General features: G+C 33.6%; 3 protein-coding genes and 2 long non-coding RNA genes across 5 annotated transcripts in view; 1 reads left to right on the forward strand and 4 right to left on the reverse strand.

Moving 5' to 3' along the window:
• Positions 1 to 3562: 3562 nt before the first annotated feature.
• Positions 3563 to 21558, reverse strand: LOC133178961 (ankyrin repeat and IBR domain-containing protein 1-like). The gene is made up of 24 exons (XM_061313620.1): positions 21513 to 21558; positions 19872 to 20142; positions 18916 to 19129; positions 18563 to 18619; positions 18321 to 18446; positions 18160 to 18213; positions 17522 to 17639; positions 17015 to 17181; positions 16718 to 16806; positions 16196 to 16340; positions 15963 to 16114; positions 14986 to 15074; positions 14560 to 14690; positions 14230 to 14364; positions 13987 to 14073; positions 13242 to 13311; positions 12839 to 12981; positions 12471 to 12683; positions 12063 to 12222; positions 11745 to 11867; positions 11287 to 11410; positions 9428 to 9645; positions 8488 to 8646; positions 3563 to 8017 (listed from the first exon to the last, which is right to left on the reverse strand). The coding sequence occupies exons 2-24, from the start codon at positions 20057 to 20059 to the stop codon at positions 7005 to 7007; spliced, it is 3975 nt and encodes a 1324-aa protein (XP_061169604.1). The 5' UTR covers positions 20060 to 20142; positions 21513 to 21558; the 3' UTR covers positions 3563 to 7004.
• Positions 21559 to 24110: 2552 nt separating this feature from the next.
• Positions 24111 to 44524, forward strand: LOC133178956 (uncharacterized). The gene is made up of 7 exons (XM_061313614.1): positions 24111 to 24187; positions 36743 to 36823; positions 37132 to 37885; positions 38111 to 40240; positions 40516 to 40559; positions 40764 to 40932; positions 41879 to 44524. Exons 3-7 carry the CDS (start codon positions 37159 to 37161, stop codon positions 42196 to 42198), a joined length of 3390 nt encoding a protein of 1129 aa, XP_061169598.1. The 5' UTR covers positions 24111 to 24187; positions 36743 to 36823; positions 37132 to 37158; the 3' UTR covers positions 42199 to 44524.
• LOC133179363 (uncharacterized) lies at positions 28881 to 33013 on the reverse strand. The gene is made up of 4 exons (XR_009720102.1): positions 32863 to 33013; positions 31853 to 31946; positions 30397 to 30526; positions 28881 to 29216 (listed from the first exon to the last, which is right to left on the reverse strand). It is a non-coding gene; the product is annotated as an uncharacterized LOC133179363 (long non-coding RNA).
• A 5368-nt stretch (positions 44525 to 49892) lies between the features above and the next one.
• Positions 49893 to 52735, reverse strand: LOC133179364 (uncharacterized). Its single transcript, XR_009720103.1, has 2 exons — positions 52581 to 52735; positions 49893 to 52058 (listed from the first exon to the last, which is right to left on the reverse strand). It is a non-coding gene; the product is annotated as an uncharacterized LOC133179364 (long non-coding RNA).
• An 18988-nt stretch (positions 52736 to 71723) lies between these two features.
• Positions 71724 to 72089, reverse strand: part of LOC133179227 (uncharacterized) — a 1879-nt gene continuing 1513 nt past the window's right edge. Inside the window, exon 3 of the mRNA XM_061314018.1 lies at positions 71724 to 71902. Coding sequence (XP_061170002.1) covers positions 71724 to 71902 — 179 coding nt within the window. The remainder of the gene's footprint in view (positions 71903 to 72089) is intronic.

Genomic DNA, 72089 nt, shown 5'->3' on the forward strand with positions numbered 1-72089 from the left:
CAGAGCAAACACGGATCAGGTGCCATGGAGGAGTGAGCATCCTCTGCCGATCGGTCACGACAATGCCACGTGCTCTTTGTCACGATCGGGTAATAGTGGAAAATTCCGCATTGTGTAAGTAATGGCCGACCAAAAAGTACGAAAAAAGTCCATCAGCTTTTTGACTAAATGATAGATTGTATTTGCTGACAAGGACATTGTATTGACCATAGAATTTGCGAAATGATGACTTTAAACGAGAATGTTGGTATATTTTTGTTTCATCAACTTGTCAATAACTAACCTCGTTTTAGTAATTGCTCGGAAGTAGAGCATGCTCTTGCGTATCGAATCAACTGTCCTATATACATGTGATAATGGTACATTACTTATTAAGTAAGGGAAGTTTGAAAAGTTGAAGTCATCCCGTTTATCACAAAGCTTTGTTGTTAGGTTACCATTAACGACCAATTCCAGTAAAATATTCAAATATGAAACATGCAGATTTGTCAGACTCTGTGGTATCTTTTATTTCAAGCTCACTGGGAAATGGTGTCAATCAGTATGCAAAATAAAATAGAAATATTTTACTCAATAGAATGGCAATAACAATTCAACAAAATGCGCATGCGTCTGCATATATGATAATGCGTAGGTCATCCCAAACGCAAATATTCATTTAACACTGGCGTTTACTATTACGCAGAACAAAATGCAATATGTTGTTTAATACAATGGTGAATAGCCAAACATGTTTTAAGTGCAATTAACATTCTTGTGCACAAGTTCGCTCGCTGGCGCAAGGTGCTTCAAAAAGTGTACTTCATTACAAAACATAGCCTTCACGCCAGAGGAGAGGATGGCGCTGCGGCCATTTCCCATTTCATCTTGAGTATGATTTATGCTTTCATTTTCATGGTATTCTTCTTTTGTATCAAGCACCTTCCCTTGGTCGTGATCGCTGTGAACTTTCACTTCCTTATAGTTGAAGGCCACAGCAAATGTTTTCTTCTTTTCACATATAAGATTTTGAATAAATTCTGCTTCAAATGAATACAAAAATAGGTCTGCTAATAACGGGGCGAAATTGGTACCTTGGGAATTCCAACAGATTGTTGGAAGACCTGGTCTCCAAAAACCACATAGATATTGTCAATCTAAAACTCAAGCATCTTTTTAATATCAACTTCTGAGTACTTGTGTGTAAAATCGGAATGTTTTAACAACATGTTTTTGCAAATGACCAATGACAAGATAAGTAAATTTACGAGTTCCATTTTTATTGAAAAAGCAGCTGTTCATGTCAAAAAGGCTGGACTTTAATTTGTCGTGTGGAATGGTTGTATATAGAGTTGAAAAGTCCTAAATTTATGATTTCAAATTTTCCAAAACTTCCTTGGAATTTTTAAATATCCACCTCTGATTTACACCACGTCTCGAAATTATTGAGATGCATAGTACTCCTGAAGTTTCCCATTCACTGCTGTTAATATTTTAGTGAGGAGTAAAGAAAGGGGCTTGGTACATGTAGAACATTTAAATATTTTTGATACAAGCGACTTCCGAACTTCTATTCAGTTCTTCGAGATTGAACAGTGCCATACTTATTTTGATTCAAATAAATGGTGGCTATTGGGTTGAAGTTCGTATACTTAAGAATAATTCCTATCTCTCTGATTGGCTGCGATCCGGAATGTAGAAAAAATACTACGTTATACTCACCTGCACGTGTGAACTTAAGGATTTATTTTCTCTACATTGGTCTAAAAATAGATCGGGAAATTCCAAATTGATACAAATAGTTTTGGAAAGCTACAATGTATTTCACTTGCTACTGACTGCCATCAAGCGCGGATCCAGGAATTGAAGTTAGAGGGGGCGCCAAAAGTAGGCAGGGGGTCTGAGGGCCGCCTTGAGGCCCCCAGTGCAACAGTGGGTCCAGGGCGAAGCCCTGGTGGGGGCCCAGGGGGCGAAGCCCACGGAAGCTCCTGGATTCTAGAGATTTTGTAGGGTAAAAATGAGGTCTACCGATTGGACATTTTTACATTTTCTCGACGGAAGTATGATTTATGCTAACTTTGACAATTTTAGGGGGGGGGGCGCCGGGTGCGCCCCCCCCCTTAAATCCGCCACTGGCCATTCAGGTGAACATAACATTAGGGAATATATAATTTGGGTTGCAGGGGACCCTCCCCCAAAACTTTTTTTCTGAATATATATTTTTACTTTTAATTTACACTTAAAACATTCAGTGAAAGGCTGGTCCACTACTTATGAACCTTAATCCCCAACCCCTTACCTCACCCAACTCCAAAATAAAATTTGAAGTCAAAAGAATTCTCTTTTCGTGGGGGCTAATCAAAGATTTTTCAGCTTTCATTTTCCCCAGATAATTCTCCCCTTCAAAATCTATCCTATAAAAGAACTTATCATTATTTTTTTTTCATAGCAACTAATTAAAAGTAGATTTGAAAAATTCCAAATAAATACGACTGGTTATGTTTATAAAGCCCTGCTTCTTTCATTGCATTTGGCTAGGGCTTACCAAATGTAAACAAGTAAGATGGCATGAAATGCTTAACAAGGTTGTAACATTTCATCATTGAATCACAAAAAAGGTAGCGACTGTTCCTTTGCCGGGCGCTCGGCACTTTGAACTTAAAGTTGCGGGTTATTTGGATGAGACCCTAAAAACCGAGGCCCCAAGTCAGGGCAGGCGTTGCCTGTCGCACGATAAAGGTCCCTCACTGTCAATGGCACCGAGTGCCGAGTAAAGCATACTTAACATCCAATACCTGAAGTAAGTATGTATGAAAATGCAGCATTTGAAATCTAGACTGTTACAGCGAAACATACCAAAACCATCCTCCTTACATCTATGATCAAAAAGAGTGTAGAGGTCCTTGAAAAGAAATCTGCTCCAAAACTTTAACCTTGGATGACCATGCTGAGGGTCTTACAAAAGCTCCAACTTCAGTGAGGTGAGCTAAAAATAAAATAGTTACCATCTTCGAAGGTTATAAAATGCCCTGCACTTGCAATCCAGTTGCCCTCTGAATAATCTCAATCTTAAACCTTGACATTTGTCTAATGACCACCCTTTCAATAAAACCCAAACATCTTCTATCTATACATTTGATGTCTGTAGGTTAGAATATCCAGTTATTTGAGTTTGACCTTCATCCTTGAGAAAGTGACTCTAGGAACAGAAGGCATCTTCTTCTATCAATCATCATTTATGTAATTAAGTTTGAATATGTAGGCTACAAAATAAAGTTATCCATTTTATAAAGGTCAATTATGGTGATGGTGACTATCTTGACCTTTGACCTTGACCTGTGACTTTAAAACTCAATCCTCATATTAATAAGTATGAAGTCAGTAGTTTAAAAGGCACTCTCGTTATTGTGCAAACTGTAGGAACAGGTGGAAAGACACTTTGTTGGTGAAGTATGAGCCAGATTGGGCCAAGGAGAGAGAAGATATGCTCTGGACAAGACATCTTGGACAGACAGACGGACGGACAGACTGATCACTATAGGGCACCCGCAGAGCGGGGCCCTAATAATTAAAACAGCAAGGAGACACCTTCAAAATTTAATGTAGTCATAGATGTTAAGTTACACATGAATCACAAGCCAAATTCTGATAAGCATGGTTATACATAGATCAAAATTATACCAGTCAGAGGAAAAATTTCATTTCGAAAACAGATTAACACACTAAGAAGGTCATGAGAGCAACAACACTGTACTACAACAAAATTCAACTCTGTTGCTATCATAATAAAAATATATTTATCTGATATGATATACTTGGCACTGACTGAACACACTTAAAGAGAGAGAAGAAGGACCCTGAATCTTTTATATTCACTGCATAAAACTATATCATTTTTTCGCACTAAGTTTTTCTTGACAATTTACACTATATCATATATTCTTTATAAGGTGATAGCAATACATACATGTATTAAGCAAAGCATGCATACAACTTTATTATACTCTATTTAAACTAGCATATGAAATGTGTTCTCTTCTGAGATCAGAATATAGTATTCTATTCCAGCCTCTTTTTGTCATCATTTGTTGTGATTATTAGAACCAGATTGCTACACACAAGTTAAGACCAAAAATGCATTAGCAGAATAGTATTTTTTACCACTTTTTGGGTGATATATTTACAAGTAAATATTATTCCTTTCAGCAGCATTAAGGTATTCAATGTATAATAAAGGGATTTTGAACAATTTTGAATCATTTTAAGTTAGTTAAAAATACATTCTTAGATAACGATTAAAGTGAAATGAACCAAATTCACATGACTGATAACATATAAAAGGCTGGTCATTTTGCACGTTAAAAGTTTTTGAAGAGTTATCTCCCCTTGATGCAAAGAAGAAAATTTTAATTTCGTCAAAATATCTGTGGTAAATGATTAATTTTATTTCATATTTTAATAAAGAGAGAGTCTATGCATATTTTCACCAAGAGCTTTTTATGAAATTCAAATTACTTTTTACAATATCTTAATAAAACATGCACTTCCCATAGACTTCAATGTAAAATTCAAGGTGTAATTAATTTGACAATAATCAAAATTATGTAAATTTCTTTGGTTGAGAATTTTTATTTCATAATACCTTCAAAATGATACCTTAATTACAAATATAGGACCGTTCATTTATTATATACAAAATATGGTCGTTATACATTGAATACCTAATTCTTTTTTATTTTCCAAGTAAAAAAGACAGATGTATGTAAGAATTAAGCTGACAATATATTTTTTTGGTTGAAATAACTATCCTTCACTTGCCTTAAATGTACCATATTTAGTAATGTATACATATTTATTTTTACACAACAATTTTTAAGAAACCAAATTAGCTGTCTTATTTTCTTTGTAATTATTCAAATTATGCAAGTGATTGTGAAACAGTATCCATTTCTGCAGATAATATTAAAGTAAGGAATAAATATCCATGTATTTATTTGATTGAACAACAGATAGATGGCAAAAGAAATATCTATACTTAAAAGTTAAGCCCTACTGATGGCAATGATAATGAATTTGATCACTTCATATCTTACTAATTGATGATAAACATGCATATAGTTTTATTTTATAATAAATCTACAATTTTCCACTTACTCTTGAAGAATTTTCTACACTTTGTTAAAACTTTTGAAGCTCTTCAAAAATCTGAACTGTTTTGGTTTTGAAATTTGTATATAAATATACATAGAATTTTATATTCAAACATACAAATCATATATATATATATACAAAGTCTGTGGCACTGTTTCAATACAATTATTTTCTTAAGTAATTTCTGTGAACCAAAACAGAAATTTATGTGCATATGTATAATTGTAACTGGGTTTTATATATAAAAAATCAAAAATCACAACAAAACACATAAAATTTGCAAAAAATAGTCATAGGGTTATGTCAGAATTTTTTCCTAATAATCACCAAGACAACCTAATTTTCACTTCTTTCTACAATTAAACAGCCTGACCTTGAAAAGGATATCACAAAGCATTCACAGTACAGAAAATTACCTTAATTTGATTAGTAATTTACTTACCACATACCAGACTAATCTGAGTGTGTGTGTGTCTGTATGTGACATCTGCACAATGCCTATACAGTGTAGTATTCTTTTCACAGTATCAAAATTCATAGGTAAAATAAGTCTCTCATTTCTCATTTTTTAAAAAAAAGTCAATCCCTAGCATTAATTTCAAATGATAAAAAGGAATTCATATCTGTAAATTCAACTGTAGCTTTAAAATCCATGACTGTGGGATAAATCATTTCAAATAATTGATTTTTACACCATGTTATTAAATACATGACCTAATGTATAACCTTGCAGGTGAAACCCCAAGGTTACGTTTGCAATAGCACTAAAAACCTAGAAAAATAGAAAAAAAGAACCTGATAAGTTACTTAAGTGAATGTCAAAAACGACAGCAGTCTTTCTTTTGAACACAACAACTGAGTCTTCAACCATCAACCTTAGTCTACTAAACAACCTACCACACTTACCATCAACTACAGCTTAGTCAACATACCTACTTAACTCAACATCAACAACAGCCTACAAAATATCAACCATCAACAACAGTCTACTAAATACTTACAACATTTACCACCTTTGTCACCAGAAATGGCTGTACAAAGTGCTATTATAAAGAGACAACTTTTAAAAAGTAAAGGGAATTTTCCAATACAGTAAAATTGTTCAGTATGAAAACAGAGATTGGGAATTAACAGATATAGCCAAGTTTTTATTATCCCTGGCAAAATTTTTAGCAAAACCTTGTAATTTTTTTGGTTATAAGAAGTCCTATAAAGTCAATAAATTTACTGATGCAGCAAATTTATTCTGTGTCCCATACAAGTTTAAAATAATGAAATTCAAATCCTTTAAAGCAAATCTTTCAAGATGTCAAAATTTAAAATACAGACCTGATATTTTTGGCTTTTATGTTTGAAATTATTCATCAGAAAACTTTAGTACTCTAATGTTAGTTTTGTATTCAATACTTCCCTGAACCAATTTGCTTTCATACTTGAAAGAAACATGCATATAGCAAATTTGCTTAAGACATGTTTACATGTAATTTAGTGAAAACATCTATATAGATTGTAATGAATTGCTGATATAGCAAAGTAAATTGACAGGTCCATGGGACCTAAAAGTATAAATCTATAACAATTCATTTTGGGTTAAACTTAACCTTTTGAATATTAAAAAGTAATATGATAGTGCATTGCTGTTCACATCTTCAGTTACAAGTAAACTTATTTTTATGAATAACCTTTCTTTGTGCATACATAAAAATCTATTCCATAAATATACACACAAATTTATGTACCTGTACATGATTAAGCTACTTTGTTACTTAATAAATAACTATAAATAAAATCTTAATATATTAATTAAAAAGGGCACACTATAAAAAAAATATCAAGGTTCGACAAATATCACATGCATTGAAAGAATCTCCATCTTAAACATATACTGAGTCATCTCCATCTTCAGCTTCTACAATGTCACCACTAGGTGGAGCTAATTCCTCTACTTCCTGTTCATCTTCTACATCCAGTAGTTGTAAGCCATCCTTATTTTCTGGGAGCACTGACTGGTCTACTCTTGTAGGCAACACAGTCTCTGGTGGAAGCATGAGTTCTTCACTATGAAAAGGGGCTGTTATGTCCTCTTTCTGAGCACTATGATTCCCAGCCTCACTTTGAATCTGACTCTCACTCTTTGTGGCCCAGGTATCCATGAATGACTCTAGTGGTGCATTGACTTTTTCAGCCCGTGGAGTGTCAAAATCCTTCCGCTCAGCAGGTAAAGACAGATCTTGGGGTGGATTTACCTTGAATGGTTTTGTATCATTGACACAAACATTCAGAGAATCCAGAAAGCCGTCATCGGGTTTTAATGTAGATAAAAATTTGTGACAAGCATCATGTTCAGAATCACTTTCTGGAGAATTCTCTGTATGAACATCTACATCTGTATACTCTAACGAAACGGCACCCCTATTACACGATTGTCCTGGATAACCCAAAGTTATATGCTCTGGGGTCTCTGGGCTCTGTAACAGAAGAATATGTTCATCACCTGGTGTGTTGGCTGCCAACAGTCCCAGGCTGTTTTTGAAGCCATAAGCTTGGTCCCTGATTGATTGGTGTAATCTGCTACTGTACCCTGTTGGTCCTGGAAGAGAAGGGAGGAGATCTGTATCCTCCTCAGGCACTTTAGTGCTGGCCAGGAGAGCCAAGTTTTTCTCCTCCATATCTTTGATTTTGTCAGACTCCCCTGTGTGAAGATTAGAGACACTGATGTCTTTGATGATCCCAAAGCATGAGTTTGAGCTGGTTCTTCTGGGTGATGTGGGTTTTGCTTGACTGTTTAACGGTAAGTGGTCCCCTGTTGCATCAGGAAGGGGCCAGAGAGATGATCTGGGGGTAGTTGGGGTTTGGTCCTCATTTGAACTCCTCCTTTCAGGATCAACTGCACAAAATGGAAAGTCATTAACTAACTTTATCTGTTTCATCAAATATATGGTAATTATAGTATCTTTCATACACAATTTTCAGAAAAGCTAATGTTGTATTTTTAATTCAAACACTTGTAATTAAACTGTATTTATAAAATATAAAAGTAAAATGTAATTAAGTCTTTTATTGGCTGAAGCTACATCTTTCTCGTATTGTGCTTTGTTCTAACAGTTAATAAGCAAGAAATCTTTTAATACAAGAAAAGGAAAAACATGCACTTATACAAAAGCTTAATGTAAACAATGTTTACTTATTTATCAGAAATAATTGATTACCCTGAAATTTTTCCCTCTCTAAATGCTTTAAAGACATAATAGAAAATAGATACATGTATCTGTAAAACTTCAAAAATTTCAGAACCATTTTTACATGATATAAAAGATATTCTGAATATGCACATACTGCATTTCTCAAAGAACATACCAAAATTGCAATTGATACAGTCATCATGATCTAAATCCTCGACACTTCGGTTAGGAACACTTTGAACACAGAGTGCCCCTGTGTTGTCAAATCGACTACGCGGTTTTACTGCACCCCTGTCATGTGACCTCTGATCACTTCTCATTGTCTCCTGCAATTCTGGAATATGGCATAAAATTCACATCAGGCATAAGGTAAAGACAGTTCTTAATGGCTAACAGTCAGAGGAATTGCATTTTGAAAAAAAATTGTTTTATTTTTAGTACATGTGTGCAAGTAATTGCGACTACCAAACCCAGTTTGACAAAAATCAAAGTTTGTTAATACATGTACATGTACAGTAAAACTTGTCTAATCTGGACACCACTGGTTCTTTAGAAATTGGCTGAATTAGACAACTTTCTGTATTAGGCAACACTTTTAACAATAGAGCTTATGGAAAAGGAATAAACGATACATGTATCTCCATCATAACAGGCAAGATTTCAAAATAAACATCCAGATTAGACAAGTTTTACAATATTTTTATATGTATCTTTAGCTTTTCTCTGTTTGAACGTGAACTGAAATCAGACATAAACTGTCAAAGTAATATATATTTGTCATCAACAGCATCACCATATGAAATGAAAATTTGATACTCTGATACTCAAGATTATATGTCATTATGGTGTCTGCATTATTCTAAGTTTTAACTGAATTTGGAAAAGAAATGAAGGAAGACAAGCATTTTAAAAAGTTATTTACAGGTAGACAAACACACTGACAGTCAGACTGACTTTACAAATGCAGCTCTTCTAGTCCTACCAATCAGTAGATCTTAATTCATAATAATCCTTGTTACAATTACTGAAGTTATACTTAAGTACTGCAGTAAAATTACATAGCAATAGAGGGTATATTTGGTGTATGATTCACAGTGTGCTTTTGACCTGCTAACCTGTGGGACTGATGGATGAGATTTCCAACACCCTCTGAAGTTCTACATCTAACTCCTCCAAAGCAGCTTGAATTGTTTTCTTTCCTTTTCCTTTACCCTTTGCTTTGGACCCTGGGGATTTCTGTTTGGGGGACTTTTTCTGTAACCTTGGTGACCTTTGTCTCACAGTTTCTTCTGCTCCTAGTGAAGGGGAGGCCACAGCATCTTCAGGGGGCATGCTGCAAAATTAAAAAAAATGAATTTTCAGGGAAAATATACTACAGGTTATAGGTTGTACGATGAAAAAAAAAAAAGACTTAATCTTTCAAATCAATACAAAAAGGCATGATATATTTCATTGTTTCAACTCACTAAAAACTTTTCCTTAATTTGTATTGATGTATTTATTCAACACAAAAGTAAATATTTGTGGGTTAACCAGTTATAAAATAATGTCCAAGTATCATTCTATGACTTGCCATCAGTTAGAAAGTGACAAGTTTCCACCATCTACATAACCTTCATCAATAAAACATAGGTAATCAAAGATTATGAAGCTCACCTCGACGAATGTTATCTTTAAGTAAGGCAAATTTCACATCATATTCTTTTTTCAGTTAGTGTACATCCCAAGATCAATATCCATGCAAGTTTGGTTTAAGTACGACTTACAGTTACTTGGAAATAGACCTGTTCAAAAAATGTTTATCCTGTTTACTAATCAAGAAAATTTTGGTCAGTTCCAACATCCAAAGCAAGTCTGGAAGTTTTCATCCTTAGATGCACCATCTATGCAAGTTTAATCATAACAGGCCATAATGTTATGTAGCTACTCCAAAAAAATTATCCTGGTCGCTCATCTGGAATATGTAGGTCAGATTCGGAATCCAAAGCAAGTCTGGAAGTGACCATCCCTAGCTACATCATCCATCCTTATTTGGTTAAAATATGGCTAAAATTCACTCATGTGGAAATCTAGGTTGAACCCAGCATCCAAAGCAGGTTGGTCAGTGTACATCCCTAGATGCATCATCCATGCAAGTTTGGTCAAGGTAGGGCTTATAGTTACTTGGAAATGGACCTGCTCCAAAAACTTTAACCTGGTCACTCATCTGGAATATCTAGGTCAGATCCAGCATCTGAAGCAAGTGTGGTAGTGTCCATCCCTAGATGCATCATCCATGCAAGTTTGTTCAAGGTAGAGCTAATAGTTACTTGGGAATGGACCTGCTCCAAAAACTTTAACCTGGTCGCTCATCTAGAAAATGTACGTCAGATCCAGCATCCGAAACAAATGTGGTAGTGTCCATTCCTAGATGCATCATCCATGCAAGTTTGGTCAAGGTAGGGCTAATATTTACTTGGGAATGGATCTGCTCCAAAAACTTTAATGTGGTCACTCATCTGGAATATCTAGGTCAGATCCAGCATCTGAAGCAAGTGTGGTAGTGTCCATCCCTAGATGCATCATCCATGCAAGTTTGGTCAAGGTAGGACTTATAGTTACTTGGGAATGGACCTGCTCCAAAAACTTTAACCTGGTCACTCATCTGGAAAATCTAGGTCAGATCCAGCATCTGAAGCAAGTGTGGTAGTGTCCATCCCTAGATGCATCATCCATGCAAGTTTGGTCCAGGTAGGGCTTATAGTTATTTGGGAATGGAGTTGCTCCTAAAACTTTAACCTGGACGCCGACGCTAACGCCGACGCCAGGGGTATAGCATAAGCTCATCTCGACTTCGTCGAGGTGAGCTAAAAAAAATCCACGCAAGATGTTGCTACTTTTTGTATCAATTTGCACGCATAATGAGTCTGTTTGGATTTATTTGCACTCTTCTCCTTTCAGACTGTATACATGTATGATTTCTATGGCTACTTACTGTAATGATATAGAACTTCTATCTGCTGTAATGATACCCTGATCATGCAGAAACTGTAGCCTGGACATCTCCAGGGCTCGTAATAAATCCATCTGCTCGTCCATAATTACCTCCTGGACGGGCTCTGAGAAAAAAAACAAAAATTAGCCCATTGCACTAAATGACAACATGGATACACTGCATGAAGAGTCGGGCTAAAAAGGGGTCAGAAATTCCTATCTCTGTGTATGTACCATGATTACACTATATAAAACTAAATTTTACTGTGAAGATTCTCAAGCTTAGTGGAAACATGGTCTCTCTTGTGACAAGGTAAAGTAAAGTGGAAAAGCCTAACTTCAGAGTGAAGCAATAAAGCCGTGAGAACAAGCTTTCACCTCTATGCAATCAAAGTGTCACACAATTACAACTTGAAAATTTGAGGTTAACACTGTTGTCCACCTTTAAATATCACTGACCTGGTTGCTCAGGGTTTTCTATTTTGTCCTCGTACATGCACTGCCGACTACAGTAGCCGTGAATCTCTCCAGTGCGAGGGTTCCTAGCTCGTGGATTATCACAAGACATCTTCTGACACTTCCCTTAAAACAAAACATAAATTTCTTCTAAATGAATGAGAGACACAAATATGATCAAAATGCCTCTTTCTTTACACAGGTAGTATTACAAAGAACTTGTTTACTGGAAAAAGCCAATTAAATAATCAATGCATTCTATTCCTAATTTTTGTAACCTGTTTTTTTTTTTTTTTTAATAAAGAATGGCATTAGATTTACCCTCTTCAACTGTATAGAGGTCATCTGTGTCTGAGTCATCACTATTTGGCCAGTCTAAGACGGCCATTACATTGGTATGGCGACCAGATGCATCCTTGATCCAAGGTTTAGCTGGGTCAACCTCTTGTATAGAAGCCAGAATAGCTTTTCGTAACTGTTCCTAAAAACACCAAGAGAAAGGCAGATGAGATATCTAAGTACAAAAAATGCTATTTAATATAATTAATAAAGCACTTCAAGCTGATTCAAACAGTGCTACACTAATCATCTTTAAATAATTCATAAGAATAAATTTCAACCTATTTCAAAGTACATGTACCCATATGCATGTATTAAGAAGAGAAAATAGGTATTTTTAAAATTTTAATCTGAGCAACTTTTCCTTTAAACTTTAATCTATCAACTCACATCCTCCGTTTCCATGCTGTATTTTCGCTTGCGATGTTTACGAAGCCCTGGTGGGGTTTCAGGGGGTACCAGCCCTTTAGATATTGCAAGGATAAATTCATGCCTTTTCCTTTGTACCAATTGAGCCTGCTCAATGATGCGTTTCTTGGGAGTTCGTAAATATAGGCGATTAACCATCTGAGACAGGATTTCTGTTGTCTCTTCAAGTTCGGTCTATAATAGGGGAGGTAATCAGAATTGACTTCCAACAAGAACTAATAATTAATTTTAGTATTTTTTAAATAAAAATATGGAATAAATTGTCTTTCATCAATTATTCTCCACTTCAAGTTGACATAAGTTGGAAAAATAAAACATTTTTCAAGTACCTGCATAAACTCAAACACAATTTTCATATAGCCTGGTCCATCCAGATAATATCCATACACGTATGAACACTTGAGAACTCGGCGAGCCTTAAGCAGCTGTTGGACAGCATGCTCAACAAACTGAGTCTCTGAGTTGGCTGATGCTGTCAAGAAAACATCACACCAATGAGTTCATTGTAAGATAATAACAAGTAGAAAATGTACACTGCTCTTTGACAGGTCAACATGTGGAGCCACTTCAGCATTTTGGAGTTAAAGACATGATTAAGTCACAATGGCGTCAAGTACAAGTCTTGGCTGAACAATTCTGGACACAGTGGAATCCGATAATTTCAATAGATTAAATAACAGTACTCAAATTGTCTTCATTTTAAAGGAGAAAACGGAAGTGGTCAACTCTTACCTAGGTCAGTAACAGCCTCAGCTAGTTTCATCATTTTGTTCTTTGTGGTGTTTAATAAAGGTTCCTCCAACTGAAAAAAAACCCCAAGAAGTATGGAAATTAATATTAAATAAACTTTTTTCTACATTGGAAAAAGTTGTGTACAGTGTAAGCATGTTAGACATACTGTAAACATACATTTTCCATGGGATAAAATTTCAGCAGAATCACAATTACACAGATTTCTTAGAATCCCAATATAAGCCTTAAATGTACTTTGAGAATCCTGGGACAAATTTCTGTGGAAAGTTTGACCACATACATAGTGTAAATTAATACCATACAGAAGAAAGTACTTCTACAGTATGGTGAGAAGTAGACAGAAACTGATAATATAATATACATGTATGTTATTGATAATATGAGGGATTATAGAACATACATGTACATACATGAATGTGGTCCTCATTCGTTTTTTTTTTTGAATGTCAATGTCAAAAGGTGTCTTTTGACAATAAATAAATTTAAATAAGCTAAATAACTTTTCAATAAAAATATTATTAATATGAGCCTAACATTTACTATAAAATACAGTGGAAACTATCTTAATACATGTACAATTCAAACTTGAGGAAATTTTAGAGAGACTCTTTTTTTCCAATCCAGTAAAGGCCTAATACATACTATATATTTAAACTAAATATATATGTACATGTATGTATTTTAACCAAGCAATGTACAGACATATTAAATCAGAACAACATACCTTATAGCTGTTTTCATGGTTTTTGAAGCGAGTATAGAAATGAACAAACTTGTTTAATTCCTGCATCTTCTGATTTTGTTCTTCTGCCTACAAAACATAAATTTTCATTACTTCTCAGGCATTATTGTTTTTTAAGTGAAATTTGTGGTTGCTGTTCATTTTGATGCGAGTAAATTGAGTTTTCGAATACATGTAGCCATTAAAGGTCAAAAGCCATGACTATATAGACAGAGATTTACTGACCTCACTTTGTGCTTTTTGAGTAGCTTCCTGAACCACCTTCACCGCCTCATATCGGTTACACTTAAAGTAACCCCCAGTACTAGTGTTATGTCTCTTCCACTGGTCCAGACACACCCAACAAAAGTCATGTTTACACTAAAATACGATTAAAAATAATAAGATAGAATTACCAAAAAATTGTCTGCATCATAGTAGAAAAACACTAAAGACACACTTATTCAACACTCTGTTGCTTAGGTCTTATTTACATAACCAACATTTCTGATATACATAACTTGACGTTTGCACAAGATACTGTCATACATGTACCAGTTTACAAAACATGGCTACCTTTGAGCATTTCATATGATTGCATCCCTCATTTTTTTGGATGGGAGATTTACAGTTAGGACAGGGTTTAGAGTTGGTTACCAGCCACAAGCAGTTAGCAGCCGCATCGGTCTCCTCCTCGGTTCCACTCACTAGTGTGTAATAGACATTGTTGTAGATCAGTCACACCATGTTATACGCTACACATGTATGTGTAAGAAAAACGTGTCTATGAATATGTATCATAAATTAGTCTGCTATATTATCATTTCATGATTCAAAAGTTAGCAACAACCAAAAATACTTTCATTGTAAAAAAATACATACATATCTACACACATATATGCATACACACAAATACATGTATAAACAATTGGACTCATTTGTATAAACAATTGGACTCATTTTAAGAAACAAAGAAATTTATAAATATAAATGAACTCTTACTTTCTTCTGGTCTAATTTCGCCGATCTTCTGAAACCATTTTGTCCAATTATCACAACTGCTTGGTTCATGAGCTTCTCCCAGACAATCCCTGACAATATAAAAGAATGCTAACCACATACAAAAGAAGACAAAGACTTAGCATGTCCTATGACCTTGGTCAATCTTGCTTTTCCTGTAAACAACCCAAATGCTTTAGCCAATCATGAGGCATTTTTCTTGTGACTGGGGAGAAAGTTTTTACTTTAAGGATTATTTTCCATAATAATATTGGGGGAAAACATGCAAAAACGAATGAGGCTAGAAATAATAAAATGCACTGCTATTTTCCCAATTGGAAAAAATTCATATTACATTTTAAAAAGAATTTACATAAGAAGTACACGTGCTTGATAATACATTTAAAAGTTATCGACTGAATATCAGGGATGTATGTCCACCCTTGGTCTTTGTGTGGTAAAGCAGACCAAACTTGCGAGTTTCACATGTGCACAAAGAACAACTGAAGGCATATATTCTGATGTTCAGTCAATAACATTTTTTATTACATATTTTAATGCCAATACATTTTTTTTTTAAATTAAATTTATATGATTGGAATCTCTTTGAATTTCTGGTCATAAACCTCCATACAACATTAGTATAACTGCCAGTTCAGTGGATATTTGTGATGTCAAATATACAGGTATATGAAGTCATTAAAAATGGAGAGACAGGTAGGAGAATGCATTGTGACATCACAAACACAAAACTAGTCCCTGGGAATTTAAAGTACAGGCTGATATGGCTCTGTAAATGCTCGGGTAGTCTCTATAAATTCTATTGAGAAATATATTAAAATGTGTAATAAGTTAATTTCATTTTTGCTCAAAGTGTTCTAGCTGTAAAAGCAAGCTTAGCAGTTTCATGTCGTAATTATTCTGGTAAATACTGTAATAAACAGTATCTTCTTTTTATGATTACAGACAAGTAAAAGTACCAGCAATAATAGTGTCCATTTCCACAATCCACAGCGCGAGAAGTGTCCACAGGGATTTTCTTGTTCCGCTCCTCCTGGTCAGGTAGTTTTACAGCCCGACCACACCCAGGAAATGGACACCACTTTATGCTAGGGTTGCTGTCCACGAAAGCCTAGAATAAATCAATCTCTAGTCTCATTCTTAAGAGTCAGAAAAACACATACAGCATGAAATGAGAATAGACACTGCATACCTTGATGTCAAACTGTAGATATCTTCTGGCCATGTCTCGTGAGACGATGCCCTCTATCAGTTCGACAGGAGCCAGTTTATCACACTGATAGGCCGGACATGTTATATTGTGAGCATCTCCCTCCTGTATCTTGAGATTCAAGTACCTGATTAAAAGAAAAATATGATTCAATATTAATATATGAGGAAGACATATGATTTTCTATGTACAATGATTTACTGAATCAATTCTTATAATCTGCATACTCATTTATACCAGGTTATCAATTTCTATCCGACATGCTTCTTTCAACAGATTTACAATGCAATGTTATAATATCTATAAAGAGTATCTGTTTTGAGGAATATCAAAATAACTGGTTAGGAACACTGCTGGTAACTGAATATTTCCTTCAAGTGCAAGATTATACATGTACTTTTACAGATGCTGCAAACATTGTGAGTTTATATCATTTCTGTCAAAACTGAAACTCAATTTTTGTTGCTGTTGATCTCTAAAAATAACTAACTGAAAAAGACTCACTCTCTCCAACAATCTCTGCAGAACATGTGATCACAGGTCATGCTCACATGATCTTCTGAAATCACGAAGGACTCCATGCAGATATCACACTGTAGAAACAAAATACAAAACATGCCCCTAATAAAGTTTAGAAGACTGGAATCATATATAAACTGTCAGAATGATGTCAACATTAAATTCTTACCTATAATGCTCAAATGCAAAGAAACTGTTAATTTTAATTTTACTCAAACTCTAGAAAATAAAACCGTAGTCAGAGTGAAGAGACTTTACACAAATCTTATAATTTAAACTTACAATTCCTGTGGAGTTTTGAGTGTCTGGACGATGTTGATCTGTGTCCAGGGAATGCTGTACCACTGGTTTATCACAGAAAACACTAGCTGGAGGATGGACGCCAGACTTCTCACAACACTGTAAGGGATCGGACATCCAGGCTTCCAATAACATCTCACGAGACCACTCTACAAAGTACAAAATCCATCAGACATAAAATCTATGTGGCACATTACTGCGGGTATTTATTCCTTTCTTTAAGTCATTACAATGTATCAAATAAATCTTCCATAAATGTGTACAAGCAATTATGACACAAGATTGAAATTCTGAAATAAAACTTTAATTTTCATATCTAGTAGAACTCAAATTTTTGATCAGGTATTGATGCAACTGATTACATCAAAAATACAAAAAAAATCTCCCAATCTGTTAGCCTCAAGTCACAATACGGCATTGATCATTGTTTAAATCTGCACTTAAGCAATCAATGATAAATTTACAATAACAAAAATTTTGATAACTTGCCATGATTTCGGAGCAGTGCTTCTGCTGTAAACAGTGGCACACTCAGCATGTCTGCTGTTTCCACAAGTAGCTGATCTTTAGCTTCCTGTAAATCCTGGGCCCGTAATCCACTGTACTCCTGTAATGTCCATTCAAAATAGGAAATTCTAAGATCTGATTACAACATCAAACACAGAATTATAATATGATACAAGAAGAGATGTTTGTGAAACACTTATGCTCCCCCCCCCCAAATAATTGGAATTTTTCTAAGTCCAGGGGACATAACTCTGTCAAAGATAGTTCGATCGTACCCAAAACAGAACTTGACCTAGATATTTTTATGACAAATCTGTATATCAAATTTCATTTCAGTATGTGCAACCTCTGCAAAGAAAATGAACAGAAACTGCAAATAATTGGAATTTTCCTAAGTCCAAGGGGCATAACTCTGTCAAAAATTGCTCGATTGATCTATATATTCTTATGATAAATCTGTATACCAAATTTCATTTCAGTATGTGCAACCTCTGCAAAGAAAATGAATGGAAACTGTTGGTGGACCGGCAGACAGACAGACCAACAGCAGCAAAGCAATATGCCCTCCCTTCTTCGAAGGGGGGCATTAATATGTCCAAAAAACAAAAAACAAAACATACCTCTGGTTCCAAAATGGAGGCCACATCATCAGTTTCATCTTCATTCCCAACACTCTGTAAAACAAACATTTTGAAATATATGTATATAATTCATTAACCTCAGTTTTCACAATATTTTTCACCCATCAATGATATAATTTTACTTATTATATCTGACTTACAGAAAAAACCATTTTGGACTCTAGATAAAGAGCGATTTCTGGATGTGATCCTGCCTCTGCACAATCGCAGGGGGTCTGTCTGTCCTTGTTCTCGATAAACAGGGGGGCACCAGATTGGACCAATTTCTACAAGATAAAATAAAGAAAATGTATAATAGGTAGAATATTTGTAAAGGTTACTCTTATATCAAATGAATGTTTCAACAAACATCATATAGATTCTTTTTTCCTTCAATACCTACTTCTACACAGTATTTCAGTCCTGACAGAGCAGCATAATGAAGTGCAGTGTTGTCATTCTGAAAGGTATACAAGCACATATCAAATCTACCAAATGCTTTACTTTGGAATTCCATACATAATATGGGGCTTTCAAAAGATTTGAAACAGGTGGTACTTTTACAAAAAATAGGAAGGACCTGGCAGAAGTGATTTAACTGAATATTTTGAAATGTTATCGATTTTTTCTTCCCTGAATATTTTTTGGCCACTACAAGTCTGATTTCAGCCAGGTAAAAGTTCCAGGTACCAGCAGATTTTGAAAGCCCAGATAATATCTTAAAGCATATACTTAGATGGTTGATGAAAGACAAACCTCATCCTGTGAGCCTAGATTTACCCTCTCCCTCTCTCCATCTTCAGTTTCTGGTCCCCTCCACTTCAGCAGAATCAGAAGGCAGTCTAACCTCTTCCTCTGCACGGGGTAAAACTGGGCATGTTCTGGCTTCTCCATGCAAACACATATCAAACTGGTTTCTTTCTTTCCATTTGTCTTGTTTGGATTACCACTATGGTCATGTAGGAAAATTCTAATGAAGATAATTTTAAAAATAACCGGTTTTAGTGCTCATTAACTTATATATCTTCATTTTTTGTACATAAAAGTGTCTTTAATATATATATATATTTTTCTTGCACAGTATAGTATTGACTTCTGAGTTCTATCTAATTCTAGTTTGAACAGTAGTAACTAAATTAAGTAAATGCTAAATTTTATCCTGCAACCATTGCTTGCATTGACCAAATAAAGGTAACCTAACAAACCAAAGCTATTTCGGTCAATGCCGGAATATACCTTGTGCATTCCGATGTTTTTAAAGCATTGTGACATCATATATATATTGAATTTTTTTTGCCATAGTGTTATAGCTTCAACTGCAGAAATGTGCCTTAATTTGTTGAAAATAACTCATTTTGGAGGTTAAATGTAAAATGATTTTACAGGATAAACAAATTACATGGTTATTGTTTTGAAAAAGAAAGTAATTTTTGTGCTAGGGCCGAAAACATGTTAGAGCGCTCAGCAATCCCTGCCCTCTATTATGTTTTCTTACCGTCATCAAATATTGTCTATTTTTCAAGACAGTAACCACTATTTTAAAAATGATGATTAAATGAATTAATTAATCTTCCAAAGAAGAAAACATAACAGTTATTCTTACTGTATCGAAATCTAGCAGTTTTAATTTTCTCTTAAGATTCATGTACTTTATACTTGTTTGCATCAGTAAAGATTGAATACCCTTGTTTGCATCAGTAAAGATTGAATACCTTAATAAACTTTTCATAGCATGTTTTGCTGCATAATGCAGAGGAGTTTCATGGTTATGATGGTCACCATAGGAAGAGTTTGGGTCAAGTCCCTTCCTGAGATCACTGTTGCTGTTATATAAGTGAAGTGCTGCCACTTCATCTCCATTGCTCAGGTGTTTGCGGAATTTGGAGGAAGAACTCCCCATCCTTAGGACTATTTTCCCCTAGTTTACCCATCCATGACAATTCTTGGTCTATTCATCTCACATTCTGGATAGGTATTTACATCCTAAAAATTAATTGTTAACGTAAATGTACATTGTATGACATTTTGAAAAAGATGTGGATGCAGAAAAGCTGCAAAATATCAAGGCCTTAACATCTCGTCAGACTTGAAGTGGACTCAACATATAAATAACATTGCCGCTAAATCAAACAGCACCATCAGCTTTCTCAAAAGAAACATCAACATAAGTAATAAACATCAAGGAAAAAGCATATAAATCATTAGTACGACCAACTGTAGAGCATTCCAGTGCAGCCAGAAATCCTTACCAAAAGTCAGATATTAATCAAATTAAAATGAATCAGCACAGAGCAGCCGAGTATGTCCACAATAGATATCTCAACACCTCATCTGAGACCGAGATACTCAATCAGCTGGAATGGCCATCACTAGAAGAACGGCAAAGGAGAGCCAGCCACAGTGTCATGTATAAGCTGGTTTACAACAAAGTTCAGATTGAGACTAGCCAGAAACTTAAAATCCAAGACAGAACATCAAAGAACAACAATATACTGGCATTTCAAATACCTTCATGCCAAACTTCACTGAGGAAGGAATCATTCTACCCACGTACCATCAGGGAGTGGAATGCACTACTCTCCTCTACTGTGATTACTCTGAGCCTTGACTGCTTCAAGGCTCAATCATCTCCATCAATAGGTCTCCAGCTTAAGTGTTTTTTTAACTCACCTGTAAATAGACTATCACAATCTTTTTTTAACATATGTGCACACCTTGTGGCATAATAGTCAGCATTTTGCTGTGGCTGCTTACCAACAGAAGTAGAAGAAGAAGCCAGTAATTCATTTATGAGTTGTTAAAATGTGGATTTACGAAACACCCAATTTAAAAAATTGTCAAATGCTGAACATTTGAACAAGCAATTCGATCTATGCAAAAAGTTTACATGTACCTGGTACACATTAGACCTTAAAAGTGAGGCCTGTACCCTTTGATTCAACTTTGGCTTAATGCAATTATAACAAATGCCATATGAATACAAGAAATGCCCAGAATAATAAAGTACACCACCAAACCACAGCCATCACACGGGCGCACACAACACAGAAAGATGACAAATGAAAACAGTTTAACAGCTAAGTTAAACCTACGTGAGAGTTTGATTCCCTTAAAAGTCGCCATATTTTCCATGTCTGGCACACCGAATCAATAATTTACTTTGATAACCATTTCCCGGCTCAACAGCTGAGTGAAAGACAAAGAAAATAAAATCCAATGTCCATTAACAAAGTTAAATTGAAAGCAAAGCGAAATTTAACGACATTCGTCTACATTATCTACAGAAAATAACATTTCCTACAATTTACCCAGATATCATCAACTGTTATCTAAGCCATAAAAACAAATATTACATCAAAATTTATGTTTTTCTCTCATTTTGGTGTTCATTTCCGGTGCTTTGAAAAAAAATAACATAGAAGTTACGGATAAAAACGGAGCACAACAGTTGTACATAAAAAAAAATCTAAATTTAAAAAAACCAATAAAGTAATTTAAACAAAGAAAAAATACTATCAAATAACAAAGGTTAACTATTAGAAAATTAATTTTTTCAATTGTTTTCTTAAATTTTGTAACTTTGAATCGTGAAAAATTTTAATTAAGCCCATGCAGCTCAGGACAACTTTAAAATAATGTTTGTTTGCCGTCCCCCGACTCAGGATGAAAAAGTTGGGTGGGGGAAAATTTTTTTTCCAAGAAAATTTCAATATCAATGCTGAATTTTTAAAATCTATTATTCTGAATGCATAAAAAAATAATTGCTTCATGGAGTTTCATAAAAAAAATTTTGAGTCGGGCAATTTTTAGCCAGTCGGTAGGGAGAGGACAATCAAACAATTTTTTTTAAAAGATGGCCTGGTATCTTTTTTTTCTAGACTTGCTCGTGATTACAAAATAAGACCCTAGAATAGAATTGTATATCTCATATATATAATTATACTAGTATCCAGTAGGAAAATTAAATGCGAAGTAAGTTTTTCAGTAGAACTCGTGTCCAAGTTCGTTGTGAGTATATATATTCAGATTCCTTAGCGCATGCACAGCGTAAACACGCGTTTACGATAGAAAGAACGGTCAAATGCTACAGCTGTTTAGGAACAACTCAGAAAATATGATGATCATATACAATTGCAAAGGTGTCTGACACAGAATTGATTGCAAATTGTAGATAAAAACTAAAACGAATTGCAACAATGGGTATAAAGTAAAAAAAAAAAAATGACTTATGTAGAAATTAAAAGACTGCACATTCTTTCTACTCCTGATAATAAAACAAGATAAATAATTTCGATCAGTTAGTAATAAACATTTTTAAATCAAATTCTTCTAGACATATATTTTAAGCCCTTCTCGATTCTGGTTCCTTTTTCTACCAAATTCATGCAAACCAAAACATGATTTAGACAGGACGACACACCAAATTATCTTTACTATTTATAATGTGATAAACAGGTATCCCAATTTGAATTTATACTATCAAGCCCGTAGGAAGCAATTTTATTGGGGGGGGGGGGTACATAACTAACAGATATTCTTTACAAGCAAAAAACAAACAAACAAACAAACAAACAATCAAGCAAACAAACAAAAGTGCCATCAGACGTTCCTGATAGGGGCAGACACTTAAATAATGTTGAAATTAGGGGTGAGGGGGGACTGTAAGTTAACTTCAGCTTCAAGTTGTTCTCTATACGTGGGGGTACCATCCGCCCCCTGGTTCCTATACAGGCCTCCATCATATTAAGCTATTGCACGGATCTACAGTGTATAACATCAGATCTATATTTCGTATACATGTTGACAGAATGGGCGAGCCTTCCTTATACTAGTACAGGAACGCTGGAAATAGCCTTACATAGGAATATCTGTTAAAAAAAAAATCCTGAGTATTTTTCCCTATCAAAGCCTCGGCTTAAAAAATATTATGCGCGATGAATAAAGTTTCCTTCCCTAAAAGAAGAAAGGATTGGAAGAATACATAAGAAAAATCAGAATATAATTATACACCCAATTTTATATGATTACATGTTCACTTGCATGTAGATCTGCAGGTTAATTGAGTCTTATTTGAAAGTGGCCAATTAAAGATGTCATTTCCTCTTCACAATATTAATTTAATTTGGGAAAATGTAAAAATATATCTGAAATGTTTACTTCAAGTTGTCACAGTACTTGAGTAAAAAGTGGTGTTTTCCGGATTCGTCTGTTTGATAATAGCGATTCTCGTCTCTGGCTCCACGACCCAATGGAAATCTGATAATTCATACGTTCAGACGTTTATAATGAAGATACCTTTTCTCCGATGCTAAATAATTACACATGTAAAAGGTAAATCTCTCTTTGGTTCCTTCTCTGTCGGAGTCTCTCTCTCTCTCTCTCTGGTAACATTTTAAACCTCTAACGTTGGTACATCTACTAGAAGCTGTCTAGATAAAAAAAAGTTGAACATGATAACTATAGTTATGACTTTCGTATTTCCAGCTATTATGCTAATATAAGAGCTGGTTATTAAAAAAATCGTCTTATTACTTGCATATAATTGCGTACACTTAATTTTATTTGTCTATTGTAATGAACAAATACGATTTTCAGTTCAATTAGCCTAGTTGCTGCATGCTAAAAAAAAATGAATAGCTACAGGAATATTTTACCTATGTACAGAAAATTGTTTTCAAAAGACAAACTTTCATAAAAAGTAAAATAATAATAAATAAATACCATTCTCCACAATAAGAATTAATAATCTTAATTTATTGGTGCTGTTTCTTATCCTCCCTTAAGAAAAATTCATGATCAAAGACGTTGATTATATGGAAAAGTATAGTATAATACATGAAAAACAAATTCATCGTTTAGAGGTAAAAACTCAGATGTTCGTTTTTATCCGATTTAAAAAGATTACTAATTCGGATCCGCATTAAATCACGATTTGATGTACAAACTTCCTGTTGCTGTGATGGAGCTTCTCACATAACATTATGATGCTGAATATCAACTGTTGATGTCCTTTGGACGAATAAGTATGGTTAGTATTGTCCATGTCGTTAATTAAATTTCAATGCGGAATAACGACAGGATACCAGGAAGTTGCAGGTATAACTTGGTCGTGGAAATTCCATCGGAGACTGAAGTTAATAATTATTGATCTTCAAGGAGGTTTTGTAGCCCAACACTTCATTAATATAAGACCTTTGGTTGGATGAAGTACAGATTATTGTTGATTTTGTTTAAAGGATTTTCAGTGTGTAAGGTTAGTTATTGTATTTATTGTATGTTTAAAGAGACGTCTTAAAATTTAAATTGAGAAAAGGGAAAGCAAGATTTTGTTTAACTTAAGTTCATTATTGTAGCCCAACAATTTAAGCAAAGATAGGGATTATATTCTTTCTTTATAGGAAAGATATCTGCTTTTTGTTAAAATTTCCGTGCTTTCAGATTAGGGGTGCACCGATACATCAACCTCACGATACATATCACGGTATTCAATAAACGATACGATACATATCACGATACATGACAATGTTAAGAAGTCTTCATATTTTTTTTAAACTTGACATGGTTATACCAAATTTTCATGTTTTTTGATAATACTTAAAATATCAATTTGTTAACTTGAATTGGATTGATAGGATCTTTGAGTTGTGACAATATTCTAAACCAATGACAAACATTTGCAGGGAACTGCGGGGACCTTTTCTCATAATCTTCCTTTTAAATTGGAATGAAAAAGGAAGATATTTATTCTTTTATTCCTTTTATTCATGTAGAAAACCATTTGTCATATTTCTCGTGTTAACACGTTTTAGTCAACAAGACAGCAAATTTTCATCGAAATACAAGCGTGATGAGATATCGTGTATTACTAAAGAATACGTTAAGATCTAAAGAATTTGTCACTTGTCTTAACATGTATAACTTTTAATCACATTAGGAATGAGATTAAGTCCTTCACCGTGTTAAATCTGAGGTCTTCAAGATGCTGGAGATGAGTTTAACTGCCGTTAAGGCATTATCGCTGACCTCATGTTTTGCGCGGAAGCCATTTTGAAATTGTAAACAAGAAAACAAAACAAACGGTCGAATAATTCTGGACCGATTGAACCGATCCGCGATATCAGTTAAGCGTACCGTGAATTGAACCGTTGAAAAATATACTGCGATATACCGTCAAACGGTTTATCGTTGCACTCTTATTTCAGATGGTGAGAAATAGACAGCTGATAGATAATAACGTACTACTGGTACTACTGTGTAGCATGCATGAAAAGTTTGTGAAAATAGAATGGACATGAAACTTGTGGCTTGCGACGATGGCACGAAAAGCTGCCTTTAGGGAATTTGGTTTATTTTTAAAAAGTCACCTGCCATTTCAAATGTAATCTTAATTAAATTTTTTTTTTAAAATATCAAGAAGTTGTAAGCATAACCATGATAACATTTCCAACTATTACATGTATAAAGAAATGAAAATTATTTTCTATTTCTATTTTTCCTGCAAAATCCCTTTGTTTATAGCAAAATTCATACATACGAGCCTCATAGAATGTATATTTGAAATCTATTGTTAATACATGTAATATAAAGCATATGAATCATAGAAATAATTTTCAATGGAGAATGTCAAAACTCAAATAGGCTCTCATATTTTAAACAATTTTCTACATAGGTTTTAAGATACTTCTTTAACAATTATCTGATTATTATATTATATTTCATTAGCACATGTCCATTATTTAGGAAAAATTTTCTTCTTTAATAACAAATCAGGATCAGAATTTAAAAGAAAAACAATATGTTTTTGTGTCGGTATAGTATATGTAACTAATATAAGATATATATGCATTGTAAAGCTTATTCCATCATGCAGCAACTAAAGTTTTTAGCTCCCATGGCCTTATAATTGAAACTGAGCATCATATTTGTAAATTAGTACTATTAAAAAGTATTAACTACTTAAGGTTTCACTTTAATTTTCATGAACATTAAAACTTCCTAAATATGATTATAAAGAATCTTAATAAAAAGAAACTAAATCCTTGAAAAGAAAGTAGCAAAACTTGTTTAAAATTGTTTGGTCTTGAGGACCTCTCGCACAAAAACTACAAAAAACAATCTATTCTAACCATTGTGCAAGATTGTGATGAGTTGCACTTATATTTGGGAGGTTTCACAGTAGGTAGCATCCCCAAGCAATATTAGATGATAAACTAATCTTAAGATAAGTGATACAAGTACATGTAGCTGTACAACCCATTGTGCTTCTGCATTTATAACCATGATCCATAATGTGTAACTTTGAGGGAGTGGTGTTACATGTACATACATAGTGATGAAGTAATGAAACTTATTAATGAAACTTATAGATTTCAGTTGGTTGCAACTTGTATGTCATTCTGCAATATAAACTAATTGTTGCAACTGGAAACTTTATAGGCATTAAAAAATGATTTTCTTTTGGAAGCAGAAGCTAGAGTCTTTATTATAATAATTGAGAAAATCAAAAGGATTTAAAAGTGTTAATATATATACATATATCTATACTTATAAATTAATAAATTTTGCAAATAAACTTCGAAACGGGTGCACCAGAGTTCTTACTTACTCCTCTAACAATACACTAGATAAAAGCTGATGTCCGTAAACTATATTTAGATTTCAATCGCATAGTAAGTATCGTACATTAAATTAAAAGTCTACTTTCATTTTCTATAAACAGCCATGAAATAGCTAAAACGTGAGTACGGTGGCGTTTCCGGTTGGCGGATCTAAGTTACTGGCAATTTTTAATGAAACTGACAACAAACAATCGTTTATTTATTGCATAAAACGTCATCACTGAATTATTCAATCAAAACTCGATTTAAATGATATAAAAGAAATAAGTTGTGATAACCGATTAAAAAGGGAAATGTGCAAAATATTTTCGTCATTCACCGATCTTTATATTGACGGAAGCTTCTAGATCATCATATAGCATCGAACCCGATATTAAGGATATGTGAACCTGAAATAAAAGTAATTGGAAAGTTAAAAAATAGGCACCGTTGCATAGAGGACAAGTCCCTTGTTCAAATAACAACAACTCTGATATATGTACATGAGTTGGTTTCCATGGCAACAGCCTCTGAACTTGCCCTTGTTTAAAAAGATTAAAGCTCTGAAGAAAAATCTACTGTAATTAATTAAAGATAAAAAAATCTCATAAATTATGATTAGAATTTAATTTTTTGCAGTTATCTTAAAGATTTATGAATGAGCATAATGTAGTAAAGCTTTTTTTATAGGTGTCATATTCAGAAAGCAGACAATCACAGTCTGAATTTCCTCTGTCCTCTTAAAAATTGACTATTTTTCCTTGACCTTGACTTCAAAAAAGGATATAAAATCACATTGGCTATAATTAAAAACTTAATTTCTAAATTCCTTTTTAAAGTAGTGTTATAGAGCTATGTAACAGAGGAAAAAAATTGGTATGTACATGAGTCAGAAAAAAAGATATGGTAATCTGAATTTTCTCTGACCTCTTTTAAAAAATTACTTCTGATGCATGATTATCTGTAATAAAGGCAATAAAAGGGAAACAAAATATAAGAAGAAATAGTTATTTGCAAATATATAAAAGGTCTGTGGACACCTTTTATTGATCTAAGCTTTTTTTCATAGCTATCATATTTAAATAGCTCACAATCACAGTCTGAATTTCCTCTGCACTCTTAAAATTTGACTATTTTTCCTTTACCTTGACTATAAAAAAGGATATAAAATCACATTGGCTATAATTAAAAACTTAATTTCTAAATTCCATTTTAAAGTAGTGTTATAGAGCTATGTAACAGAGGAAAAAAATTGGTATGTACATGAGTCAGAAAAAAAGATATGGTAATCCAAATTTTCTCTGATCACTTTTAAAAAATTACTTCTTATACATGATTATCTGTAATAAAGGCTATATAATGGAAACAAAATATAAGCAGAAGTAGATTTTTGCAAATATTTAAAACTTCTGTGGACAACTTTAGTGATCTAAGCTTTTTTTTCATAGCTATCATATATATATAGCTCACTATCACAGTCTGAATTTCCTCTGCCCTCTTTAAATTTGACTATATTTCCTTGCCCTTGACTACAAAAAAGGTTATAAAATCACACTGGGTATAATTGAATATTTTATTTTTCAACTTCATTTTAAAGAAGTGATATATAGCTATGTAACACAGGAAAAAAATTGGTATGTACATGAATTGGAAAAAAAGATATGGTAATCTGAATTTTCTCTAACTTTTTTTAAAAACTGAACAGATTCCTAAAGCACATTTATCTGTGTTGATGTATAAAAAATCAAACAAAAAATTTATTTTATTTGATTTTAAATATATTACTATCTTGAAATAAAACTAAAAATCATGCATATAAAGAAAATTATGAATCGGTCTTTAATAATTAAGATAATTATCACCCCGATTTCCTATTTTCCTTTAAACATTACTTTTTAATTCTGAATGAAGGCAGAAAAAATGAACAATAAATTCCCATTAAATATCTATACAAGGAACTTTTAACCATTGAATGTACAATGTATTAGAATATGGGACAAAAGGATCTAAATCCTATATAAAAGTAGTGTATTTTCATAATCTAATTCCCCAAAAATTGCAGTCCGAATTTCCTCTGTTTAAACTCACATTAAAACTTATAAGCATTATCTGATACAAATGACATATTTTTGCATAATCTAATTGGAAATAGTATCAAAATGTACAACATATAAAGATAACAATCACCAGTTTAAAATATCCCTGTTAAAAAGTTCGAGCAATAACTGTTAGTTCTGTTTATACAAAATGATTTCTTTAACCTTGACAAAAGTTTCTACACAGTTCTAGTAAAACTAGCTTCTATGACATAGTGAATCTTTTTTATCTTTCCTTTCCTTTTCAACTGCAAGCTTTTTTGGGCCACGAACTTTGTTGAAATATTAATAACTGCAGGTGAAGGTCTTTTGAAGTAAACATTTCAGTCTTTGGTGACAGAGGCAAAACAGTGTGATTCTTAGCCTGGAAAATAAAATCCATTTTAGTGTTAACCTTCAAATGATAAGTGGACATGGATATATAGAGGATATCTATATTGTGTGATTTGATATTTGCTTTATCCAATGAGTTGAATGGTGTATATTCGCGAGGCTTGCCAATATATTCCAACTACAACTTAACTGCTAGATCTATCATTTCCTATGATAGCAATTGTGTGGGTGGGTGTGTGTGTGTGTGTGTGTGTGGGGGGGGGGGGTAACATCCTTTATTGCTGTAGCCAGTACATTGATAAATTTTGACATTTCATTGAAGTGTAATTAGTTTTTTTCTCATTTTTAATGAACATTTTTGCTCATTAGCATTCATTTGATAACACAGAACTTTCACAATTAGAAGTTTCGATAAGTTTACATCTTGAAGTGAGGCCTAGGGATTGTGTCAAAACCGGAAGACGTGCTCTTGATAAAGCACATACCCGTGGATACAGCATAGGTTTATATTATGGGTATATATATATATATATATATATATATATATAGTATACAAGTAAAATTGTAAATACAGTCAAACCTCATTATCTCGAACTAGATGGGACTGAGAAAAAACTTTGAGATATCCGAGCATTCAAGATATAAGGGGTAAAAAAATTTAAGGATAAGTAGTTGGGACTTTCAAATCACTTCGACATATCCATGGTACTCGAGATATCAGTGTTCGAGATATCAAAGTTCAACTGTATATAATACCTATTTAAAATTTACTACATTACTATATAACATTTTAATAATTTGACACCTTTCAAGTTATTTATGAAATATGACTACTAGTCTAATGAGGCTTCAAAAAGTTATATTTTTAAAAATTCTATTATCATGCTAGCAAGTTAAACGAGGAACTTTTGATTTTGAGGGCAGATTTTGGAAATAATCTGACCTAGAAGATGTTAATAAAATAAAAAAATTCTTCTCCACTGGGAATATTTTTTTTCTTTTGTCTAATTTATTCCAGTGAAAATAAAATAATAATCTTGCTGTCATAATTTGTCTTTGGTGAGCTGGGAAATAAATATTTTGTCCTTTTTGAAGGCCAGAAAATATATTAACCCCCCCCCCCCCCCCCCCCCCCCACCACCACCACCATCAGAATTGAATGCATAGTGAACCCATTTTTTTTTATTTTAATAAAATTAATTTATTCCTACCTATTCCATTGGTTGCAACACAATAGAAATCTTTTAATGCATCTGGATCCATAGGAACATGCTGCTAAGAGTTGAATAAGGTGACAGATTTTGACTGCTGACCTACATTGTTCATATTCCTCCTTGATACCTGTACAAATAACAAATCAGTCACAAATATATTCAATTTACAAGTAAATTTTATAGATATTCTTTGAATATGTACAATCAATGTCAATTAGTTATTACCGGTAGTAAGTAAAAAACTTTAGCATAACAATGAAAAGTAAGTGCCAAGTTCCAAAGCAACTCATGTTACATGTACAGCTTTTATGATTTCAATCAATGTTAGCAAAACAAATTTGGTTGTTATTACTTCCCTTACAAAATTGAGGTCAATTTGTATGTTGAGTACAGACTTGTCGAAATTTTGAAATCACTGTCAGACATTTGGTCTGACAAAGTCAAATGTTCTGCTGGACCGGACGAAGTTTTGTCAGACCAGATATACGTACTTTATTTTGACGCTGAGAAAGTAAAATAAAAACTGCACTAAAATGCCGTTTATTATTTTCAACAGCCTTCAATCTCACAAGTTTCTTTTCTTAGAATAGAGAATCTTTAATCAGAGACATAAATTGCACGTTTTATGTCTTTGCTGTAACAAATTTAATCGACCATCATCACCACACGGCCATTTCTGCTGTTTCTGTGACTTTCACCTGCGCACCACAAACCCGATCTTTTTAAAATTTGCTTCACTCGAGATTTTTTTCAAACAGTCATTTGGACCGACATTTTCTTGAGAGTTATCGGTCCAGACAAATTTTTATCGGCCTTGCCAACAGGACCGACGAATTTCGACAAGTCTGTGAGTAATATGAGGTAACATAAGATATGCTCTATTACTATTTATTCAGTGCCAATATGGGCATAACTCATCAGAAAATAATGTAAATATAAGAAATGATTTTAATTTTTGAAAATTCATGAGGTACATGAACTACAACGCTTCACGCTGGCATATTTATCATGAAGCGCTAACGCGCTTCATGAAATATGCTGGCGTGAAGCGTCGTAGTTCATGTTCTCATGAATCTTCAAAAATTAAATTCATTTCTTAAATAAACAAGTACAAAAAGACATATGACACTTGTATATGTACATTGTATATATATATATATATATATATATATATATATATATATATATATTGTGGTAGGTGTATCAACATTATTATGACAATATATGCATCTTTAAAGCTTAATGCTTAAGAAGAGTATAAAAAAAAAAACTCGCTAGTTTTAACTTTAATATCTGCTTTTATAATTTCATAGAACAGTTACATCATTTAAAGCAGTATAATTATTTATTTGCTAAAATTTATTTTAGTAGAGATCCAAAGCCATATAGGTCTTGAAGTTAAATTGTTTGCAAATGATTGAATGGCAAAAGGATATTTAATGTTTAATCAGACCTTTGTTTGTCATAATGCCCAGCAATCTTCCATAATCTGTAATCTCACATTGTTTTGGGAATTATCTCTCTCTAAAACACCTTCCTTCCTTTATCTGAAATTGATATAATAATAAAAAGTGCTAATTATTATTTATTAAAATTTTCATACAATTCCAAAATTCTAAAAGAATTATGCAGCATATAAGCATCCATAACCAACAACAAAGACTAATGAATGAATGTGTAAAGTCACCACAGTGTTCAAGCTCACTCAAGAAAAGGAGTCCTGTTCTTTTGAAATAAGAATAAAATTGGTCAATTTGTTGTCTTAAAAAAATGTATGAACACTTTTTGATCAAGTCTTTTTTCCCCACATTACTTCATTTCTTAGGCTAAGTACATAACTCATCATTTTTTAATAAGTCATATCTTGTATTGCACAGACATACATCATACTGAATTGTTTTTCATCAAGTTTGTCACTTGGCTAGTGAAGTGTAATTTGATAGTTTGACTCTAGTAAACAAAAATTACAATGTTTATCTTAGAAATGTCACTTCAGACTATATTATAATTCCATATTCATAAATGAAGGAACATTTTGACCCCACTAAGAATTAAAAGACTTTAAAGCAACCCGAGAGGTAAATATTTTATGCAACTGTATATTTTCAAGTCTGAAAAACACAGGTACAAAATATTTGGCACCAAATACTATACTCAGAGGTCACTGATGTCATGCTAGATGTTTATTTTTCCCATCTTTTTGAATTTATGAGCGAGATATCTATATATATGTAACTGTATAGGAAAATTTGGCAGATTTCTGCAATTTTAAATTATAGCTTAAATTAAAAAGTTTAAACTGACGTGAATGATGTAAATCCCGGTTAGTAAGAAAATGAATGTCGATGGTGCTATAATGATATTAATTACAACGAAAGAATAAGTATATAAGGTGTGAAGTTAGGCCTATCATTCTGTTTCAGTGTTTGGTGCATGTTTATTCTGCTGTTTATTTTTACTAACCTGAAACTGAAAGCATGTAGTGCATCGTGATACTGTATTCAGAGGTGACATCGCTTGGGAAATTGTTGCACGAAACCTAACATCATCAATCTCTATATTTCTTGCCCAACTATAACCCTTTACTGGAATATATACTGTGTTTTCCGTGCAAATGTATCGTTGCGTCCCTCTCTACCGACATGGTGGCGCAAAACGGCAAGGGTATGTCGTAAATGCTCCGAGGTCGGAAGAACAAGCAAAAAGCAAAAATTTATGAAAAACATGCAATATTAATTTAATTTGACTTTATTTCACAAGGAATTCGGTGTTTACGATCCTTTAGAATAGTTTATTAGCAAAACCAAACGCTCTACGTATGATCACGACATTGACCTGATCTTCAGCAGTTCGAGTTGCGCGGTAGGTTCAAAATCGTCAGGTTCACATATCCTTAAGAAAAAAACGAGGCGATTATAGCTACATGACCATAAAAAAGCTTTTGTGTAAATGGTCATAATTGAAATAATGGTAAATCACTGATAACACCATAAGTTGTGAATATAATTATATATTGAAAGACTATTACATATACATGTATGTAGTAGGTTTTCCTAATAAATTTATCGGTAAAATTTGTATATATTCCCATCGTCGGTAACTCACGGGTGATTCACATCGACTCTCTCTATCATCACCCGTGTTTGAGGTAGCTTGTGGACTCAAAACCGTGGTTTGCGACGATGATATATTCCTTACTGAGAGCATCGTGGCAACGAACCCGAAGTACAATTTGTATTTCGTAATAAACTTGCTTACATGAAAAGAGAAAATTAATGAATAAGGTATTGTTCAAATACAATTAAAGATGTAAAATTTTGCGCTTTAATCAATGCACAGTTAATTTCTGAATACAATCTTTTATAGCTGCAATAATGTAGCCCTCTCCTTTTTTGAGAGGGGGGGGGGGGGCAGAGAGAGAAAGGCCAGAAAATATCAGATCAAATAAAAATCCGAGAGGACTACATTATTGCAGCTTAGTCTTTTGTATCAAATACTCAGCCTATTCATAGGGCGTTAAAAGCTAATTTTTACACAGGTACTTGGTTCTTGGTTTATAAATATGTATGTACCTTATTGATAGGTAAAAAGGTAAAGTACATTTTTACATATCAATAAGGTACAAACATATTTTTAAACCAAGACCCAAGTATCTGTGAATTTTTAACCCCCCCCCCCCCCCCAATCAATTTATTAGTAAAATGTGCATATTCGTTGCTTTTATCCTTGACGGAAATGAAATAAGAGCATCTGAAGTACAATATCCATAACATAGTATAACAGGTTTCACAATAAACGTCAATTAATGAAATTGCTATTTTTCAAGTTTAAAAAAAAAAAAATAATAAAACAAACACAAAAAACGGGGGGGGGGTAGGTAAATCTACTTCATGCGGGATTTTCAACAAAGTATTTGTTCCTGCTATAAGCCTGTAGGCTGTCAGTAAAAAACTACAATATATTTTTTGTCAGTAGTGGTATAAATTCAATTTCCCGCGCTTGCGCGGGATTTCATCTAGTATATATATATATATATATATATATATATATATATGTATATATATATATATATATATATATATATATATATATATATATATATATATATATATATATATATATACATTATATTAGTGAAGAATAAAGGGTAGTTTCTTTTAAAAGGCATACTATATAATAAGCATAGCATTTTAGCATTTAGGAAGTGGTGACAGACAAGAAACAGAAATGTTGACCAATAAGCAATGAACTACTTTTGAGGTTTTTGAAGACTTCATCTGTTTCAAAAATTTAACGATGCCCAATCAGGTGCAGATCCAAGATTTTTTTCGGGGTGGGGTAGGGGGGGGGGGGGGTGGGGGTCCACCCCAGTCAAAAAATTTCCAGCCCAGAAATTTCTTGACAAGCAAAAAAAGGTGTTAGTGGGGTCCAAAGTCATTTTTTATTCACTACAGTATATACATTTAATAACTGCAAATTCCGGGGGGGGGGGGGGACCCCTGATCCCCCTCTAGATCTGTGCATGCACATTGATTTGAAGATCTATACATAAACCATATTACCCATCAACTACATCAAAATGATTGAGTGTTTTTCCATCAACTATGTCAAGATGAGTGTTAAAGCACATGACATAACTAAACTTTATTAGGCAATAGCAGTGCTACTAAGTAGACTACTGTCTGGTGTAACATAAGTATCAAGAATATAAGTGTACACTGAATATGTGCATGCAAGTATATCTGACTAACCAAATGAAAACAAAGATTGATTAAGTACTTCGTTTGAAGGAAGTCCACTTACCCCTTGTTGATGGAGTTAATCACAATATTATTATACACTCCTTTGATCATGTTGATTTTAGTAAAGAAATCTGATCCTTGTTATATAAAGATGTAGTGTTTTGAGTATAAAAGTTCATTGTGTAAGTCTAGACACAGTTTTCTCTTCATTCATCCTTTTTTTTTAGTCAGACACTATATTTTTCATGAACTGAGCAATTTTTTGTAACAAGTCTCTGCCATTTTCCTACAGAAGCAATGATAAGTTTAGATCCCTTTATAAATAAGAGAGACTAGGGTATTAAAACTTGCAAGTGTTTTGTGTCCAACTTATGCAGGTTCTTCAGGTTTTATAATTAAATGCTTCATTATGAATACAAGGATTCTTGAAGATTACCCAAGTAATACAGCTACTTAAAGTATTGATTTATAAAATATTTTCTAGATTTTAAGGTAAATATTTTTTTTTTTTTTTATAAAAATGCTTATGTGGCAATATAAAGATATTGTTACGGTCAGATGGCATCCTCCTCAATATAAATATTAAAATTTTTTGTTCTATAATAAATATTTTAGGGTCAGACAACAATGATGAATAGTTTTTACACATTTTGAAAAAAGTTTGGAAATCACAAGATAATGATATTTATGAATATTTTTATATATATTATGAAGAGATACAAAACAGATATTCGAGGAACATGTCATCAGCCTTAAGCCTTTTGACTGACTGGATTTTTACATGAAGGAAGTCCTTATTGTCTTCTCATGGTTTTTACTCATGAACAAGGAAGTATCTTTAAGTAGCAGAGTATTTTTAAATCTCAGTCTTGAACTCATGTCTCGTTTTAATGTTATTATTGGGGAAACAGTTTTATAAGGTTCTTATTTTTCTAAATTTACTTTCCCACAAAAATATATATTTTTCTGTGAATTGAGAGGTAGGTGAGTCATGGTTATTTTTGTAGAATGAGGAAATGTATCATTCTGTGACGTACACTGTATCATGTTGAAAAATGATGTACTGATCTCAAGTAAAATTGGTATTGAGTACATATTTAATAAAATGAATATGAAACAAGAAATGTTTGTAAACTTAAGGAAACATTGGTGTGGCAAATCACAATCACACGGAAATCTTCTTTATAATTTATTATGGTCATATTGGTGTATTAAAGGCAAATAACAAATCCACAATTAAGGGTTAACAATCTCGATACCACATTGGGTAAGATATTCAAAATGTTTTCTGGTATAGTACTTAGTGAGAAATACTTAATTTTATTATTTCACAAAAAATGTCACTTATATACTATGACAAAAAAAATCTAGAAATAGAAACTTGTGTAAAATTTAAAGTAACATGTAAAATATTCTAGATTATTTGATATTACTAAACTTATGGAAATTTCAAGAAATTGCGACTGTTGGCAACAATTGTGCGACAAAATTTTACTATTATGTAGTAGCAGTGATCGTAAGGATCATAAAGGATGGCACCTGGTAATTCAGAATAAATATTTACCTTATCTTAATAAGTAGGCAAATTTTGGTCTTTTCAGGGGAAACATGATCCAGTTCTAACAATGGACAGAAAAGATTTAGCAATGGCAGCCATTATGCAGTGTCTCCAACAATTTCTGGTGTGTATCTTAGAGCTGTTCATTTCTATTTAGTCATAACCTAAAGTAATATGGTGTCATTATTTTCTAAATTTCTTGTGTGTTTAATGTATAACAGTTAAATAGCATGTTTTTTTGGTCTAGTTTAACATTCCGATCTTACAATTTTTTTTAGTAAACAGTACCAATATTTTAAAACACTTTTGTTAGTGGAATTTGAATGCACTTTGTGCATTCATTAAGCATGAATATTACTTTCCTGATTTTCTGTGAGCATATAAATTGAAATCAAAATGCAGATACATGTATGAATACTTTATCTTCTGCAGGTATCGCCGTATTAATTGGTTGTGAGAATGGCAAGTGGACAAAGTCCAAAATCTGCCACCCTTCCTCCCAGAACTCAGCCCCCAAAGTCTGGTAACCATAGAAACAAATTGTCTTCTCCATCTTTCAATAGAAGTTTATTTGGACGGCTTGTGCAGAAGTTACGATTCCGTAACCGTGATAATGATACTGAGCACCCAGACTCACAGAATGTTGAGGGGTTGTATTTTAAGCGGAAAATGTCCCCTGAGCACAAGGACACCCCCAGTCAGGGTCCGTTTGCTAGAGTAGATGTGAGGAGGAGCCAGTCTGACAGAAGCTACCAGAAACCTGTAGAAATGCGGAAGAAAAATGGGGCATTCCCAAAACTCAGGCGTTCAAGGCATTCTAAAGATGTAGCAGAAGTCTTGTCTCCCCCAGACAAGAAACCCTTAGCATCAGATATAGAAGTGACTAATGATTTCATTATATCTGATGAGGCAGGGGTGGACTTAGATGAGGGAAATAAAATAGAACCAATATCTCCAGAAGACATGGATCCAGGGTATGAAACTCTGGACGAGGTACGAGAGAAAATGAAGAATTTAAAACTGAAGAAGTTGAAGGAGGAGGAGGCAGAGATTCTTGCTCCCACTCAAGTACAGCACCACCGACGTTCACAGTCCACAGGGGGTCAGGAGGAGGTACACTGGAGGGAGAGTAATGAATTCAAAATTAATCCCAGGGAAAAACTAGGCAAGAATTCCAGTCACACAGGTAAACTTTGTAATATGGCCATTCAATGAATTAGTAAAGAAACTATCTTTGAAAAAAAAATATATGTGAAAATTGTGTAATGTATTTATTTATTACATTGTCTCTTTTATTGGTAAAGAATGAAAAATTGTCATAAATTAATGATCATAAATTCCTATTTTTATGATATATACTGGTATGTGGATTTCTTAACATGAGAAATTGAAATTTTTTTTAACATTTTAGATGTGAATAGGCCAAGCAGTCAAAATTTTGATATGAAGAATCGTCTTCTGCCGAGCTTTACTTCCAACCTTTTATCTGTGCGTTCAGGAAGTTGTCCTCTCCAAAATGAAAACTCTCTACAGACAGGGATAAAAAGTTCTCAAAACAAGTCAGAGAATTGTATTTCTCAAGGAGGAGTCATCTGGAAAGAAACTGAAGATGTGTATGCTAACCCTTCCATTGTCCACAACAAAACAAAAAATGTGGAAAACCCCTTCAAGGAACCACTGAGGTCTGGTAGTGTTGTAAACAGGGAAGAAAGTGTAGATAGAGAACCACCTCCCTTGCCAGAAAGACAGTATAGTGTTCAGAATCTTGAGGACATAAACACTGAAGAACCTCCAAGTAATGAGGACCCTGTTTCTTCTGAATGTCCTCGTACTGAGGACAGCATACCTCCGGAGGCAGACACAGAACAAGTACCTCAGGAAGTGAGACTCGATCCTCTGGATGAGGATGATGAGACAAATGGGTATTCAACTTGTGGTTCCTCACTAGTTCTTTTACAGAGGAGGGAGAGGATTTATGAGGAGATCAAAGATCAGGACATTAAAACTTCACAGTGTTCTTGTGAAGAGGACAAAATGTGTTCAGTGCCATATCAATCTTACATAAAGAAAGAGAGACCTTATGAAGAGGTTAAAGATCTGCAGATAGATAGTGGATTTCATAATTCTTCTTCTGGATCTGACTTGTTTGCTCAAGTTATGCATCATTTTGACTCTTTATCAGAGAATGTGTCATCAGCAGGTCCTTGTGAAATTTCTACGGAAGACTTAGACATGGATTGTGGTAATGTTGGTGAGAAAATGAATATTCCAAATGGGAGCTGTAATACAAACAGTGCTAGGACAGACAGTGCTATAACTGACTTAAGCATATCCTCAGACCACTTAGTCTCAAATCTTACATCTTTTACATCATCTGCAGAGCAGGCAGACTCTGTTAAATGGAAATCAGAGAAACAAAAAATAAAGGACAAATCGGATCTGGTTTGCAGCCAGTCTCAGTCAAATTCCACAGTGTTAGAGTCATATGAAACTGAAAATCTATGTGCTAAGCCATTAAACGATGATTTAACTAACCACCAGTTTTCCTTTGAAAATCAATCCCCTATGGCAACATCATATGAGGATGATGCAGACCTTGTGTTGGAAAGTTTAGAAAGTCAAACCATTCCCTCTGGCGTGTCCTCCATTGAGAATTTACTGGATTATGAAAGAAACATGGAGGACAGCACTGCAAAACTGAAGGATTCAGAGAGTTGTTTTCAGATGGGTAGTTCACATGTGAATAACTGGGAGGAGATACCATACGCTGATGCTAATAATCTGAAACTTACAGACATACCTCGGACGATGCTAGATGATGGCACTCACTCTGATTGTAATGACTCTAATCGAGAAAGTTTAACTGGGAGTTTGATCATAACAGAAGCAGATTTGGCTTGTGATCAAAATAGTGCTAAACAGACAGAGACAACTGATCAGTCAGATGTAAAAACTAGTGCTGAAGTAGTTATAGTAGATAAGCCAGAATTACCTACAGTAATAAGTGCAATGGGAGGTGATCCAGAGGAGGGCATGCAGGATATTCCGGACGAAGAGACAGAAGTGAAAAGGAGGTCCAAAGGACTCCCATTTAAAACCATTCCTTCATTTTATTACGACGAAGAGCCTGTTCACATGAGTCTTGCAGAATTAGGTATGAAAGAACACTATAGCAAGCACAGTAGAGAGAGAGAAAAACAGAAGAAGAAGCAGAAAGAAGGAAAGTCTTCTAGTACCAGACAAAAGAGTGCAGAAAGTTCATCTCAGGTCAAGGTCAGTGGCTCATCTAGGGTCAAAGTTAGAGACAGCAGTCTCAGACAAACACCTGTTCACAAAAACCCAGCAGCCAGAAGGACTTATCCTATGGGAATGGCAAAATCTCTTGAAACTGAAAAGGTGCACAAGGACCCAATTGAGACCAAGTTGAGTAGATCTGCAACATCAGGTGAAAAACCATTAAGAGATGCCAAGGCCAAGTCCAGCGTTGTGGAACCTATCACACTGCCCGAGATACCTGCATTCAACCAGAACTCTGATATTAGTAAGTTTATGTAGTGATCTTTGTGATTATCTCTAATTGGAAAGGGGGAGGGGTGCAGTTACACACTTCGTCTATGTATTGTAATAGTATTTTATAAATAAACCAGGTGTTAATTGTTACCGTATTCATCAAATGATGCGGTGAGAGTAGACACAACTTTTCAATAACTTTTTGAAATAATTTTATAAGTTGAATTAAGCAATATATCTCATACTTTGAGCATAATTCATTAAAGTGTAGAAAATTCTTTTTTTTTTCTGTGAATTTATTTACAGGATGCAGACAAGATTTTTTTGAGAGCATGAAACAGCTAAAAGATGTAAGTATTTATCATAATTATGTTTAGATTTCTATTCCTTAATATTCATAATTCTTAAAGAAGGTATTGTCTGTTATACCTCTTTGAATTTTCTCCTGTCAGAATTTAAAGTAAATACTGCTTAATTTAGAGCAACATAAGATGTTGATAGTGCATGGGAGTACATGTATATTATGTATTTCACATGAATGATATTGTTTACAGTGTGGTTGGTACTGGGGGCCGCTGAGTTGGGACGAGGCAGAAATCAAACTTATGAGTAAACCAGATGGCTCTTTTCTGGTTAGGGACAGCTCAGATGAGAGATACATCCTAAGTCTGTCATTCAACATGAATGGTCATGTCCACCATACTAGGATAGAGCATCATAAAGGTAGGTAGTTTTGGGGTTTTGATTTTCAATGTACCAGGACAGAATGAGGTATGGAGGGAAACAAAAATCATAATAGGAGTAAAATTTTAAATAGTTATTAACTGAATTGAAATTAAGGTCACTTTAATATAATGTAAAGTAGTATACTATATAACTGGGTTTTTTTTTCTACGTATTGCAATTTTTGCAAAAATATGTCAAAACACTGTTACATGTATTTTTAATTTGCATAGTCCTATTTTTGTGATTGTCTCAATGGATTAATAATTTTCTATGTAGTCTTTACAGTACACAATGGGTGACACTTTTATGTGAATTTAATATTTTGTGATCTAAAATCACTAGCAAAGAAAGGAAAAAGTGGTTCATGGGAAAATAAACTGTTATATCATATATACTGTAACACAATTTTTTCAATAGAAGTCATTAAAAAAATAATTTTTTTCAATAGAAGTCATTAAAAAAATAATTGTGCTTAACATATTTGGGAATATATCTAACACCCTTTTTATAGGGCACTGATGTTGTTAACTCACCTGAGCGGATGGTACAAGTGAGCTTTTCTGATCACATTTTGTCCGGCATCTGTCTGTCTAGCTGTCTGTCTGTCTGTAAACTTTCAACATTTTCGACTTCTTCTCAGGAGCCATTAGGCCAATTTCAACCAAACTTGCCACAAAGTATTCTTGGGTGAAGGGGAATCAGGTTTGTTCAATTGAAAAGCCACACTTTCTTCCAAGGGGAGTTAATTACATATTAGTGAAACATTAATGTATATTTTAAGAATCTCCTTCTCAAGAACCACTGGGCCAGGAAGTATGAAACTTAAATGGAAGCATCCTTAGGTAGTGAAGATTCAAGTTTGTTCAAATCATCCGTACAGTACAGTAGACTCTTTTATCATGAAAGTTTTTTTTCTCATTTTTGTAATATTTTTTCTTTGCAGGTAAATTCAGCTTTTGGTCACAGCCTGATTCATTAGGAAAATCAACCATTAAAGATTTTATTGAACAGTGTGTTAGAAATTCCCGCAATGGACAGTTTCTATATTTCATTCGACCTTCTGGTCCTGGGGCGCCACCTATGCCAGTTCATCTCCTTCACCCCGTATCTCGATTCCGACAGATGCAGTCACTGCAGCACATGTGTCGTTTCCAAATCCTACAGATTGTACGACGAGACCACATTGATCGACTGCCCATTCCCACACGTATTAAGGACTACCTCCGAGAATCCCAATATTACGTAGAATACTTAGAGGATTGAGGGGGAAATTTTTTCTACAAATTTATTTGTGATTAAATCAACCAAATTAATTGTGATTCATCAACCAAATTATTTTTTTTGTGTTTTCTGTCTGTGATGTGATAGTGATGTTTTGTGCTTTTGATTTACAAAATCATGTGACAATTTTATATTTACTTTTGAATATCTTTTATGTTCACTTTCAAAAACATTTTTAATTGAGCTTATAACAATTTTTAAAAGCAGGATTGATAGTTTTTTGTTTGTAGTATTGATATGGGCGTCAAACTTTTAATTGCTTCATGGTAACTTTTACAACCATAGCACATATACATGTACATGTATGTTATTATGCAGAGCAATATTGTGCAGTGTAACCCGTTTTGTTTTTTCTGAAGCAGTACCATAAATTCAGATGTCTGTAATCTGTATTGTATGTACCTTTTGTGAACTACCTCAGTTCAGGCACGGATCCAGGATTTTGATGTTAGAAGTAGTGCTATTAGATGGCGATGGGACTAGGTACTACCAGGGTCCTCAATGGATCAAGGGCAGTGTTGGGTGAGGGTCCTGGGGGTAAGGCCCTTGTAAGCTCCCTAGAATGAGCAATTAGAGAATATTTTTGACACATGAAAGACTGTAATTTTACCTTTATTACATAGATGTATGACAGGGAAAAATATATCTGAAATTTTGGCTTTTTGTTTTTAGTTCAGGTGCTTGCCGGGAGCACCTCTGCCAGAATCCACGCCTGCAGTTACTCATAATACAATTTTCAACCAAATTTCCACTCAGTATGCAATCACAATTCACTTCTGGCACTCAGTGCTGATATTATTAAAATGGTTTTTTTTTTATATAACAAAACACAGATTTTCAGGTGACTTACTAGTAGTATTTTATAAGGGACTCTGATTTTTTTTAAAATATGAAAAGAAGGTATGCTTAATGATTTGAGGTAGATTACCTTTAATTTAAGTATTTTAATGAAATAAAATCAAGCGCTTGTAAGTAGCTTCAGATTAATTTTTACCTGATAGACCATATTTTCCATATAGAATCATTAATCAAAAATAATTTCATCTAAAATGTAAAATCTGTTAAAAAAAAAAATCATGTTACATTTGCTTTAGAGCACACAGCTGCTAAATGAAAAAAAATATTTTTCATGTTTAGATGTTGTTTGGTGCTACGATGGAAAGGAATAATATTTGCTGATAACTTTGTCTCAATATTTTATATTTTTGAGTTGCATTTCATTGTATTTCGTTCAGATGAAAAAAAAACCCCATAAAGTCTCACATTTGTACTATTGTTTTTTTCTTAGGAGATGTAGTCATAATTCTGAATTAAAGGGATTAATTCTCATACATTATTGTCAAAAGAAAATTAATAAATGCTGTACAATGTACTAATACATATATACATGTATATTAAGTGACACGATTTTTAATAATATAGCTGGTAATAAACATGTATACTGGGGTTTGTATGATATTAATATTAAATTCCATTATGAGATAATTATTAGGTTAATCACATAAAATAATTCATTAGTTACGTTGCATAGTATCAATTGCTTCTTTTTTTTTTTATCTGATATTTTGATCAGTACACATGTATTGAAATTAAAGCAAACTTTCATTTTGAGAAATTTATTAGAAGGATTTTTTTTTTAAAATTACAAATGTACATGTATGATTTGCTGGATCAGTTTTTAAGATCACTAGTTAGGAAAGCTCTTTTGTCAACCTATACTCATGTTATTCATGAAAGGTATTTTGTGAAACCAGATGTAAAAAGAATAGATGTAAAATATTTGAAAAATCTAATATTTAGTTAAATTTAACTTAGGATCTTTTTATCATTTGAAAGGCAGCATTCCAATATTCATTTTAAAGTTTTGAATTTCTTTTCAGTCAGCTGCTTGAAAGATTTAAGTAACTTTATTTTTGTGTCACTTTGATTTAAATATAAAATTCCACAGAAAATGCAGAACTGCAGATATTAACTAAAATAAAAGATGTTGCTTTTACATTCAGACTTTTAAGTGTGTTGGGGGGAAAAAATCAATGCATTCTCTCTATATAAAGGGATAGGCTGGACTGACAGCTTCAAGTTGCATTTTAAGTTTTTCAAATTGAAGTTTTTGATGTTATATTTATGAAAGGTGCATACCTGTTATATTTGTGCTGCATGGTTTTTTTGTACCAAATTTTGTTGTTGTACCTGTGAACCTGTTGTTGATTTCCGTCTTGACATTGGAATTAGATTCCTTTTAATTGTTTATCCTGTCATGTCATGTCTAAAAAATAAATACATGTCAATGTATTAAGGACCCTACAAAGTGTTTACTTTCTTTGTTACAAGATTCAGGTGAGCTGTTACTATCCGTTTCCTCTATCTTCATGCTTCAATCTTTCTACATTTGGAGTCTGAGAAAAATTTTTAAGTTTGTATCCTGAAATAGCAGAACCAATTCTGATACATAACATCTAGAGGTTCTGTGAGCACACAGCTCACAAAATGATGTCTCCCAATGCATATGAGTATACATGTAATAGCAAAGTTGATTTTTTGCTATGGAAAACGCTAAATATATGTCCAATCAAAACATAAAAAAGGAGGTGCACAATTGCACTATGTAATAAAGAATCTGTGAAAGTTTCATTAAATTCCATTCAGTGGTATACAAGAGATAAGTACCCCCAATGTTGTAGAAAGTATTCCAGTATCCATAATTTGCTAGGGAAACCCCAAATAACTGTCCAATCAAAACGATAAATAGGAAGATTACAATAGCATTATTTAATAAAAATTCTGTAAAAATCTCATTAAATTTTATTCATTGGTATAGCAGGAGTTCCAGATAAGAGATGGATACCCCCAGTTTTATTATAGAAAGAATGGCAATGTCCAGGTTTTGCTATTGGAAACCTCAAATATCTGTACGATCAAAACAAAAAATAGGAGGTTCACAACATATTATTGCATAATCTTTATGTAATAAAGATTCTGTGAAAGTCTCATTAGATTTTATTCAGTGGTATAGAAGGAGTTGCGGGTAAGAGATGGGACCGTTATGTTAATGAAAAAATAGTTTCTACATTTTGCTATAGGTAAATTAAACTTATTTAACTGCCCGATCGAAAAATAAAAGCTAGGGAGGTGCTAATCTCGGTGGAGATTCGGCTGGGCTAGATATTTGGACTGACGCCCACCGATGGTGGGCGTCAGTCCAAATATCTAGCCCAGCCGAATCTCCACCGAGATTAGGGAGGTGCACAATCGCACAACGTAATAAAGATTCTGTGAGAGTTTGAATAAATATTGGTATGGGAGGAGTTGCGGACAAGAGATGGATACTCCTCATGTTATAGGAAGAATGGTAGTTTCCATAATTTGCTATGGGTAACCCTATTTATCTGCCCGATCGAAAATCGAAAAAAGGAGGTCCACAGTTGCACTTTGTAACAAGATTCTGCGAAAGTCTGATTAAATATTATTCAGTGTTATGGGAGGAGTTGCAGATAGTAAGACATGGGAACATCCAATGATATAGAAACTAGAGGAACTGTGCGCACTGAGCTCACAAAATGATACCCCCCCCCCCCCCCCCCCCCACATGATTATGATGGCAAAGTCCATGTTTTGCATATGGAAAGACTCGAAATAAGTGTCCGTCCGATCAAAAAGTAAAATAGGAGATGCACAATGGCCCTATGTAATAAAGATTCTCTGAAAGTATCATTAAATTCCATTCAGTGGTATAGGAGTAGTTGGGTAGCCCTCAGTATTATAGAAAGAATGGCACTGTCTATGTTTTGCCACTGGAAACCCGAAATATCTGTCAAATCAAAAAGAAAATAGAAGGTAATCAATGGCTCTATTTAACAAAGATTTTGTGAAAGTCTCATGAAATTTTATTCAGTGGTATAAGAGGAGTTGCGGATAAGAGATGGACGCACCGACAGACGGAGGACAGACAGACACCCCTGTCACTATACACCCGCACTTTTCAAGCGTGGGGTATAATAATGGCAAACCCCAAATATATCTCCGGTTGAAACAAAAAGTAGGAGGTGCACGATGAGATAATATAAATTTACAGTGCAAAAAATGAAAAATTTTATTTTGGCTATAAATATCATAAATCTACGAAAGCCCAGAAGGCTCATTCGAGATTCGAGTTTCGAAATACGAGATTCGAAATTCGAGATTGGAAATTCGAGTTTCGAGATTCAAGATCCAAACTAACCAATCAAAAGGCGGATTCAATGTTTGATTACTTCCCTTTATTAAGTTTTTACTATCAAGAAATCACTGAATATATTAATAACAAATAGGTCATTTGCTTAAATAATAATGCAAGAAAAAATGCTATATGTATCAAAATGAAAATGAATTTTGGGTAACGTTTTGAAAAATATATATAAAATCTTATTTTCCTAATTAAACAAAACAATAAATACATCTATAGAATATTATATGACCTTATAGTTGAATTGCGAAATTAGTAGGTCGATAAATTATTTAATTAGCACATGGATGAGGGAGAAAATTATTATAGATATGGAATACTAAGGATCATCTTTACACTGCACAGTAATTTAATTAAGGATACATTTCATTCATGCATTTTAAGGGTGCATTTGTGCAGTTAGACTGTTCTACTATTTGATATTGAATAAAATAAATTCCAGTCTGTATTGTACATATAATTTTTAATTAATTCAAGTATTCAAAGCCTTAGACCAAGAAGTAATTGAAAACTTATCTTTTATGTATTTCTCCAATTGGGAAACAGTGGTGTGTATTTCCTTCTGCTAATATGTAGGCTAATGTGAAGTCCCAGATTTCACCTAAAGCGCATCATTGCCGAGTTGTGGATAGGCAAGGAGGGAGTCGCCCACTCTCAATAGAGGGGGGGGGGGGGTCGGAAGACCACTTTCTGCGATCTTGGAGACATCTATCATTGTCATTTTTCAAGAGAATATAATTATAAATCATTTAAATATATTTTTATGACACAGAAATTAAAATCTTCATGACCACTCATAATAAAATTGAGAAATTTTAAAATCCTTCACAGTACTTGGAAATTATGGAAACTTCTTTATTGAATAATCTAAATATAATTTTTAAAATGTTTTATGTTTGACTTCCTACTATCCCAAACATATTTCCTAATTTCTATTCCCTGTCCTAATCATAGACTCATGTTGCAATCATTATTTAATAGTCTGATATCGACTTCAAGGTAACATTTCAATTCTAGATTTAACCAGCTATAAAAATCAAAAGTCGTGTATACTGTAAAAATTGGATAGGCATAAAAGTGTGGATCGCTAAAAATACTTTTATTGCATTTGATGAAAAAAATATTCTAGTAACTGGTAAAGAAATAAGATTTATGACCAACTTTACCCCATTTTTCAACCAAATACATGTATAAATAAATTTTATTTTTTTTTTACATCAAGAAAATGATGTATAGGCTACAGCCTTTTCGGCTATATGGAATCTACACCACTGGGAAAGCGAACGCAATTTTTCTTTATCACTACTACGATGTCTTCAAGATTTCCTGTGTACACTAAAAGGCATACATGAACTAAGTAATTTTAATACGTACTGGCGGCAGGGCTCGAAATAATTGATGGCCCGCTGGTCTGAGGCCAGTGAATTTTCAATCTGGGCTAGTCCATTACAGAGGGCATGTGCCCTTTGGGTCAGCATTTTTTTATGCATAAAAAAATTCATTCACAGTCGGGCTAGTTAACTTGGCGGGGTTGTGTGTCTCAACTTCTGCTGTTTTTAGTTTTGTTAAGTTGTACTTCTAAGGATCACAATATAAAAAAAAATTACTACTATTATTATGGTTTTGGGCCAGTCTTTTTAAAATCTACTGGCCCAGTGGGACAGTGAAAGTACTAAGCTGACCAGTAAAAATATAAGGCGATAGCCCGAGTGGCTAGTAAACAAAAATAATTATTTCTAGCCCTGACTGCTTTAGGCTATACGATTTTTTCAAAGTCCTAAAGGTGTATAGAGGGTCCATTGTTTTGTTAAAATAATAATTTTTTTTATCATTATCAAATACTTTTTTTTTTTTAATCTTTTTTTCTCCATTACGTCATGTATTGAAACTTGTGTATTGATTGGCTATGTATCTTGCGAGACCCGAGCGGTTTCCTTATAAATAATTATCGAATATATAATTATTTTACCCATGCATTGCAAGATTGACACTGAATGTTGATTACCGAACATTTGTCTACCGTTGTAATAAAATAAACAACATAGCCATATGACCCTGGGCACGTGTCTCTACCCCCCCCCCCCTACACACACACACACATTCCCCTTATATTTTTCACCGATATAATATACTGTTGAAAATATAGCAACTTTATGCTTGTGTCCTTTCAAAAATAACGTCTAATAACTGTGATAACCCCCTGTTGCTTTTCTTTCGGAAGGGGGGGGGGGCTTTACAGTGATTTTTTTAATAATTATTTCCTATGGGCCTAAACAAATTAAAGAGAAATCATTACTTTTATTAAGCATGTATATTTCAGCCATCCGTACTTAAGGGGCTGTCTCTTGGTTTCACAAACTTGGTCACTGGTCACTTTCTAATACCTTGTCACAAACTATATCCACTTTGAAACCCGTATTGGTCACTGGTCACTTTCTTATACCTTGTCACAAACTATATCCACTTTGAAACCCGTATTACTATTTATTATTTAATAATCGCTAGTCAGTTCTTTTAATGCACACTAATAATTCTCATCGACTACAATACCCCCCCCCCTTTTGCTCTTTGAATCCGTTTAACAATATTTATTATTTTGACATCTGACTTGTAAGCAAAGTAGATATTACGATATAGATATTCATGATATAAATCTATTATAATATTTAAGAAGTTATAATGAATCTAAGCATATTTTGCAGACCAAATACCCAATGTTTTTTTTCTAATTTCGTTCTGATATATATAACACTCTTTCTTGCATTGTTATATAATCAAATGACCTCTTCGTTTTGAATATATTCAACGATTTTTAGAAGGTCAAAACTTAGCAAAGGGGAGTAATTGAATCTTAAACCGCCTTTTGATTGGTTAGTTTGGATCTTGAATCTCGAAACTCGAATTTCGAATCTCGTATTTCGAAACTCGAATCTCGAATGAGCCTTCTGGGCTTTCGTATAAATCCGCATTAAAATACCTATATATAGAATAACTTTTGGCATGCAGTTTTTCTGCTACCCTACAGTTTGTTAGATTGACCCCCAAGAATTTAATTAGGAACTTTCGAAGGATCAATTTCCTAAACAGTTGGCATACAGGAAAACTTGTTAACCAAAAGTTATTCCTTTATAAGTATATTGATGCGGATTTATGATATTTATAGAATCTAGCCAAAATAAAAAATTTCATTTTGCTGATAGTGAAGTTTGTCGGCACGGCCAGGTGTGTTATAGGACCGACGACATCCAAAAATAAGAATAAGGAAACCTTTATTAGCATACCTGTTTTTGTATTTTTATCAAGCAGAATTTATTTTTATACTTCTTCATGAAAAGAAGTCTCTTGTTGGGCCATCGGCCACATTTTTTCAAGTAACAATATTCAGTTTCATTTCTACTATACCCATATCCCACTGAACTCCAAATAAAAGACACTAAAGGATTTGACACATCTGTTTCATATTTGGATATTTTATTAAAGAAATACATTGGTGGCAAACTGACAACCAAACTTTATGATAAATGTGATGACTTCATCTTTTTATATCTTCAACTTTCCTTATTTATGCAGCAATATACCTTTATCACTTGCATTTAGAGTTTATGTCTCCCAGTTGATTCGCTATGCAAGAGCATTTCTAAGTATGAACAATTTCTAAAACAGCAGGCTATTGATAAATAAGTTGATGATACAAGGATATCAACAATCTGGTTTAAAGTCAATACATGTATTGTGCAAATTCTATGGTCGATACATGATCTCGTTTGCCAAAACAATCTGTCGTTAAGTCGAATGTTAATACATGTCTTTCATACAAATTGTTTGGTAATTATTTTCACACTGAATTGTCTACGGAATTTCCCGTTTACCCGATCATGACATAAAGCACATGGAGGGTGTGACCCGTCGACAGGGAAATCGACGACATGACACCTGATGCCAATCTCTGTTTTCAGAGGCCCGAGTTGCTTTTTTGTATTGCTTGAATAGACTTTTGATTTGAGAATGATCATTGTTCCTTATCCTCACATTTCATGTAGGAATATCACTCGGGCATAATATTCATATGAATGCTGAAAAAAAATCTCTGAGTGCTCTGTTTCTTGATAAGTCCACCCTATAAGGATCGTACGAAGTCATTTACAATATGTGGTACATGCCAGTCAAATCCAGATATAGTCATTGTGTGAGGATCCATGAAATCTCCAACATCTGAGTCTTCAGACACCATATTGCAAACTATAAATCGAGAATCATCATTTAGATGAGCTTTTTCAACTTTTTGGCGATAAGTTTTAAAAGCCTGTGCAGGATGTACAAATGATGTTTGAGAGTCTGTGAACATCACAAAAGCATCAATGTGTATGTTGTTTTCAAGGGCGTATTTAAATGGTAGAAATGCATCTGATGTCGATGAGTCGCAAGGCCGTACAAGTTCTCTTATTTTACGTACAATGTCCTCACTTTGATCAGAGGGATCCACGGGTAAATCAACGACTTTTTTGCTCGAGAATACAATTACACGATAATGATGTTCGGTTTTAGCCATTAACATCACCATAAAAGCTGCAGCATCAAGAGCAGATAGTGAAGACATACCCTTCACATATATTTCCTTCGACATAGATTCTGTCACTTCAACAGCTAGGAGCAAGTGTTTCTCTGTTGGTGTGACATTTGAGAAAGACAATGTGAAGCCTTCTTCTAGAGCATTGCATATTTCCTGAGACACAGGCCACGTTAACGTCCCTTCTCTATTACTCCCTTTTTTATATTGATTGGAAGCTACCAAATACGTAATAGGATGAATCCGTCCTCTGGTAATGAGTTGAATGTTTTTAACTTGTCGCAAACTAAAATTTCTTCAAAAGAATTTGATTGGAAAATTTCTAAGTTTGACATCTTCCCAAGGTTTCTAATCATGGCAGTCATAGGCATATGTTTCATCAGAGCTTTCCAAATTTCTTTGTGTTTCAGAAAACGGTTCGGAATTTGTTCTCTGACTAATTTATATTTTAAAATCAACATTTTTACTTCTTCAACATTTTCTGCTTTCCATGCTTTCTCAACGTGGTCGACAAAAGATTTAATCTTTTTTAATACCGATAACTGATAACCCTTAGCCTCTTTTTCAGCTTTCGTGAAATAACACTCATCGGCACGTTTTTTTCCCTTCACAGCAATCATGACAAGATATTTCAAAGCGAAGTTGTCTTCTTTCACCTTAAGATGAGCGAGGCGTATAACGTCTCGGTGCTTCCATCCTCTCCGTTTGGAATATTTTGTCAGATGATATGCCAAAAGTAAGAGGTTTTCTTCTTTTGCTCCATAACTCAGATACCAGTTACATATTGCTTAACAGTGCCCTCTTCCCCATCCAGATGAGTTATAAAGTTGTGTACTAATACTTTTGCAGTACTCAATGAATTTAAACAGATGAGTCGGTATTCTACACACCAGTGGCATCAAATCATAACCCACTCTTTTCGTCTCGCGATTAGAAGACCTGCAGCAAATTGCGAGCGCAAATATCAAATAATCTTGTTTGTAAATTCGATTGTGTTCGGAGCAATGTTTGATTATCTCAACAGCTCTGCGTCCAGATCCACTTTCTATTAATCTGAAAGACCAAAGTGAAACATTTATTAAATTTTATATTCTGATTCTTAACGGATGTCTACCGCCTACCCAAATAGTAACCTCGGTCAAGATCTCGTGACGTTGAATCTCAAAGTAATTACATTAATGCCAAACAACACATGGCGGAAAATATGATCCGAATTATAGCTATCAAAGTTTCACAGTCTATTTCAAGTTTCAATTTAAGGAGGTCAAATTCCAATTCCAACGGGGGCTAAAATAATTATGGAATACTGGCAATATATTGATGATTTCAATGTTACTAGCATTATAAATGACTTCTTCACGCATGTTAACTTCACATAGCATTTGTGATATTTTATGTACACAAAAAAGTGATCAGTGGTTACAATGTCTCGAAAAGTACAAATTTGTAACTGACTGTAAAGTTAGAAACAGAGCTTGAGCTAATGTGTCGAAAGTGGCCATATGTAATGTAAATGTTCATATGCATATAATAGAAATATTTGAAATGTTGTATTGATTATCACAATTTTCTTACTTTGAAATGCATTCTGCGTCTTCTATTTGAATATTTCGATTTCCAGTTCGATATTCATTTCTCGGTGAACCAAAGCGTAAAAAACTGGAAAAGCTCTGTTTCCAGTCCCGCTTTTAATGCTAGTCCCTCAGTCAGGACATGTTGCTCAGGAATATGGATACCATCACTTTCAGGAGACAAAATCTCGCTATCATCTAAATCTTGTCCGGACATTTTTTATGCATGTACTTTCGTTTTAAAAGGGTATGCCAATCTATTTTTAGTTCTTTATAGTCTCCTCTTATTTTTATCTATATTTTATTTAAAGATTGTCAAAAGAAATTTAATTAAGTGTACTAATATATGAAATGACACAATGTAGCTGCTAAACATACACAGTTATGTAAATGGTTTGTGTGATATTGATATTAAAATAACGGTGATAGATAATAAAATTAGGTAGGTTAATCACTAAGTAAATCTTAAGTCAGATGTTAAATATACAATGTAAACACTGTAATAGAATTTTGTGTGTGTGTATATATATATATATATATATATATATATATATATATATATATATATATATATATATATATATATATTCAAAACTGTATAAAGGGATCACTTAAAAGACGGAGAAAAGAATAAAATTATAAACACTAATGAAATAATGAAACATGTGTACATGTAGTTTGAAATTATTTTATTTTATTTCATTTCTATATATATTCGACATAAAGTGCATTATATTTGTTGTTTGATTTTTGGCAATTATTGGGCATATAAAATATTGAAAGTTTACACAATATGTTTGCTTTAAATTTTTCATAGGAGAAAACTGTTTCAAATGAACTAGATTTATGATTTCGTATGATCCGCATTATATTTAGAAATAAAAGCTATTTGCTTTTTTGTCACTAGTTATTTCAAGTATTTTCATGTATATCTTCTTATATTGTTTATCAATATTTTAAATTTTAAGGGGGCTGGGGGGTCAACAAATTAACCATCAGATATAACTGAATTAGTATCTATCATTGTGGGATTTCGAGAAGAAATTCTTGACAAACTAAGCGAATTATCAGAAACATTCAGGAAACAAAACGAAATGTTAACAAAAGAAGTACAAACTCTACGTTCAACAGTGCAACAAAAAGACAGAGAAATAAGTAGTCTTAAAGAACAACAAAATAAACTACTCAAGACTCTGGACACTTGTTCTTCAACTCAGAATTCCGCCTCTACTTCTTCATATGCTGACAAAGTGAAATCACCCAGTGACATTCACGTGGAAGTAAAAGAGTCTCAAAATGAAGGACAAGCTGAGAGAATAGTATCTCTTCAAGAAAACGATAGTCATATGCATCGCGTAGAAAGTGACATTTCTAATAAAATTCGAAACATACGAATAGATCAAGAATATCATAACTGTAGAAAGCAATACCCCACACATGCCACGAACACGACAGTCAATAGTAGTCATCCAAACAGAAACCACACGAACAAAAACCTACACAGTAACAATGATCGTGATGATAGCAGTGAAACAGAATACGTATTTCGAGGCGTCAAACCAGGACATCGAGTAAAGCGGCTACTGATGTCACGAGTACAAGCAGACGGAGGAATCGACGTGATCATAGATTCAATCAAACAGTACGCAAAAGTTCGCAACGTGTATATCACGCACATAGCAGTTTTGAAACTCTGGAAACAAAAGAATCCAACATATACACTTAGGGTTAATGTCAGAGTCGAGGATTACGAGAAAGCTTTGCAAGGAAGCTTTTGGCCAAGTGGCATATTAGTTAGACCCTGGCAATCACAGTACTCACGCGAACGTAACCACAACACCTACAATGGTTAAGTGTTTCCCAGCTATTATAAACGCGCTAATTAGTATTCATATAATGTTGCGCATAAAATCATGGAACATCAGAGGTATCATGTACGGTACACCATACTTGTCAAAACTCTTGAATGACACTGACATTTTTATTGCTGTAGAGCACTGGCTTCTACCGGAGCAAATCCACTTCCTAGACTCTATTGACTCTAGTTTTAATGCGTACGGTATCTGCGACAAGCGTATATTCATTGAACCGGAAAGAAGAACCCGTTCGGCAGGTTTTGGAGGCATTGCAATTATGTGGCGAAAAGGCTTACCTGTGTTCCCAGTCGAACGTGATTGTAATGATCGCGTGGTAGTCGCCGTTGCTAGATGCAAGAACATTGAAATTCATATAATCGGTGTTCTATTACCGTCAACTAACTCAACTCTAGAAGAATACAGATTAGTGTTAGAACATGTAGAAAAACTGTATGACGCTTATAGTTCAAATGGACCTGTTATAATTCTCGGTGACATCAATGCTCATTTATCAGATAAATATGGGGGTAAAAATCGCGTTAAATCCAACGAACGCGGGCGGATCATCGAGGAATTTATGAATGAACGTAGACTTGAGTCTGTGACAAGCCAAAGCAATACTACCGGTCCAGCTTATTCCTATGTTGCTCACAATGGAGAGCATACGTCTTTGATAGACCACGTGTTTGTTGCACAGGATAAACTAGATTTTGTAAGGACCACAGGAATAATTGAAGATCACTATCTCAATTGCTCTGACCATCTTCCGATTTTTATTAACATCTCTCTCGAAGGTAGATTGCCTATCAAAACGAAAATTCATGGTAACAACCTTGGTATCAACTGGAGTAAAGTATCAGATGATAACGCATGTACATACAGACAGTTAGTTAGAGAGATGATCGACAGTATCACACTTGATGACTTTTCAGTAGCTGGCATTGAGGAGTACGTCGATAGAATTACAAAATCTCTCATAAATGCTGCTGAGCTTTCCTTACCAGTAAAACGCTACCGTCCTTACCTTAAACCGTACTGGAATCATGGAAATGTCAAGGAACTACATACCAAGAATAGACAGAAAAGGAAATCTTGGGTAGACGACGGTAAACCCCGAGGCAAGGAACACGCTTCGAACAGAGACTACAAGCAAGCAAAGCGCCAGTTTACAAACGCCTTAAAGCGGGCCCAAAAGCAGTATGAACAAGAACAATTTGAACGTCTACAAGAAACAGCAGAAATAGACATAGGGTTGTTCTATCGGACTATTAGGCGGCGTAACAAGAAATCTTGGACTTCTCACGAACTGCGTGTCAATGGCGAAATCGTTCGGGATCCTGACATTATTCGGAATGCTTGGTATACACACTACAAAGGATTAGCAGAAATAAAACAAGATTCGTCTTTTGATCTTGAATTTGAGAATACCATCTGTCAAGAGGTTTCTAAAATGCACTCGACCTCAAGGGATAACTGTGATAGGATAAGCGAAGCGTACATAACCGTAAACGAAGTGACTTCAGCACTACGTAAAATGAAAAACGGCAAAGCTCCAGGATTTGATGGAATTGCAGCAGAACACATCAAGCTTGCAGAAGATATTTTACTCAGACCTCTTGTAAACTTATTCAACGCAGTTATGGAAATAGAAAGTTACCCTCGTCAGTTTAAAAAAGGAGTGACTATAACACTTTTTAAAGGAGGTAACAAAGACAAATTGGACGTGAACAGTTATCGTGATATAACCCTTATGTCTGTTCTACAAAAACTCTTTGAAAACATACTATACGCAAGAATACAGAACTACAACAGCGAAATATGCTTTCCCCATCCCCTGCAACAGGGATTTAGACCAGGATGCGGCAGTATAATGGCAGCATTTGTCTTAACCGAAACTGTGAATCACTATCTGGAAAGAGATTCAGATATGTACGTAGCATTTCTGGACAACGAGAAAGCTTTTAACAGTGTTTGGCACACGGGTTTGTTTTATAAGCTGTTTCACGTCGGTATAAATGGAAAAGGATGGCGTCTCCTTTTTGACTCTTTTCAGAACACAACTTCTCGTATATTATACGACGGAAAAATGTCGGATGAATATGTCTTAAAGCAAGGAGTTGGGCAAGGAAGAGTTCTCTCCTCTTGGTTCTTTCTACTAATGATAGACGGTCTTATCTGTGAATTAGATCATCTCAATATCGGCCCTCGGGTTTGCGATCTACACGTCCCTTGCGTTATTCTTGCTGACGACACCTCGCTGTTCTCAAGTACTCCAACCAAGATGCAAAGACAGCTGGATGTTGTATCCAACTACGCATCGAAATGGAGATTAACATATAATCCTCTCAAAAGTTGTATAATGTACTTTACAAGTAAGCGTAATCGCAGACAACCCGATGCAGAGAAAAACTTTCATCTGGGAAAAAATAATGCGCGTATAAACATCACAAATGAAAACACGTACGCCGGGATCAAAATATCCGACAAGCTCACAAGTGAAAACGCTATTTCGCAAGCATGCAACAAAGGACGAAAAATAACGAACTCCCTGATAAATATTGGAGTGCACAAACACGGTATGAACCCCCTTTTAAGTTCCAAACTATGGAATACTGTTGTTGCACCAGCCGTCTTATATGGCTGCGAAATGTGGACAACCATTCCAAAGAAGTCATTAGAGAATCTTGAAATATTACAAAGATTTGCAGCACGCAGGATTCAAGGATTCGATCGACAGTCTCCATCACCATGCACTATATACTCGTTGGGACTCATAAAAATGGAAAAGATTATTCAGAAGAACCAGCTACTCTTCTGGAACCGTCTTTGTAGATCTAGCTACGCATTGTTCTCTGAGCGTCTATTTATTGCAAGGTTGTGTTCTTTCTCTGATAATACACTTCAAAAGAAACGCGGATTTATAGACTGTATTTATAAGATAATGAAAAGTTACAATATAGAGTACTTCTTCAGTGAGTACCTCATCAATAGAGAAACACCGTCAAAACCAAATTGGAATCAGTACATCAGCAATCTTATAAACCTCTCTTCTTATGATGAATGGAGAATCTCACTTGGAGGCCGACCAGAACTAAATCGTTTCGCGGAAGTACATCAAGAACTTACACCCCATCCACTTTGGACGCTTAGTCTCCAGCACCCAGAATTTACTTGGAAACTATTCGAACTCATAAATCTTTCAATTACGTATGAGACGGAAGAAGTAGTGTGCAAAATGTGCAAAAAAAGTACACAGGATATCGTTTTACATTTTATTTTAGACTGTCCAAATCTGTTTAAAAGCCGTGAACATCTTATGACCCTGATTGTTAACTGCCTACCAGTGAACATATATGTCGATCTCACGCACAAGTCCGAGACTATTATGGTGAATAATCTTCTGGGGTCTAGAAAAGATGGAATCATCCCAGAAGAGGAATGGACCACCTTTATATTGTCGGTTTCTACCGGCATAACAGGAATGCTGAAGGATATGAAAAATCTTTTATAGTTAAAGATAAAAACTCTTTGAAATTTCAATGTGAAAAAAAGGTGAACTTTTTTTTGTCTTCACTGCACCTGTACATATATTATTAATTTATGCACTGTTGACCTTAAATGTTTTTCAATATGATAGAACCAACCTCTATACTATAGAGGAAATAAAGAATGTCTGTCTGTCTGTCTGTCTATTGATGATTTCAATGTTACTAGCATTATAAATGACTTCTTCACGCATGTTAACTTCACATAGCATTTGTGATATTTTATGTACACAAAAAAGTGATCAGTGGTTACAATGTCTCGAAAAGTACAAATTTGTAACTGACTGTAAAGTTAGAAACAGAGCTTGAGCTAATGTGTCGAAAGTGGCCATATGTAATGTAAATGTTCATATGCATATAATAGAAATATTTGAAATGTTGTATTGATTATCACAATTTTCTTACTTTGAAATGCATTCTGCGTCTTCTATTTGAATATTTCGATTTCCAGTTCGATATTCATTTCTCGGTGAACCAAAGCGTAAAAAACTGGAAAAGCTCTGTTTCCAGTCCCGCTTTTAATGCTAGTCCCTCAGTCAGGACATGTTGCTCAGGAATATGGATACCATCACTTTCAGGAGACAAAATCTCGCTATCATCTAAATCTTGTCCGGACATTTTTTATGCATGTACTTTCGTTTTAAAAGGGTATGCCAATCTATTTTTAGTTCTTTATAGTCTCCTCTTATTTTTATCTATATTTTATTTAAAGATTGTCAAAAGAAATTTAATTAAGTGTACTAATATATGAAATGACACAATGTAGCTGCTAAACATACACAGTTATGTAAATGGTTTGTGTGATATTGATATTAAAATAACGGTGATAGATAATAAAATTAGGTAGGTTAATCACTAAGTAAATCTTAAGTCAGATGTTAAATATACAATGTAAACACTGTAATAGAATTTTGTGTGTATATATATATATATATATATATATATATATATATATATATATATATATATATATATATATATATATATATATATATATATATATATATATATATTCAAAACTGTATAAAGGGATCACTTAAAAGACGGAGAAAAGAATAAAATTATAAACACTAATGAAATAATGAAACATGTGTACATGTAGTTTGAAATTATTTTATTTTATTTCATTTCTATATATATTCGACATAAAGTGCATTATATTTGTTGTTTGATTTTTGGCAATTATTGGGCATATAAAATATTGAAAGTTTACACAATATGTTTGCTTTAAATTTTTCATAGGAGAAAACTGTTTCAAATGAACTAGATTTATGATTTCGTATGATCCGCATTATATTTAGAAATAAAAGCTATTTGCTTTTTTGTCACTAGTTATTTCAAGTATTTTCATGTATATCTTCTTATATTGTTTATCAATATTTTAAATTTTAAGGGGGCTGGGGGGTCAACAAATTAACCATCAGATATAACTGAATTTTTTAGATATGATATCTAAAGCTGTCAACTATCATTTGGCAAACAAAAATTTCATACATTTTAGTTTTAAAATTTGATCATTTTTGCATATCTTTATATGGAGCTCTTCTTCTAAAGGAGATCAGTATAGTCTGAAAATGGCCACAACCACCCAGCCCTCTTAAAGTACATGTATTTGACTTATAAAAAAAGTTACAGAGACCCAATCAGAACTCAGTACAAGTTCGTGCGCGTGCTTTCAAACAACTTAAGTAATATATTCTTGCATAGTCTATTGAAATATGGTTATACTTGTCTATTGAGTATGGAAGCATTTCATTAAAGATTATAAACGTTAAAGCAATTATATCATTGATTATATCACAGACAGTAAAGAAGTGTTTAGAAAAAAAAATCATGGAAGTGTTTGATCTATGATCGAGTGCCGTATGTTGCAGGCTGCTGTCATGATAGGAAAAATATGATATTGTATAAAAGGTTTTAAATCTTTAACATGGGGATATATTTCCGTTAAAGGTATCGAATTTCATTTTGATATCATATCAATGGATTTATTATATTTTTAAAAAAGTATATAAATAAGACAAATTGTAAATCTTCCATCAGTCTCTCCCCTCTCTCTATGATAGAGATCATGGATTTAATTTATCTCTTTACATGTTTACTGTTAGCAAATGCTGAAGGTCGACAGGAACATTTTGCCGTAAAAGGTAAGACTTCTCGTACATTTTAAAAGTACGATGTAGATGAATGTAAGGATTCATTTTAAATGTTTGTACATACAGTACATATTTGTTTACTTTGATGAAAAACAATTAGAGTATATTAAATCACACTGGTAACAGAATACATGATCCAACAATTTATATAAGAAACTAATTATTTCAAAATATTCCAGTGAAAGGATACTGCATACACTGTATGCTTTAATGTTTGAAAATACATGAAACCGATATTTAATCAGCGTCAGATTGATTGTTTTTCATGATGATCGTAAAAATAGACTGAATAAGAATTTATGTAACTTTAAGATCAAATGAAAGAATCTTTGGTCAAACTCCCTTGGAAGTGGATTCATGAGAAAACGTACAAAGTGAAAACTCCTCTTGAGCTAAGTGTAGACGTCGTGTCCAGTTACAAAGTCAATGCTGAAGCAGCTGGTGTTAAAGGACTCTTTAATTACGGTAAGATAATTAAATGTAGTAATTAAATATTGCCAACAGCATGCTTTTTTATGATTGTGAACGCAAGTCTCATTTTCGAGCACAAAGAGCTCTTGAATGCTCTTGTACATAGAGTGTGCAAATACTGATGAAATATTGCATATCAAGGAATGATTTTTTTTTTTACATAGGTCTCGTCGAAAACTATGACTGTGCTGCTATTTTAAAGAAAAATCCAGATTTTAAAGGAAAGGACGGAGTATACACCATATACCCTGACAACAGGACAAACAAGGATGTATATTGTGACATGACAACCGACGGAGGTGGTTGGACGGTAGGATACTTTTTTGGGGGGGGGGGTGTTAATTACATTGTTATTTATTTGTAAACTTGAAATTATCCATTCATTTTTTAAAGTAATATATAGCATTTTTTTTAGATCAGAAATATCCCAGTAATCTTTATACAAAGTTTTGAAAGAATTTTCAAAATGGATAATAGTTGTCTAAATTAAAAAAAAAAAAACATTAAGTTAATACAACGACGAAAGTATGGTACCACTAATTTTTATCGAACGTGGGCGGATTACAAGAAAGGATTTGGAAGAGCAAAGTCAGATTACTGGCTAGGTAAGTTCGAAGAAGTTTCGAATATTTTCATTTTATTTTGGTATCATCATATTTATATGTGAATGTACTTATAACATTTTTGCCAATTTCTGTGCCCGCATATACAATGATGAATTTGTCCTTTGTATTTTGAAAAAAAAGGTCGAAATTCTTACGCTATTTTCTTTTAAATAAGTATGAGGATCTGCTGAATTAATCTGCATATACTGAAAAAAAGATACTTTAGTTATCAGTGTTAATAATCTCTTTTACTTTCAATGTGAACATTTTTACTGCTTATAGTGGCTCAATAAGTGGAGAGTTCAACTGGTTTGTTCTACTCCGGATGCTTGACCTGAAAGCCAAACAAATGGCTTTAGTCAGAAGTATTTAGTGACAAATATTTAAGTTGAGACCGAGGTCATATCTCAGGTTCGCATTGGCAGGAAACAGATCTTTTCTTCCGTTGCCCTGGGTTCATAGCATGGGGATAAATGTGATTCTTGACTCATTCTCATTTTGAGTAAAACAATGACTTCAACATAAAATACAATATCAATAAAGCAGTCAGATTACTAGAGGTTGACCGGCAAGTTTCATTTATCAGTACACCTGTCTGTAAAGTTTTGGGTCTTACCGTATTGCTTGAGTGAAATACATTAAATAAGTTGTTTTTTTTATTACAGAATAAAGTTGAGTCGAATTACTCAAATGTTTCTTACTGTTCATACTTGATTCAATTTGTTCTTTCACATATTTAATATGCGTGAATATTCTTGAATGAGATATTGAAAATTAACTACAAAGTATATTACATGTACCATACAGGAAATGATGCAATACATATTTTGACGTCACGTAGAACACAGCAATTGTGGGTTGATCTAGAACAGTTTTCAGACGCCAAAGCGTATGCTAGATACTCCTCGTTTGCTATCGCTGATGAGAAGAACAAGTATAAGTTAACAGTCAGTGGATATCGTGGTAACGCAGGTGAGTAAAATTCAATAATTATGATTCAATGATGAATATTAAATTTTGAAATCAGTAGGCTTTGTTCTTACAAAAGATATTCGTATTTACTGTTATGCCCTGGACCTGTTTCTTAATAGGCATGGTCTTACAATGATTGACAAAAACATTGAAGGAGATGGTTTTAGAGGTCATAATGGTGTTGCCCTTGCAACAAAGGACAGAAAAGACGGAAATAGTTGTGCCACACGTTGGCATGGAGGTTGGTGGTATACAGATTGTTACAACTCACATCTCAATGGACCATTTCTTACATCTGCTGCCAACACCTTCAATGCCATAGTGTGGAGACCTTGGAAAGAAAACACTGCCCTCAAGTCAGCAAGAATGATGTTTCGTCCCAAAAAATAATAAATAAATTATATTATGATTAATGAGTACTAGTAACAGAAATAAATGAAATTGAAAATAAATAGTTTTTCTTTTGTGTAAAACACTTTTTTGGTAAAATTAATATAAGAAGAGAAAATGCATTAAAAGTTACATTTATTAGGATTGGGAAAATAATGTTTTAAATTTACTTGTCTTTTTTAATGCAAGAATAAAGTTTTGCTTTTATTCATGGAATGATAATGATGTTCCTTCTTATCAGTTCGAAATATAATTGATACAGATGAAAGTTAATTGACAAAAGATATAATCTTTTAAAACCGAAGACATCAACGTAAAAGAACTATTTTGCAGATTTAAAAAAAACATGATATTTTCAATCAGTATCATGAAATTGTGTGGCTTTTATTCTCCATTGTATATAATACACGAAAAATATATTTGTCTTGACGACTAACAGTAAGATATTGAAACTTGAGCATTTTCAGCTGCCAAAGCAAGTAGAGATCAAAATTTGGAGGGAAAGAAACATTCGATGATATTTTTCGGGTAATATTCTGATTCTCAAATTTTGCAAAAAAGGATGGAAGGATGTCACCAACAGATAGTTATATTTCATTTTAATTTTCCTTTCCGATTGGATATGTAAATTACACAGAAAATAAAGTTGTTGAAGTGGCAATTCCGACATTTATATAGTCATCCGTGGGAATCATCACAGAGAATCGATACGTGCTGTAAAATAACTTTTCTTGTTATATACAAAATGACCTTAACAATTGAGAGTATTATTTTAGAAGTAGTAGAAATGGAGTTTAATATAAGAAACACAACATGGAGATGTATGAAGAAAGTCTTTTAGTCACAAATTCGCCGTCACGGTGCACGTGGCTTAGTCGGTAGAGCGCTCGCTCCGTGTTCGGAAGGTCGTGTATTCGAATCACGGCCGCGAGTGACCTACGTCTATGAAAGATAGGTAGCAACTGTTCCTTTGCCAAGCGCTCGACATTTTGAAGTGAAAGTTGCGGTTCTTCGGATGAGACCTTAAGCACCGAGGCTACGTGTCACGGTAGGCGTTGGCCGGATAAAGAACCCTCACTATTCAATGACCCTGAGTGCCAAGTAAAGCTCTAAATTTGAAGCCCGTCACCGGTATATGGTGATGTCTCTATATGAGTGGAAAATTCTCGAGCGGGTTTAAACCAACATACAATCAATCAATAAGTTACAAATTCGATCATGAGAAGAGTACAAGAAAAAAAACCTTGAAAGACTTTCTTCAATTAGGTATACAAATCATTGTCTTAGAAGAAGAAAATAAATCATTCCAACTTTAACATATGTTTATAAGGGTAAGAACATGTACAGAATTTTCTTTGTGAATTTTTAAAAAATGCAATGAATTCGATGACATTCAATTCATCACAGAGTTTGTGCTTTGTTCTAAACAGTTTCATTCATCAAGCTAGTTACACAAAATTTGCAACATTGATATTAAAAAAAAATTCAAACAAGATTGATTGATTGCATGTCGTTTTTAGTCCCATTCGAGAACATTTCACTCATACAGAGACGTCACCATATACCGGTGAAGGGCTTCAAATTTTGACCTTTACTCGGCACTCAAGGCCATTGAGCAGTGACGGATCTTTATCGTGCCAACGCCTGCCGTGACACGAGGCCTCGGTTTTTAAGGTCTCATCCGAAGGACCCGCAACTTTCACTTCAAAGTGCCGAGCACATGGCGAAGGAACAGTTGCTACCCATTTTTATCGACTTAGGTCAGTCGCGGCCGAGATTTGAACTCACGACCTCCCGATCACGGAGCAAGCGCTCTATCGACTGATCTACTGTGAACGGTAAATTCAAACAAGAAGTCTGTGAGCGAATGCTCACTAGTAATACCCCAGCTCTGATGTGAATAATATACATTCTCATATTGAATCGAATTCATACAAAAATAAATCCCACCATTTGGCATGCCTTAACAAAGATTGTGCTAAAATTTCAAGCATCTGCCCTGAGTAGTTGCTGAGAAAACTGCCACGGAAATTTGGTACGGACAGATTCACAGATAAAAAGGAAGTTAATATCGGATTCGAATAGAAATGAATCCCACCATATGGCATGCCTAAAAAATATGCTAAAATTTCAATCATCTATGATGAGTGGTTGCTGAGAAAACTGCGACGAAAATTTGTCACGGACAGACACACGGACACACAGACTGACAGACACACAAGGGTAAAACAGTACACACCCTCTCCTTCGGAGCGAGACTATAATTAAATTAAAAATCAATAAATACATTGATTCTTAATTTGAGTATATCGTTCATTGTTAACAAACAGCTATCAATTAAGGTAGTCCGATCCTCAGGTTCTGAAAATCAACTTTTCAGTAATTGAAAATGCTCACAAAAATGTCTTAGATTTGACAGAGTAACGTGTATTCATCCATGGTATATCTTCAAAGTTAATCAGTAAAGTTAATCATATTATGTAGGGAAATTATCAAATCACAAATGTATTTTCAGTAAATGCGAATAAAAGCACCAGCTATGGATTTTCCTATTCAAAATTGATCAACAAATATATTTTTAAATTCAAAACTATAGGTATCCAGGCATTTGGAGAAAATTGCATATTTTGCACACTTATACAGTATTTTAGTTCTTCTATTTACTTCAATTGTTATATACTACATAAAGTAAAAAAATTGTGCTATCATTGCAAGTCATCGCAGATCACTTCTAATTCCATATCATGCCAATAAGCATTGGCATCTAAGGCTAGATAAAAGGAAATTCGTTTTCTCTAAAAATGAATTTATTTTTGTTCTTTTGTGGGGTACAAATATCAATTTTTTACAATATTGTTTCTATGACTTCAAAGAATCTTGAATCATATTGTGATGCATAAAATGAAAATTGTTGCAAGAAAATATTTCAGTTTCAAGCTTTATTTTGAGACTTTTTAAATCAAATATTAGATTTTAGAGTTATTGTTCCTAGCTGAGGATCGGATATCCTTAAACATTTTACATTTTACGAACTTATTTTCCAAAAAGTCTTAACTTAAGAGTTAAGGAAGTATGCTCCATAGGATTGGATTTCAAAGCAACAGAATTAATATCTTTTAAAATGTTTATTTAATATTTAACTTTATATTAATAAAATATTGTATATATAAACCTTAACATATTGATTTTAAAATACAGAAAGTCAAATGCTTTTTAAAGGAGTTTTCTATAAGGAATTTTTTTTTCTTGCGGACAGATTTCAAACAAGAAATGCAACAAAATATGCTTATCTTAAGTTTATATAATAAGGGCTCCTAAAATTAAGTAACCTGTTATGCACAACTATTTTTCAGACATCAGACAAACAGTAGAGATTCAAATATAATTTATGGGATTTGAAAATAAACCATTCGATGTTTTATTGAAATACACAAGGCTTACATTCTCAAAAATTTATTGAAAAAAAATAAATTCAGTTTACTTGTAACCTCAATTACTTAAAAACATAATTTTTTTTAATTAATATATAAATATATATCATAGAGTAATAATAGTCAAGCAAACATTTTTTAAAAGGCAGCACTCCTTCACTGAATTTTAGAAACCTTCTTTATTCATGTTAGTTTTTTTATCTTTAAGTGCAAAACGTCATGATTCATATTTTAGACTTCAAGAATTAATTTTTTCTTACCAAAATGATAATATTATCCTTTAAAAAATTGTTATGTTCATCATAATTTTTTAAACAACTATAGTTAAAATCAAAATTTCAAACTTTATTTTGCAAGTGCAAAGAGGTCGCAAAAGGTCAAATTTAATGAAAAGAGTAACGAATAGTGATCGATCTTAAATAAACCTACAAACAATACACAACTGTGAACAGGGCATAAAATACGAACGCCTGGAAATTCCAGAGATTAGATCAGGTGCCTAAGAGGAGTAAACATTCCCTGTCGACTGGACACACCTGCAGTTAACCGTATTTATTTTACTGGCTTTCACTAGGAATAAAGACATGTGTCACCCTCATTTCTCTTTAGCATTTTTATCCTTTCTTATAGCAGATATTAGAAATATACTTCATAAGAAATTGACACTACATACTCGCAGGTATTCCTCTTTAATCATCACAAATTTTGCAATTAAAAAAGACAATTCATATCTTCAGAATGTTGCTTAATTTCTAAAAGGACATTTTTTAAATGACAAATCAAAAAGCACAATAAATGATGCTAGGAAACAACAAGAAACGTTTTGTTTGTACTGTGTTCTAGATTAAACTAAATACATGTAATCCTGTCCAAAAAGTTATGTAAATCATATTTATAGAATGAAACGAGTAAGACGAAATATGAAAATAACATCAGTTATCATGCTCAAAAGACCATTGAAACAATACAAAGCATGAGCAGAGCAAACACGGACCTCTAAAACACAGGGGTGGGATCAAGTGTCATGGAGGGGTAAACGTCCTCTTGACAGGTCACACCCGACGTATGCTCCTTGTCATGATCGGATAATTTGTAGACAACTCAGTGTGAAAAAAATGTTGAAAAATTAATGCATTTTCACAATATGATCAATAGCGCCAAGCCCTAACACCAGAGCCACTGACCCAAGAAGCACCATTGCACTTAGTTTATCTGTTATATACCCAGGCGCAGAAGATTTTCAAATAATGCTTTAAATTTTAGTAGAGGCAATCCTGCTTATCATTACAAGGGCTTAGTTTACCCGCTAAATACCAAGGGGCAGAGAAGAAGATATTTAAACAAATTATGCATCTTCACTATCTGATCTTTAGAGCCCTACCCTCACACAAGAACCTTTGACCCAGAGGCCATGAAATTTTGAAAGAAGCACCACTGCTTATCATAACCATGCTTTTAGTTTATTTGAGATATAACCAGGGGCTGAGAAGAAGATTTCAAAGAAATACTGCACTTTCTTTATATAATCAAAAGGCTCCGCCCTAACACCTGAAACCAGGGACCATGAAATTCACATTTTGAAAGAAACACCCTTGCTCATCATAACTATGTACTTAGTTGCTTTAAATCTAGGAGCAGAGATTTTCAAAAAAAGCATTTTAAAAATATACCCCCTCCCAACCCTGAGGCCAAAAATTTCACAATTTTGGAAGTGACACACTTAATCATCATAACTATACACCTAGTTTTTCTGCTTAATATACAGAGGTAGAGAAGAAGATTTTTAACAAAATATGCATTTTCACGATATGATCATTTGAGCCTATCCCTAACTCCAGAACCTCTGACCTTGGGGCCATGAATTTCACAAGTTTGGTAGAGGGCTTAATGCTTATTACATTCATTCGCATGCCAACAGTTTGACTGCTTGATGTCCAAGAGCAAAGAAGATTTTAAAACATAGCACTAATTTTGATGGTATTATTCCCATCCATAAGCCTCAGGGGCAGGGACCATGACATTCACAATTTTTGTACCCCTTTATCCATTGATATTGTATGCTTGAACTGGTTGAAACTGGTACAGTGGTTCAAGAGAAGAAGCTGATGAAGGACTGCGCACGACGACGAACAAAAACAGATAGCAATAGGTCACCTGAATGAATCAGGTGACCCACCAAGGTCATTGTATCGACCATAGAATTTGCAAATTGTTTACATAAAAAATAGTTATTGTTTAGTGATTTTATATGTATTATCAATATCTGAGAGCTAGATTTATGTTTGTACAGACAACTGTATGGTACAGGGTAACCTAATGGTAAGACCCTCGCTTTATGATCGGTAGGCCCAAGTAAAGATCTAAATACCTCGGTAAGATCTAAATATGAAACCCTGTGTGACGTCTCATATAAAGGAAAGAATGTATGAGTAGAAAAAAATTGACAAGGGATGTAAAACAGTCAATTAATCATTATGATAAATCTAGTTCAATGTTGAGAAAATGATATTGAAAAACTAATATTATATGAAAATTTCTGGAAAAAAAAGAAATAAGCATACATGTGTATATTCATAACATTCAACATACCTCTTGCTGTATTGTATTATGTGTATTTATGTATATAAATGAATTTATGTGATCTAAATACATACAAGATTGTGTTATTTTTATTTATCACTATTTTGTGTCAATTGATGGGTCTTGAGGGGTTTTTCCGGGTTTTATATTTAAGCGCCATCTAGCTACGGCTATTAGCCTCATCCTTATAAAAATTACTTTTGGCTCCGAAAAGGTGGTTTACAAATTTTACCCACCTTCAACCCTTCAATCCTCCATGCATATTGTTATTGTTGTAGAAAATACATGTACTAGTTTTCCTTTGTATAAGGTGTGGGATATTTTTTGGGCCCCACCTTCTGCTGCATTCTGAAATTGTAAAATTTGTAATCTCATTTGGCATTTGTAATAAATGCTCTATACACACACACCCTCTTTATTATTTGACTTGCTGCAGAACAGAGCTGCAAATGTGCTTCAGGTTCATATGAACTGAATTGTTCATCAGTTTCAGTATTTAAGAGCACATAATTTTTTTTTTACCCTAAAACAGAATATCAAAATATCGTGGCCATGAGAGAAAATAAAGTGGTCTATCGCAACTTGAACTCTTATGAATATTTTCATTACGTCGATCAAAACTTACTTTATCAAAACACAGATCTTTGCATCAAATACTAAGTACCAGTTCAAATGAATATCAATGAAACAGATCTTGGAATTCATTCAACAAATGTTTTAGAGTTTAGTTGTTCATTATACAAAACAGCAGCAACGCTTAATATCACAAAATAACACAATGATAACTGAATGAAATTAATAGACATAATTATAAAACGCATCATAGTCAAGCAAGGTTAATCATTCCTAGAAATAATGTTGTTTTTGACATGATTTATGATCATGACTATTCATAAAATCTGTTTATTAACATATGCACGCTCTTATATTGAATCTCATTATATGGTTTATATGAGTGATATTTTCCTTACATAAGTAAGCTCGTAAGGAATCCTTCTTTTTTACTATGATTTGTAACGATATTTTAAAAAAAAATTCTTGTGTGTTTAAAGTAACGACCACATATTGCAATGTTGGAATGATAACAACCTATCTATTTCAGCACTTTCTGCCGCCAAAGCAAACAATAGATCCGATTCCGGAGCGGCAGTAAACGCTGCAAAAGTATCCCTTGGGTATTACTGTGAAATCACTTATTTTCTTGGGGGTTAGTTTTCGTTGTTTTTCGTGATACTTCTGAAAAATTCAACCATGAAATCAAATAATCTTAAACGAATATTTTTTCTCAAACCTCGAATGTTTGACCCCTTGGAAAATATTTAATTTTACAATATGCTGGTTCTCAGACTAAGAGGATAAGAGTCAGGCACCAACAGATAGTTATATTCCATTTTAATTTTCTTCTCCAAATGGCAATGTCAATGATAACATTCCAGCACTCACTGTCACCAACCAACATCACAAAACTGCAGACTTTGACGAGTTTTTGGTATAAGCGACCTATATAGAAAATGATACAAAAAAGGTTGATGAAGAGGTAATCCCGACATTATCCATCAACAACTTCCCTTATTTATATAGTAATATTTAAACTGCATATGGTGTTTAGGTCTACCAACTGATTCGATACGCAAAAACATGCTTTGATTACGATACAATTTGTAAGTATAAAGATTAAAAAAAGATTTGAAAATCATACTAAATCTTTGAATAAATTTTAAGCCTAACATCGCAAAGTAGACATATATAAATATGAACCATGTCCAGGACCATGAAAGAGTTTTAGTCTCAAGTCTGATATTAGTATAATAGAATACACGTAAAATTTTAATTCTTATTAAAAAAAAAAAAGACTTCCTTTCAGTTTTAATCAATTTTTCAAGTGTCATTCTATAATAAACATTTTGTGAATAACAAATATCGACATAAATCTAAGCTTAATTATCCTAGTTCCTTTCACTTTATGCGAAACTTATGAATGTTATCAAAAATATATCACTGCCAAAGAAACATAATTCTTGGAATTCAAGGGTTTGAAAAAAATCTCGTTGATTTAAAAACCACAAAACCAATGCAAATAAAGATCAGTTAAAAGACAATTCTTACCTGATATTTATCTAGGTTCTGAAAAAAAAGAGATATCATCAAATTAGTCCTTCTTTTCATTCATCATAATGTAATTTATTAAATGTTCAAATGGACTTTTTACTTAAAGACATACTTTTTCAACAAGATTTTAAAGAGCTTTAAATTAATTTCAGAATTATGCACCTTCAGGATCTGCGGTTATCAAACACTTTCCATGCGTCCCAATTATACAGTCAGTAAAGTATATAGCTCAAAACCCTTTAACCTAATATGCTTTTGTGAACTACTTAAATGCACAATTTGAAAATACATTTCTACTACCCGGTCAGCAAAGGCGTAAAGAAAACATTCGATGACTTTAGCAATTTTAATCAAGAGTTTTTATGGATAATTCATTATGAAGTTGTTTCCCTTTTCGCACGAGTAATAGCCTGAATGCAATTAGGCATGTTATGAACTATCTAAATTTTTTTTACACAACTTTAAAAAAAAAAGAACAGTTCCCGCTAGGGTATCTTCCAACATTCTTTTTTGTCGTTATCATGTTTTTTTTTTTTTTATAGTTTTTTTATTTGTTTTTTTTCTTTTGAAAGTCTTTAAAAGTATGTCTTCATTTGTTTATTAAGAAGAATTGTATGTACATGTACTCAGATGAGAATTACCATTGTCTATTTCTGTTAACCTGGAGTACTTCGTAGGATTGATCATTGACATATTCCGGATTTTGATGACTGTTGTTTTCACTAAGGTAAGCAAATGTAAGTCAAAAATCAACACAAATTTCTTATTCTCTAAAATGATAATACTAGTATAATATAAAGATTGTCTTTTTAGAACTATTTATACCAAATTACATGTAGATTGAAACAGTGAATCTACCTTGTTTTTTCTTCTCCTTTCTTTGCTGAAATATATTTAAATGGAAACAAATTCAGCCTTTCAATTTCTTTTAAAGATATTAACGCAAAGGAGCTTTGTTGATTTCTTAATTTAAATTAGGATACGAAAAAGAACTTTAATTTTCTTAAGGAAATGTGAATTAAGTACTGCCTCTTAATTCTTTCTCTTAAAAGTCTCACCAGATACTACACAGGAACACAGGTCTCCTTTTTTCACTCTGATATGCTGTAATAAAAGGACTGTGATTAACGCTAGTATAATAGCCACCAGTAAACCAGTAGTAGTTCCAAATGCTGCAGCTGATACGCATTGAGGGTCTTCATTACTTGTGGCTAAACGAATTAAAAATAATATCCTGTAATTAGAACTGAATCTTAATTTATTTCCTTTGAATAATGAATTACACTGATTATAATTGATATATTAAGGAATGAGAAATCATAAAAGTAAGGATGTCTTGGTAGTATTTACATGTCACAGTACATAACAAAGCATATCTCATTTAGAATAACAAAATTA

The sequence above is a fragment of the Saccostrea echinata genome, unplaced genomic scaffold (genome assembly GCF_033153115.1).
Source record: "Saccostrea echinata isolate AGI-Se365-2 ecotype Australia unplaced genomic scaffold, CSIRO_AGI_Sech_v1 ptg000004l, whole genome shotgun sequence".
Classification (NCBI taxonomy): Eukaryota; Metazoa; Mollusca; class Bivalvia; order Ostreida; family Ostreidae; genus Saccostrea; species Saccostrea echinata.

Excerpts from the sequence above, each read along its gene's own strand:
- LOC133178961 (XM_061313620.1), bottom strand. The coding sequence starts at position 20,059 with ATGGGGAGTTCTTCCTCCAAATTCCGCAAACACCTGAGCAATGGAGAT. Across the intron at positions 18,620-18,915 it reads ATCTAGGCTCACAGGATGAG|AATGACAACACTGCACTTCA; the intron begins GTTTGTCTTTCA and ends TATACCTTTCAG. Across the intron at positions 14,365-14,559 it reads ATCATATGAAATGCTCAAAG|TGTAAACATGACTTTTGTTG; the intron begins GTAGCCATGTTT and ends ATCGTATTTTAG.
- LOC133178956 (XM_061313614.1), top strand. The coding sequence starts at position 37,159 with ATGGCAAGTGGACAAAGTCCAAAATCTGCCACCCTTCCTCCCAGAACT. Across the intron at positions 37,886-38,110 it reads CAAGAATTCCAGTCACACAG|ATGTGAATAGGCCAAGCAGT; the intron begins GTAAACTTTGTA and ends TTAACATTTTAG. Across the intron at positions 40,241-40,515 it reads CAACCAGAACTCTGATATTA|GATGCAGACAAGATTTTTTT; the intron begins GTAAGTTTATGT and ends ATTTATTTACAG.